Source organism: Ipomoea nil, unplaced genomic scaffold (assembly GCF_001879475.1).
Source record: "Ipomoea nil cultivar Tokyo-kokei standard unplaced genomic scaffold, Asagao_1.1 scaffold3087, whole genome shotgun sequence".
Taxonomy (NCBI): Eukaryota; Viridiplantae; Streptophyta; class Magnoliopsida; order Solanales; family Convolvulaceae; genus Ipomoea; species Ipomoea nil.
Window position 1 is genome coordinate 2,804,037 of NW_017619515.1, and position 72,089 is coordinate 2,876,125.

The window sequence follows — 72,089 nt, forward strand, 5'->3', positions numbered from 1 at the left end:
GACATGACTGCTTATATATAAGTGTATCTATCTTCTAACTAGTAGTTAAGACAAGATCAACAAGAACTTCATCGACATTGAATACAAATTTAGATCCAGATCTCACATCATATAATATAAAAGTATGGCAATACAATTGATATGATGATTTTCTTTTTCTTACTTATATTTGGTGAACATTAGTACTTTTATTCAACTTGGCAATGTTGGACTAAAGCAAGATGTTTGGTTATGTTATTGGCTGCATTATATATAAATGTGGACATTAAAGGGGGTGTTTGGTAAATGACTGTTAGAGTGTTAGCTGATTAAGTTAGTGAGTTTGACTAGTTGATAGCATTAACTGATTGTAGAAAGATGTTTGGTAAATTAGTTGTTAACTGATAGCTGATTACATACAAAATGACTTTCTCAAAAAGCTGACCGAAAAAGCAGCTTTTTGAATTTTAGTGTTATTGGAACAATAAGTTGTTATAAAAAGCTAATTAATCAAACACTCATATTAGTTGTTTAACCAAGCCAAACAGCTAACTAATAGTGCAAACAAGCCAAATTAGCTGATAGGCTAACTATTTTATGAAACAGGAACTATGTCATATTACCAAAAAAAAATATTTTCGTAATGTGTTTTTTGAAAGTGACTCACCAGTGGCAATTGAGAAAGTTCAGAAAAAGCTGAGGAGTTCGATTCTTGCCAATTAACGCACCTTAATAGTTCGATTCTTGCCAACACAAATCAATAATAGTTGCAAGTTTCTCTCGTCACAAAAAAAAAAAAATGTATCACTAACTAAATTCATATATACCAACAAATTCTAAATATGATATGCGTACACTTACACAATACCTGACGTAATATTAAGAATTATTTATCAAAAAATTGACTTAAATGTCAACTCGATTAACGAGTATTGATATAAAAACGAAATTAAAAAAAAAACAATAAAAATAAATTACCATTCTCATAATTTGTATAGCTACACAGCTTAGGGTTTGGTCGAATGGATTGATGGCATGTGTAGAAAAAAGTAAGTAGAAGTTGGCCACTCCACCGACCAAACTCAAAAGTGGCCAACTTTGGTCCCAAACGTTGATTTTGAGGATCCAAATCAAGATAAGGATTGATCCTAGAATCCTAAATAATTAAAGAAACTCAAATCTCTCTTATATGGAAAAATTAATTTAGCCAATAATTTGTCTTTTAATTAAATCCACTTAGTGCAAATGAAAATTAGTTTGAATATAATACAAACTCAAAAATGTCTCTTACACTTAGGATCTGCTCAGGTCGGACACCTCATGGTTTGACAAAAAAAAAATAATAATAACTTTATCCCAAAAAAGATCACTAAGTAAGTGAAACATGATTTGTTTACTAAGAGTTTATGAGTTTGATTATTGTTAATATCTTTTTAGTCGAACTTGTTACAAGATCTTCCTAATATGGTTGATAACATTAATTATATTTTCAATATGACATTCTGTATAATTTATGAGTACAATAACCTAAATGTATAAAAAGAGTTAAAAAGTTGTATTATTTTGATATTGAGTTTGTAGTATGTAAGAATCTGTTAGAGTTCTTAAGTCGAACGATTATCAATAGTTTGGGAAATACTAAGGAAGTATTGCAACAAAAGCCCTCTCTTTGAAGGGTTAGTTGGCTTTTATACTCTTGGTAAGGGAGCATATGCCGAAATTTTTGTTGACAAGGGTATGTGGCACATACATATAACTCACTCAAGTCGGTTATTGACTCGAGTTGATGGGATAGTTGAAAGGACACTTCAGTGTTATTTTTTTTTGGTAAGGGAACATATGCTGAAATTTTTGTTGACAAGGGTATGTGGCACATACATATAGCTCAGTCAAGTCGGTTATTAACACGAGTTGATGGGATAGTTGAAAGGACACTTCCGTGTTATTTTTTTGTCTAGGTGGAACCAACTTCCAGCCCGTTAGGTTAGGAAGTACTACACACTCATGTCAGACATTGCCAAAAATCACTATACATACTTTGTATATCCCAATTAGCGTTTTACCTCTCTTGTATGATTTACAAATTATTATATAAAAATGAAATTTACACAATGCATACTTTCAAGTAATGACTGAGATTTCCTTTGTTATCTAAAAAATAAATATACAAGTATACAACCGTGTAAAACACTTCTTTCAACATCTAGCTTCCAGTTTTGTTCGTAGCTTCACTCATATTATCAACTCCTAATTGATTAATTAATGTTGATTAAAAATTAGGAATTAAAATAATAATAATAATAATAATAAAGTAATGCCCATTTGTGGCAAATAATACAAAGTTGAAATGGAAAGGAAAAGTATATATGATTTATGAATGACTCTCATGACAGTCTTGAAAATGATATTCCACTTTCCATTTTGTACACAATTGGATGTTCGTGCTTTCTGACGTTAATATTACATTTATATGGTCGTCCTAAAATTATATATATTTCCCCTCGAAATAATATTTTTATTTTATTTTATGCTTTTCTTATTTGTTTATCTATATTTATTATGTCTAGTTTATATTTGTATATTAATTAGTTATGCACTGGCATATGTTACATAGAGCAAATCCCGACACCTCATCCTCCGCATGGGCAACAATGCTTCGAATCTGCGTGCTGACTGGAATATTGTTATTAATCTTATTTTATTATTCTTTCAAAAGGTTGAACCCCAATCCTAAGGGTCCCACACCCCGACCTGACAGAACATTTGGGAGGATGTAAATCATGGTCACTCAACTGAACATGAACCACAGATGCTAGATCTTTGCTCACTGCGCACAAGGAGCCCCCCTCACTTTGAGAGGTTGCTCCCACACTGCCGTTGGTGAGACTCGATCTCTAGTCATTCTTCCCAAGTCAATCCGCAGTCATTATATGAGCATGTGCACTAAGGGATACTAAAGTTGATTGTAGAAAAATGTTCGGTAAATTAGTTAATAGTTGATTACATGCAAATGACTTTCACAAAAAAACTGACCGAAAAAAATGCTTTGAGCAGTTTTTTTGAATTTTAGCGTTTTGGAACACTAAGGGTGTGTTTGGTTGATGAGTTTTGCTCACAGGAATGTGTATGAAAGTGATTGTTATTGTTTGGTTGATAAGTTTTTACAACAATACTATAGGTTTCGAATACCTCATTAATTAAAAAATCCATACCCAAATAAAATAAGGGTTTCATTTCCTTATTCCTTCTCAAACACTACTATTAGTAACCATTCCCATTCCACCCTAGTACCAAACATGCTAAATACTTTCACCAAAACTCATTACCATTACCAAATATTTGATATCCATTCTGATTCTGATTCTCATGTGCAAACCAAACACACCGTAAGTTGTTACAAAAAATTAATTATTCAAACACTCATATTGATTATTTAACCAAATCAAACAACTAATTGTGGTCAAACAAACAAAAATTGACTGATAAGCTAACTATATGTTACTAAACAGGACCTATGTTCATGTGTAATTGCTTGAAATGCTTTTTTTTTTTTTTTTGAAAGTCGAAGAGGCAAGTTGTTAAGATTTAAGCGTTTCCTACTATACCAAAAGCTATAACTCACAACAAGGGTGTAACTTTATTTCCTTAATTATATACCATCACCAGATTTTTTAGAATCAGGATGTTAGACTTACCATTCATTGTCGTCCAAAAATCTCCCTAGTCACCGATTAGATTTTACCATTCAGTGACATCCGCCCAATAAAATGATTAGTGTAAAACCGATGCTAATAGCGCCTATCTAGCATTGGTTGTTGAAACTTATACAAGAATTTTTTTTTTTTTTTTTTTTTTTGGGTGCCGCCCTTTTCTTACTTTTTTCTCTAATCCAATATATACGTTTAATTTAGTTAATGGAATTTGACTTAAATTATTTACTATTATTTATTTTTTTTTCTTTTGTGGTAATTATTTTAATGTGAATTTTATATATTTATAATCAATAATATGAATTTAATAAATATGAAAAGTTGATATTTATATATGTATGTGATCATGCACTTCCAATACTTCATATTAAAATAAAGTAGCTGGAGCTAGGATGCATTATACTAGCTATGAGCATGCATTTGAGTTGCACTTTACTATGAAGTAGCTAGGTTTAATGATTTATGTTGTTGAGTTCGCAAAGCTATAAGTCTTTTAATTATGCCAAGCATAACTTAGGTCAAAATTGAAGGCTATAATCCGTATAGAAGCTCAGTTGGTACTTAAGTGTGAGAATTTATGATTAATTACACTTTAATATAGTTACAATGTGAAGTTTCACCTAATGTGCATACACGGAATATCTATTAAATTTTTAACCACTTACTGAGTTAGTGATGGTTAGAAATATCCTCGATTATTTATTTATTTTTTAATTAGCAATGAATGATAAGTAAAAGAATAAAAAGATTTTGCAAATTAAAGCATAATGTTTAAGTACCAACAATGTTCTTTCAATATATATATATATATATATATATATATATATATATATCAACAATGTAAAACTAAAGGGTGCGGGTAGTTTGAACATGATTCTCATATTAAAAGTTAAGAGTTTCTTGGTTGAGTATGTCATATATATATATATATATATATATATATATATATAAAATATATACACGGACTTTTAAATTTTTATTTATAGAAAGAGCCCCACATTTTCCCTTGTTTTCCAGCACTCCTGAACGGTTGATCTACCTAGATTGATGGATTAGATCAGCTTTCACTTTTTAAATGGGAGCACGTTCTTACCTGGGTCAAGTTCTCGTGTAAACAGTGCTTCATGTGCGGTCACTTACCATTAGGTACGCATAAATATACCACAAAGTGTTCAAAAATGCACCATTAGGTGTGGTGCATTTGTGCATTTTCAAACACTATGTGGTTCATTTATGCTATTTACTTGATGATGAATCCACATCGACCGAAAGAAAAGTACTGTCCACATTTGAACCAGTATATATATACACACATACATACATTGAGAGAGAGAGATATTGTGCATGCATGCTTCGCAACCACTTATTTTTCTTTTTCTTCCTTTATTATTATTATTATTATTATTATTATTATTATTATTATTATTATTATTTTTTGCCATGTGTAATACGCAAACTGTGTGGCATGCTTGTATTATTATATTAGAAAAAGTATATTATATTGTTTTAATACTCACGAGTGTAGTCCATGCAAAGTACTGGAGTAAGTTATACTTAAAAAAAGTTAATTTTTAAAATATTCCTTCGACTATGATCTTTTCTTAAATTGATTCTATGACTTTTAATTTTTTTAAAGTGGTACTCATACTTTTGAATTTTAAGCCAAAATACTCTCTCGATAGCGTTGGCGTTAAGTTGGTGTTAAAATGAATGGTAAAATTGGAAATTTAGGTTTTGCACTCCAATTTAAAGAAATCTGTGATTTCTTTCAGTAGTATGCGCACATATTTCTTCAAATTAAATTTTTGATCTCCTAAATCTGCAATCAAAATGTGCGATAAGTAACTAGAAAGCCAAAAAAGTTCATCTTCAACTTCATCCACAAACTTCCAAAGGCAAAGATTTCTGGCCTTCTAGTTGATTATCCCACATTTTGATTGCAGATTTAGGAGAGCAAAAATCTAATTTGAAGAAATATGTGCGCAGATTGCTAAAAGAAATCACAGATTACTTTAAATTGGAGTGAAAAACATAAATTTCTACTTTTACCCTTCATTTTAACACCAACTTAACGTCAAAGCTAACGGAGGACTATTTTGGCTTAAAATTCAAAAGTCGAAGGACCACTTTGAAGAAATTAAAAGTCAATGGACCAATTTGAGAAAAAACTATAGTCAGAGGACCATTTTGGAAATTAACTCTACTTAAAATAAGGCAAAGTAAGTGTTTTAATAATAAATAATACGTAATCGCTTTTAACTACGAAATAGTACAATAAGAGTTAATTATCGAAATAGTCCATTGACTATAGCGAAATTACCGATTTGGTCATTGACTATTTTTTTGACTAATTAAGTCATTCAACTTAAAAATCTTAATAAATTTGGTCCTCCGTTTATTTTGCCGTTAGACATTCATTAACTCAGGATCAAATTGGTAATTTTGCTATAGTCAAGGGACCATTTCGATCACCACATGCACCATTTTCTCCGAAAAGTTAATTACTAAAATGGTCCCTTTATATTTTTTTGATAACCCAAGTTTTCCAACTTTGCCTAACTGTATCCTAAACTCTATGAACCAATTCTAAGCCCATGAAGAGACAAATCAAATCAATCAAACTTCTTGACTCAGCACCAAACTGTAAACTCCTTGCATACAGTAGAGCAACCCAATCTCGATCATCGAATTTCCACTTTATTATCGAAAGCAACTCTCAAGTTTTAAATACAATTTCTCAACCACTAGACTACTACGCGGGGCTAAATTTGACTTGTTGTTTCAACCCAACAATGCAATAACACTGGCACCAAATTGGCAATTATGAGATGGAATTGAAGGTGCAATAAATTGGCACTGCAACAAAATTAAGGCCACATACAGCTGGTAGGTTAGCAGCAGCAGCTATTAATAATCAAAATGGCCCAAATTTAAGAACACAACTTAACTAATCTGCAGGTATTGGAAGACAGCAACACAGGGAGTTAGGTTGTACTAGCATCTAGGTGCACAGTCTTGCCATGTCCCCACTAGGGGAGGCACTTTTTCCTGGCACCATGAACATATTTCTTTTGTTTTAACTCCACTTGGATTTCTTTGTGGATTATATTGAGTTGAATACAACAAACACCCTCCATACATTCATATATATACAGGATCTTAGTGTGTGTGTGTGTATATATATTATTGGGGAAGAATGATTATTGTATTGCCCATACCCATATATGCTGCCATGGGAACCTATCTTCCCATATATCCCTGCACCCTAAGTGGCCTAGTTTTGTATGTGGTGAGTAGGGGTGGCAATAGATCGGTGTTGGAACAATATATTAAATACATATACGAATTTACAAGGCGTTTGGTTGGAATGAATGAATTAGGGAAGAAAGGAATTGTAATTCGGTGCGAAAAGAATAAGGTGGAATGAAGTAGGAATTCAAATTACATTGTTTGGTAAACATGAATAGAATATATGGGAATTGAAGAGAAAAGTCTAAAATGCCCTTGGTAATAGTAATAATAATAATTATCATCATCAAGAGTGATGTTGTAATTTTATATTGTTTTCCTTTTCCATGTTGCACCGAATTAGAATTCATTGGGGAGCCCTATGAATTCCAATTCCTCAAATGGAGGGAATTGCAATTCCCTCCAACCAAACAGTGTAATTGATGAGGGGCTCAACGAATTATATTGTAATTGCAATGCAATTACATCCAACCAAAGAGGCAATTAAGTGTTTGATCAACGGAAATTCATTGGTAAATTATATGTCTATATAGTGTCCAATAGGATTTGGTGGCTGATTGAATTAGTGTAATCCTATGAAATGTATATGTGATGCAATAATAACAACAAGAAGTTATAAGGTTTGATCTTTTTAATTTGTGAGCATCCGACACTACTGGTCTTCCCACTTAAAAAGTATATATGCTTAATCACCATAATTTATCCATTCACTATCATGTCGAGTCGGTGTGTGGCGTCCCTAGCTAGAACGAAGGATTTAGCCTTTTGGGCAAGTTAAAATATTTGAAATTTAATTTGCATACAAGTAGAGATTGCAAAACCATTTCTATTACAATGCAATATCTGTTTATAACTACTTATTCAATCTACTAGAGCACAAAGAGTCAATACCGCCTCGTCTTAAAATGATACATGCTTAATCACCATAATTTATTCCTCCACTATCATGTCGAGTCGGGGTGTGGGGTCCCTAGGACGAGGGATTTAACCGCATAACCTCCCATATGGGAGAGCAACTTGGTGTCACTCGACCACAAGGTCATTGGCATTTAACTTGGTTCTTTTGTTAATTGATAAATATAAAATAATAAATTTGCATTTACTATAGGTTAGAGTATGTAAAACTACATGATAGAGTTGACGTCAAAATATAATGATATGTTATACTAAAAATATTGATCAGTTATAAAAAATTAGCACATTTCTAGACCATAAAACACCAAGTCTATCTTAATTAAGGATCTACTGAAGAGGAACCGGAGCAACATCGTACACGAGGAACCTCTCGACCACATGTTGGAGCTCAGGGAGAAACTCACCAGAAAATTTGAGACTCTAATTTTTTCTCTGTAATTATAGACTACTTAATTAACTTTCTCATTGTGGCACGTTGAGCCACGAGGAACCTCTCGACCACAATCTGATGAAAAATCCACGTCAATATGTATGTGCATAAATATTATCTTATTATAAATACGTAAAAAAGATTTTAAATTCAAATTTCACCCATCTTCCGACACACAAAATAAACCTTGGTATCGTACATATATAATCGCATGAAGTGTGTGTTAGGGCTGTCCCATCAAACTCAAATGCCATTTACTACTATACATACGTATTATCCAAGGCGTTTGCCCCTTGTATGGATGTGGGGGGTAGACAATCAAAGTGGTAATGATAAACCTTAAAGGACCAATGAATGAGGAATAATTTTAGCAGTGATTGGAATAATGTAAGGCCAATAAGGTAAGTCCAGAGAATCCAGGTGTTGTGGGGGCTAAAGGGTTACTCCCCTTTTTCCATTTGAAAAAGTTCACCTATAAATGCACTATGCACCCTCAAAAAAGTAAAATTCTCACCACATATCTTATTTATATCAAGAAAAAAAAAATTAGGTATAGTTAATTAAAGGGACTCATCCATCCTTAAAAATTTATAAGCCAGCTATCTCACCCAATAAAGGTACCTACATTCAACGAGGGAATTAGTCACCGTGTCCGACAGTAGAAACTTTGGACTACGCCCCCAAAAAAGGACAATAAATTACCACTTAAGTTGTTCATAGTTGACCGATTATACATATACGTTTTGGATACGTGAAGCTCGCCTTATAATTATTACCCTAGACAACAAGACCAACCCAAATGGTTATCTATAGCTGACACGTTTAATCGAAAAGGCCAAACAAACAGCTTCCATAGGGGTCAAACTTAAAATCTTATAATTATCAAACTAACTATATATTAAGCTAATTCGTCTAGGCCAAGGTTGCTCTTACATATAGGTCATGTTTGGTAAATGACTGTTAGCTGTTACATGATTGTGTTAATTAGAGGGTATAACTAATTGATAACATTAGTTGATTGTAGAAAGGTGTTTGGTAAATTAACTGTTAGCTGATAATTGTTTGGTATAATTTATTTTCTTAAAAAATTAATTAAAAAGGTAGTTTTGAGTAGTTTTTTGAATTTTAGCATTTTGGAGTACAAAAAGCTAATTAACCAAACACTTATATTGATTTTTAAACTAAGTCAAACAATTAATAATGATCAAATAAGTCAAAATTGACCTATAAATTAACTATTTTACCAAATAGTGTCATAGGGTTATCTTGATCGACATATTTCTAATTACTACTATTTACACTTCTTTTAATGAACTTTTATTCTTTTGCTTATCAACTAAAAAGGTTAAATCATGCCCACGCTCCTCCAAAAGCTAGACATTCTTTAGGCAGGGCACTTCAACTCACAAATCCCATAAGAGATATGATGCCAATTTGCTCTTTAGGTTTTTTTTTTTTTTTTTTTTTTTTTTTTTTTTTTTTTTCTCCATTATATATATAGCTAGGGACATTACTTTTTGTTATTATAGGATTCGTTATGTACCAAATAGTTATCTTTATAGTATTTGGTTTTATGGTAGTCATTTATATATAGTTATAACTTATATGAATGATTTAAATATTGAGCATCAGTGTATAGTTCAACTAGTCAATTAACTCAAAATAAGTTGAAAAATTTTGCTTTCCTAGTACTCTAGTAGTTGCAGAAGCATTTGAGAGCCTATAATAAACCTGTTGAAGCACATTCAACTGATTTACCTTATCTGATCCACTAGTCCAGTAATCTCCATGGCGAGAACAAAATTATATTATAAGTGTATAGCAATATAATTCAAGGATACTGCCTTATTTCGAGTAAGACAAGTATAATTATTGAACCATTTTATGTATACCAACACTCTTTCAATAATTTCCTTGTAATTATGAGATCATTTATAGACCATAGTTCTATTAGTCAACTCAATCACATCTCATCATAGTGTAAAATCGTGTACTCTAAGACATAACATCTAATGTTGTAAAACTTGAGGTAACATTCCTAATGACACTTTAACTACATTAGCATATGTCTAACATAGCATACACGCACACACACATATTAAAGGGAAAATGACAATTTTAGTCCATTAACTATGCCTAAATTGTAGATTCAATCGATAAATTATTGCGTTATACAACTTTTCCCCCTTTTTTGGGAAAGAGAGAGGGTGGGGGTGGGGGGAGGGGGTTACCTAGCTGTTCTAATGTCTACTAACATTAGTAGCCAACATGTCACAATCCATGCTCATCATTCCCTCAACATCCATCATATCGCTGGAGTTTGAAACTCGATCCACTCATTGTGTCTTCTCGGTGCTTCCTTGGCCAGCCAGTCGGCGACTCCATTATTCTCTCGAGGTGTGTAGTCAACAACAATTGTCCAGTCTTTCTCCAACCACTCCTTGCACCACTTCACTAAGGTTCCACAATGTCCCAAAGGATTGAGGCCTCCTTTGATCCAATGAATAACTTGTTGCAAGTCACTCGGGAGGAGAATTTTCTTTATACCATGCTCCCATGCCCAATTGAGGCTTAAATAAAGTGCCCACAGCTCAACTTCTGTCGCATTACTGGTCTTCGTCATGCAACTGAAACTACCGAGCCAATTCCCTTTATGATCTCGAAGAACACCACCACACCCGGACGGTTGGTTTGCCGAGAGGAAGGAGGCGTCCGTATTGGATTGAAAGTGGTTGTTTCAATCCAATACTTATAAATTTTGTTAAAATTAAAATTTTATTTTGATTTGCCAAAATAAATTGATCATTTTGTAAATAAAAAAAAATTAAGTATAACAAAATAAGCTTTTCACGTTTAATGATTTCAAGTGAATGTTGAGTTTGTTATAATGTTGATTACACGAAAATATGAGATCGATTTTTCTTATTACTTCGTATTAAATATAAATTTAGTTCTTAACTGTTTAATGCATGTATAAATAATTTTTGAATTTTTAATCATGTTTCGGTTTTGACCTTCTCGTAATGAATAATTAGAAAGCTAATCAAACATTTTTTTGTCTATAATTTAAAGATTAAAATTACAATGTGACATAATTAAAATCATAATGCAATAACATTTTTGAGAATTATGTTCCTGGTAAACAATTTAACAACTGATTTAGTTTATTAAAAATAATTTAGAATAAATTGAATTTAAATTTAATGAAAAAAAAACTTGAAATATTGATTATATTATTATTGGTGAAAAATAAATTATTGTAAATAATTAGTATAAAGACTCAATTCCTCTTACATAATAAAGATATGTGTGTAATATAGAAATTCATATTATATATTTCCTCAAAGTGTGAAAAATAAAATATATAAAGAGACTAAGGAATTCGTTTTACTGAAATTTTTTTAAATGGCGATTTTAGTCCATTAATTATGCCTAAATTGTAAACTAAGATATTCTCGTGTAATAAACATTACAATAAACCCAACATTCACTTGAAACCATTAATGTGAATTTTTTTTTTTTAAAAAAAAAATACTTGAATTTTTTTTTTACAAAATGACTAATTTGTCCTCTAATAGTTTGGTAAATCAAAATAAAGTTTTAATGTTAACAAAATTTTTAAGTAATGAATTGAAACAACCACTTTCAACATAATTAAAGAGGATAAGTTGTATAGAGCAATAATTTATATAGATTAAATTTACAATTTAGGTATAACTAATGGACTAAAGCTGTTACTTTTCCTATATTGAATTATTGATAATTCAAGTTTTCAACTTCACCCGACTATATATATATATATATATATAGGGGTGATCACATGTGGTCATGTTGTTAGGTGTGGTCATATGATCAATTACAGGCCATTAGATTACATAGATCCAATGAATCACATTAATCAAGATTCTTCTAGTATTTTTGCGCACATTCTCCTACCCAGCGAACTGCAAGGGTAAACTCGTCATAAGGCACCGGAATAGAGAAAATCACATTGTTGTGTGTTTTATTTGTGTAATTGGTGCATTATTAGCCTTACTCTGGTGTATTTGTAGATTCACATTGGTGCCAAATTCAGGTGCGGCAACGCCTTCCCGTGTGGTCAGTGCGGCCGCACCAATTGTTATACAAATATACACAATCCATGTTATGAAATGCACAACAAAAAACATACACAAATTAGGTACGCATCACAAAAAACGCGTCATTAGATATGAATAAATATACCCCACAGTGTTCGGGAATACACTATTGGTGTGTTTCACTGTGGTGTGTTTTATTACACTATTGGTGCATGTTGTCAACACTGTTGGTGTATTCTGAAATCGGACCGCTATAAATGGCCACTGTAATTACCATAACACCCCCACGCGCGAAAATCCTCAAATCCTCATAATTAGCCACTGCCGTTAGATTAAGCTGATTCAACGACACAGATACGATCACACCGCCACATCTAATGACATTACCACATATGAGCGCTCTTATATATATATATATATATATATATATATATATAATTATAATTATAGACGTGGGGCATTATTGATTAAAATATATAACCTAGCAAATGTAAAGGCTAAAAGGTGCGAATATATCTAAACAAAAGGGTCAGAAAATACAGTAGATTGGAGGACCATAATGTAAAGTAAAAAGTTTGTAGGCTAGAAAAGTGAAAACAGGAAAAGACAAAAGAAGAAGATCTTTAAACTTTTTTTTTTTTTTTTTTTTTTTTTACTAATTCCAGTAAATAAAAACACTACATATAAAATAATAATTAAAACTAGCCCCAAAACATTGGTTTAGTGGATGAGAACTTCACTTAATAATTACTTCCAACAGTATGACGAGAGTTCTGATGGTTTGGATTTGGATTGTACATTTGGATTCTTTGTGCACAAAAATGTATTGTTTGAGCGTCGAAAAACTTTAGTTATCAAAATGCACACTCGACATTACTTCTTGCGCCAAAATGATTCAATTTTTTTTTTAATTAAAATGCCCCTTGTGCCGGGCACTACTTCTAGTAGTAGGGCAGTAAGCCACTAAGGTGAGAATCAATTCTTATCAGGTAGTCGCGAACATTGGAGTTTGAATTAGATTTTTTGTATGTTCAATTTAATTTTTTGTGAGTCTGAAGGAAAGTTTATGAAATCTAAGATATATAATTTAATAAAACGAAAGTATGACCAGAGATCGAGTCACACTGGCGGTAACGCGGAACAACCTCTCAAAGTGAGGAGCTCTTTGTGCGCAATAAGTAAAATTTAAGCCTATGTGTTTAGCTGAGTTAGCATAATTTACATCATCTCATATACTTTATAGAGTCGAGACGTGGGGACCATTGAGGTTGGAGATTCAACTTTTATGAGAAGAATTTAATAAAACGGAAGCATATGGTTATAAAAAGACAGTCGGTATATAATAATGATTAAAACAAGGAAGACTAAGTTACCCGGCATTGACTGTTGTTTTAGTATCATGTGCGGGAAATACGGGAGATGTAGACGAGGTGGCTTGACAGCAGTGCACTTGCCAAATCCCATCACGTGATGCAAGCTAGCTTAGCATCAACCCGTCATTTCCCTTGATCCAATGGTTTTTACGGAGTCTCTTTATTTATTTATTTATATTTATTTTTAGAATATTAATTAATTTATTTATTATTATTACTATTATTATTATTTTACAGAGTTTTTATCAAGGAATCTCCAATGGTCGTGATAGGAATCTAGAGATGACAATTCAACCTGACTCCGATGGGGAGACATAATCCCCACACCAACGAAGACGGGGACGGTGAATTTTTTCAAAGAACGAGGATAAGGGCTTTACCCTCCACCTGGATCTCTAAAATACATATATATTATATTATATATATATATATATATATATATATATATATATATATATATATATGTATATAATTAAATGTAATATACTAATATTTATATGTATTAATATTTAATTTATGGTCGTATGGATATTTGATATTTTGGTTAACCAAATAAGATTTGAACAATTTGTTGTTTAATATTTTTAAAAATTTTGTACTAGTAGTATTTGAGATGATTGGATGTTAGGCTAATTGAATATTTAAATATGTAAAATCTTAAATTAATTGTATAATTTGAATAAAATATTATTATTATTATTTTTTTTTTTTTGGGGGGGGGGGTGGGGGGGGGGGTTGTGATACTGTGAAAATAATTAAGTGGCCACAATTATATTTCCCCCTTAATGATACAATGTGACGCCATGCAATGTTAATACTCTACGTCGAATTGACAACGATTTCCCGAAAACATATTCATAATTCGTTATGGAACTGTACTCGCCATTTAAGATCGTGTACTACGTATACCAATACATATACGGAGTTTTTAATTTATAATGATCATGGAAACATATTTGATAAGTCAATTTTGATTAGTTTGATTAAGTTTGGTTGATTTGATTGGTAAAATGATTTATTACATTAGTTTATTGTCCAAAATTTGAAAAATTAAGAACAGTAAAATTTTTTGTTAGCTGATTAGCTTTAATTATGAAATGATCATTTTATCATTGTTATCTCTAATATATATATTTCTCTTTTTTTATTTGTCTTGTCATTTTTTCTTTCTGTTTCCATGACAACAACAACAATAATAATATTTTTCTTTCTTTTTGATTTCACTCATCCTTATAATTAATAATAATAATAATAATAATAATAATAATAATAATAATAATAAATAAATAAATAATGGTAAAAGTATTTTAAGAGTTAATAAATTAGCACAATATATTTATGCTTTTATAGGTAATTTCACATTATTCAATCAGCTAAAAGTAAACAAATAATTACTAAACACTTTTTTTTACAACCAGCTAACCCAATCAGATATCCGCTATCAATTAACTTAATCATCTATCAGCCATTTGCCAAACAACCCCAATAACTTTTCAAAACTATGTTCCATTTTATAATTAAATGTATCGACTGCACAATTTAAATTCAAGCTTCAATTATGGTATCCTAAGAGATATGGAGATATACGGGAGTGTATATGACCATTCTTGATCGTCATAGTATTTTCTTGACCTCCTAAACTTGGAAGTTGATATTGTCTAGGAAAGTATCAAAACGTGAAGTGTCATCTCAGTCATCCTATCAACTAGAATCGCCTTAGCACATCCACTAGACTCGACTGGCATGATTGGCTTGTGGATAAGCGCCACCTATCCTTTGTAAGGTCGAAATAATAGTCAAACTCTGCACATATGACCCAAGTCGAATCCAAAGTAATTTCACAGTGGTAGATAAATTAAATGCTATAGTATAAATAATTTAATCATTTATCTATTGAAAATATTTTAATCATTTGTTAGCCCTATAATGAATAAAGAATCAATAATTAAGTTTTGAAAAAAAAAAATACTCCGTACTTGTTTATATATATATAAAAGCTATTTTCTTCTACTAAAATCATATACGAACCTAATATTCCCTTTTAGTTTTGAAAAAGAATCACGTAATAATTAATTAAATATAAAAGAAATAAATTTAATATAATAATAAAATGATAACAAATGATTTTTAATCCCTTATTTAAATTTTCATAATAAATATTCAACATCAATTTAATCAATGTGGGAGCTAGTCGAGCAGTAAGTTTTAAGCGTATGACCTTGAGGTTACAAGTTTGATTTACGGTTGGGGTGCTGGTTGAGCCAATCAATTAAAGTTTGTCTATACTTGTCATAGAGGTAAAAGTTTGAAAGAATTACCAGTGATCGAGTCTCACCAGCCGCAGTGTGGAAGCAAAGGTCTAGCTTCTGTAGTTCATATTCAGTTGAATTACCATGATTTACATCTTTTCAAATGTTCTGTTGGGTTGGGGTGTGGGGGCCCCTAAGATTGGGGTTTAGCCTTTGAAAGAAAGTTTGCCTATACTTGTTTATATTCTTGGGATTGCAAGTTTTCTGGTAAAATAAATGTGAGAAAATAAACCCAAAATAAAAAAGAAAAAAAAAAATCTCCTCTTCTTTTTACAGGATATTTAATGTCTTAAAATAAAGAAAAAATTACAAAATTAGAGCACACTCTGGTCTATACATACCTACTTGGAAATATCCAGAGAGAGCAGACAGGCTACCATCAAACACGTAGAGCCTAACCCTCTAAATCCCTCCACCACGACGAACATTCCGGTGAACTCTCCGAACGCTCTCCGGCGATTGCTTTGATTCAAATAACCGAAGATGATGAAGAGAGAATGAGGAGCGCAATCGGCAAAGTCCAGTCATCATCATGTCAGTCTCGTGCTCCGACTGCTTCTCCGACCTGCTCTGCGGTGAGGATTCCGATATCATCTTTTCCGGAGGTGATGAGGAGACGCCGGAATGTTCCTCGTCGGACCTTACCGAATCTCTTCCCCTCGAGGCCGACCTCGATGAATCTATCGCCGGCCTTATGGATGATGAACGGAATTTCGTCCCTGGAATCGACTACGCCGAGCGCTTCCTATCTCAGTCGCTAAGCGCCGCCGCCAGAGAAGATTGTATTCAGTGGATGCTCAAGGTATTGAATGCTCGAATCTGATTATACTCCTGCTTATCTTTAACACGGTTTGTTGAGCTCAGAAAGCTCTTTAAGAGCTAGAAGCTTCTAGAACTTTATGGTGGCGAGTGTAAACTAACCACCGCCGAACGCGCGTACACCACCTGCGCCGTTCATATCCTGTGCTCAAACGATATTCGATATCCGAAATCGGTTCAGAAACTCAGGCGGCGTATCCTAGAACACTCTATTGCGCCGGCGGTTCCTCTTCGCTTCGGGGAGTATCAGTTACAAAAACAGAAACAGTAACAAACGGCGCATTTCAGATTTTTCGGCGCACTATAATCTCCGAAGATCGCATAGTTAACGGCTTGACGGTTGACGTTTCACTAAACTGTGTTTGTTTGTATTTTTCTGTGCAGGTCCAGCGATATTACGGTTTCCAGCCACTGACGGTGTATCTCGCCGTCAATTACTTCGATCGTTTCCTCTACTCTCGTCGCCTGCCTGTAATCTCGTCCTCCCTAGCATATTTTCCGTATTTTCTAATTTTATTTTTTATTTGCAAAGGAAAATGACTTTCTCTTCTTTCGTGACGTCTAAATCTGAGAAAAGTCTACCATTAGCCCTTTGAAATTGAAAATGAGTTATGCATGCGTCGACACAATTACGCTAATCTTGCGTTAATCATGTTAACTGTGCTTAGGTAAAAAAAAAATTACCATTCAGTGATTCAGTCAACTCAATTGAATTTTGCGTAGTAGATTGTGGGCAAATAAATATATATTTTCTTTAACTTGCATGACACTAATTGTATTTTGTATATAGTAATATATATATACAGTATAATGTCGTAGTCTAGAAAGAGAAAAAGGAGATGTAGATTTTGCAGGAAAGGGAAAATATTAAGAAGTTATAATCGGAATTCTCTTGTTAATCATCCCATTGACTTTTTCATCACAATGAAAAGGACATTATTATAAAGTGTAACTAATTATCTTAGCTTGATACGTAAAAGTATAATGTTGGCGTGGTGTACACGTACGTGTCTTTATACCCAGCAGAGTAAAATCGATTCACTCGATTACTTGTTCTCTACTTGTCTTGTAATGATGATTGCTAGAATGAGTACAAGAGTTTTTTTCTTTATTATATAGTAAGTGCTTTTGTGATCAAAACTTTTCTTCATATTTCAAAATGTTGAATTCCCTAATTTAAGGCGGCTCAACACACAAGGTCAAATGTCGGTGTACATAAGGGATCTATCCACTTTGGACATAATCCCAACACTGCCGACGCCAAGGTTCAAACCTTGATTTTTTCTCCAAATATTGCCTACTAAATCATTGAGCTAAGCTCGTGTGGACATGATCAAGCTTTATTAATGTACATGTCTCAAATACTGCCTACTAAATCATTGAGCTAAACTCGTGTGGACATGATCAAGCTTTATTAATGTACATGTCATGTCTGAAAACAAATAATGTCCGTTGATTTTATTGCATTTCTTGTCTCATTGTTTAAATTATTGGAAGATTTTGTTCATAACATTTATTAAGGTTGTTGTGGTTTCAAATTTCATTATTTTGGTTTTATTTATAAATAAATGGATGGTGGAGACATGCATCTAATTACCCACAATTAAGAGGTTTGTCTTTACCTAATCCGGAATTTTACTTAGCTGGAAAACACCCTATTTGGTCCAGCTCAATTACTATTAATATATAGAATAATAGAAGTATATATAATCATGCGACATTAAAATGGAGCCGCGAACATAGTTTAATAATTCTTATTTTAGTATTATATACACAAGCCTGCAGCATTATTAGCATGTGCTGGCTTATGGATAATAATAGGATACATCATGGAGCTGTTAGAAGTATATTTGTGTGTGGTCCTCTTGTCCCTTCTCTTCTGTAAGCCTGCTGAATATTATTCTTCATTTGTATTATTGCTTGTTATAATATATTGATTTTTTTTTTTTTTAAATTTCTTCAGACGATTGGTTGGCCGCTGCAACTACTGTCCGTTGCTTGCTTGTCATTAGCTGCTAAGATGGAGGAACCTCTGGTTCCATCTCTTTTGGATCTTCAGGTAATTTCATCTTTTTTTTTTTGAAAGTCAGGTAATTTCATCTGATCTTCACTTTTTAAATATAAAATATAAATTACTGCTTAGAATTGGAGAAACTCATACTAATTCTGGGTTAATATATAGGTTGAAGGTGCAAAATATATATTTGAACCAAAGACAATCCGTAGAATGGAGCTTCTTGTGCTGACTGTACTGGATTGGAGGCTAAGATCCATTACACCCTTTAACTTCCTCGGCTTCTTTGCGTACAAACTTGATCCCACAGGAACTTACACAGGGTTCTTTATCTCAAGGGCAACCGAGATTATTTTATCAAATATCCGAGGTATATTATATATTCATGATCTCATATATGCTTCATCCATATTCATTTTTTGTTGGAAGTATTAATTAGCTAATGGATTAAAAATAAGGATACAAATGTTACATATAATTGATGTGCATGCATGCATGATGCATGTATGAATTTTCAGAGGCTAGCTTTCTGGAGTACTGGCCATCATGCATTGCTGCTGCGACAATACTTTGTGCGGCCAACGATCTGCCCAATTTCTCTCTTGTTAATGCTGAGCATGCCGAATCATGGTGCGGTGGACTCATAAAAGTAAGAACATATCTGTATGTACTTATTATGGAGTAGTACGTTTCATTTTGGTTCACCCTTAATACACATCATCATCATCATCATCATCATCATCATGTCCATTAGAGAAAATTAAAAATTAAAAACAAAAACTTCCAATTTTTTAATTTGCAGGAAAAAATCATCAGTTGCTACCAGTTAATGCGAAAAATTGGCATCGAACTTAGGGCAAGGAGATTCCCAAAAGTGTTACCACAGGTCCGAGTCATGACTCGGCCGAGCATCTCGTCCAGCGACACATCCTCCTCCTCCTCATCTTCCTCCCCTTCTTACAAAAGGAGAAAACTAAATAACAGTGTCAGCTTGTCGACGGAAGATGAGAGGGAGAGTTCTGGTTAATAGGGGGGAGTGGAGTGGGGGAGGGGAGGGGGGAGAAAGAATAAGGCAGAAAACAAACACAAGAGAGATAATGTGGTGGTCCATAAGTTGTCTAGAATCCTCAACACTTTTTTTCTTGGAGGGGTTTGGAGATTAAAAAAATAAAAAAATGAAATAAAGAAGAAAAGTTGACATGCATGAGTGATGTAGATTACTTAGTATATATAATATATAATAATAAATAAATATATATGTATAATAATTTAAGCACGTACGAGCTGAGATAGAGTTTGGAGATTTTTTGGATTCTTTTTGGGTGAAAGATCAGAATGCCATTCCAATAAATGGGGGCTTTGCAGATTCCCTAGGGAAGGGGGTTTGGTACATAGTATTTTATTTTGGTGTGATATAAAAAAAGGGGGAAGGGAGATTGTTTATAATATAATAATAGTAAAATATACTATATGCTAGCTAGTGGGTTCATACCGGAATGGTGATGAATTGAATTGAATGGAGAGATTGAATTCAAAGATGGCATTGATGATTCTGATGAGTGAAAGCAAGCCAGGATGAACTACTCCGTGGGGACCACCCACGTTTCCGCAACCATCAACGGAGTTTATCACCCTTGTAATTTCAGCCGTTGATCATCCAGATTTCAATTCTCAGCAACAAATCAACAAGATTATTAAGCTCATACCCAGTCTCCCTTCCACAACATAGATGAGTTTCTCCTTCTTCTTTATGAGTGAGGTGTGTGTATGTGTGCTTTTTTGGCGGGGAAAAATGCCCATCTTTTGTCCTAACCATATACTGGACCCTTTTGGTTTCTTTTTGGAGAGTGATTTTGAAGCGTGTTGTGGAAACACGTGTTTAGATTCTTTTAATTTTTTTTTTTTTGTTTGTCTGTTTCATCAAGGGAAGAGAAAGAAAAAAAAAAAAAAATCTGATCTCTTCCCCTGACTGGCCTATCTTAGGCTAGTCTTGACCCTTGAAATCAAAAGGTCTTTGGGGCCTTACTTTCTACATGCGTGTTGTATTTTGCATCATGAATCAATATCGGAAACTTGTTTCATTGTGCAATATATATATATCTTGAACAGAATAAACTTATAATTTTACTTTTTAAATTTTGAATTTGTGTGTATATTATTATTGGGAATAATTCAGGGTCTGTGGCATACACGTGAATGACAATGAAGAGTTTGTAGCTTTGCTATTTGTTTGTATTAGAGGCTTGGTTGAAAGAACTTTAAACAAAAGCGAGGAGGATTAGGATTAGGATGGGTGGAAGGGCGGGCGGGGCAGGCAATTGAAGTGGGGGGTTGGACCCTCCAGCAATAAAAGATGGTTTCAATCAGTGAATATGACTACTTAACCATTTGTACCACTACTGTTTGTTGAAATTGATCAGATCACTAGATGAGAGCCTTAAGTTCCTCGTGAGTGCTGACCCATAAACTGTTGTTTCATAGCCCCTACCACCCTCGTCTCGGCTTCCTTGATGTTATCTCGCCTTCGTATCCTTGCTACCGTTTCGCATTCCCATGAATCTCCATTCATATCTTTTGTGTTCCTTGAATGTATTTTTATTTGGGACAGCACACATGAGAGCCAGTTTTCCTAAATTGACAACTGATCTTTACATCCACTGCCCGCCCTGCCCTCCTTTCCTTTACAACCCTCCACTCCCTCTATGTTATTAATTATCATCAAATTAAATACACACTAATTGATCAAAAGGACAACTTTTGCAAGAGTGCATCGTATTAAAAAGTTTCGGGCTAAATCCTTCCTAAATAAGAGTCTAATTTTGTGAGCACAAAAAAATAAAAAAAAACACTAATCTGGATCTGTGTCGAATTGAAATTAGTCTCACAATGATAAGGGTACAGGCTACTATGAGCAAAAAAAGAAGTTAATTAATCTAATTGACAAGAAAACTCTGGATAGAGGAGCGGAGGAGGTATGCTATGTTTAAAATTTCTGGGTTAATCTTTCCAAGTAAGAGTCAAATTTTATAGATGCAATGATACTAATCATAGTATATCATACAATAGCAAAGATATTGGATGCTATATATAAAAAAAAGGTTAATTAATCAGGTTGACAAGAAATTAAATATTTTTTTCATATGATTTTCTTTTTTAAGTATGTTTAAAAAAACACAATCAATCAAGAAAATCTTTAACTTCAATTGTCTATAACCATTCAATAATACGTTATGTAATTAAGTTGACATTTAAGTTCTATACCTCAACAAACAAAAAATTTAAGGTTTAAAACTTTAAATCTCATTTATACATGGCGAGTGTTGTCGTTGTAGGGCTGGTCTTGATTAAAATAGGGTTTAAGATTAATTTATAATGGCATAAATTATAAATATCATCATCACTGTACTAACCATAATTGTAAGTAATGTCCCTGTTATTATGCTCGTGATTCGTGGATAATATTAAATTAAAGGAGCATATATAATAAAGCAACGTACAAGTTGATTAAAAGAAAAGTCAGCTTTCTACCCTGATTCTATGTTGTACACATTCTGATTATTGGCCAGAAAATAATATTTTTTTTCGAAATATCTCTTTGGACCAACGCCTTCAATTCTGGTGCGACTGTTGCAACTTGCAAGGACCATTTAACATGTACTCCGTAGTATATATATATATATATATATATATATATATATATATATATATATATATATATATATATATATATGGTCTGATTCTGGTGAGAACCACTGTGAACCTGTGAACTCCTATACACCGTTGAAATGTGAGATTGGACGGCTGAAATTTGAGTAGTGCAATAGTGGCGCATCTGGTGCATTTGTGAAGTAATGTGATGTAATGATCTATATTCACCAAGTCAAAATCATTATAAACCACAAGATCAAGTAAGATCAGCGATGCATAATGGTAAATAGGTTCACATGTTAACAGGATTCTCATTTGATAAGGATGAAATGAAAATTTTTACTGAGGTGAAAATTGCAAACTAAATTTGACTATTGATAAATGTTGATCAAAGGGATGTAAAATAAGAAAAAATGTGGTGATATTTTGATAATATTTCAAACTTAAAGTGTATCATGTAATAACTAACATTACACATAAGCAATTGTACTTGTAAATATTTATGCTTGCACTTAAAGTTGTTATGCACACTACTGGAAATTATGGAATTTCCGACCACCTGAAAGTGATCTTAAATCAAGTTGAAAGTCTTGTTCCGACCACTTTTGGTATCCGAAAAAATCTTTGTTGCTATTTCCGACCACTTTTTGCTTTCAACTTGAATTAAGATTACTTTCAGGTGGTTGAAAATTCAATAATTTCCAGTAATGGCAATACACGTCCGTAATTCTCACGAGAAGCATGATTCTCATTGAAATCTACATCTATACATATAAACACCTGAAAATTTTAAATTGTTAATTTGCATTGTGTACCATCCAAAAAGATTTAATTTTTTAGGTTGCACTCGGTACAATCATAAATTTTCTAGCACTTATATTGATCGATAATATCCGATATAATCATATATACTATATTTTGTTGTATTGAGTATTATCAAATGAAATACAAATAATATTCGATACCATTATATATATCATCATATTTAATTTGTTTGTATCTATTACTATTTACACTAATATCCCTCACTAGCCTAAAAAATCCCATACATTTGAAAGTATTTGGAAATGACAAAGATAGGGCTAATTGAAAATAAGACTTACTTTGAATTAAAGTCCTTTTGGTGTTTTTCTAGCACAGTGGTTCCCACATTCCAATTCCAAAGGCATTGAAAGTCCACTACATACATATGATGCATCATGCATGACAGTGATTAGTAGTAATGTGAGAACGTGTGTACTATCTCATTTGTCCATCTAAGGGTCAAAAATTAAGTAAAACTGAAAAAAGATGCGTTGAAATTTTTGTAATTATAATAGTACATTTTGATTTTTAAAACACTTGATAGTACATTTGCAGATAATTAATAGTGCATATACATGAGTGCGCTATTATAGATTCTGAATTCATGTCAGTTATTTGCGAATGCACTATCAAACATTTTCAAATGCAGTATCATAAATCATTTTTTTTTTAAAATTTTTCGATCTTGATCATTTTAGATGGATGGATGAAATTAGTCTGCAGATCCTAGCGGGGGCCATATGTGTGTGGGTGTGTGAATAACAAAATGTATATTTTAATTTGTATTAAATTTCAGCCTATAGTAATCAAAGTTTGTTGAAAGTGATCTGTTCTGCCCACTGCTTAATGTTGAATGTCCTATTCTAATTAGTCCAACAACACATCTGACAAAAAACAGGCCAATCTTTCCCCCCACTTGAAAAAGCTAAGGTTGTACACATTTTTCCTATAAAACAATACAGTTTTGTTAGGTGATCAACAACCATCAAACATTAATTATATTATATCATCTAAGCAGCCCCTTCACTATCCAAGAATTTAATTAAGACAAGACTAATGAAAACCTTCAAGAGGACAATCAATAGGACAAGTAATGAATGGTTGAATTGAAGCATTAATATTTGGGGGTTTAACAAACACCATCCTTGTCGATCAATGACATCTATGTGGCTCTCTCGAATGGGAAGTTACAAGTTCGAATCCCAATGAAGGCATTAACTCGTTTCGTGTATCCAATAAGTAGGGGCGGGAGTACGTAGGTATGATTAAGGTTATACTGCACTTTATTTTTCGAATATCCAAAAATTTTGAGTGATAGTTTTGAACCTTGATATCTGAATCAAATAATAATTTAGATATTTTAGTTGGAGTGAAATTATTTAAAGTTAGTTTGGGACATCCAAAACTTTTTATTAATTTTAATTTTTTAAATTGTATTATTTGTGTATATCACCAAACAAAAAATAACACAAAATACAAACGAATTAATTAAGAAAGTCTTAAAAATTAATATAATATTATTACTACATATTTTAATAGTTAATATTTATATAATTTTTTTGAACAAAGCTAATATATAATTTATTAATATTATATTCATATTAAAATTTCGGGCTAGCTCAAGTTGAATGTCAGATATGGATAAAATTTCAAAGCGCTCAATATTGGGACCAAATTTAAATTTAGATATATCATAATTTAAAATATCCGATAATTATTTTGATTCATCAGAAATTTAAAAAATTGATTTAGGTTATGGGTGTTAGTTAATATAAACCAAATAACACCCACCCTTATACGTAAGTATCAACATTTTGTAAGATACAACCAATCTAATTGAGTCTCAATTAAAATACATTATATTCAAGATAATTATCTTGAAAGTATTATTATATATACATGAGTTCAAACTTTTGAGAATGGATATTAGACAAATTTAATGAACTACAAATCTTTACAGGGCGTTTGGTTGGAGGGATTTTAAATTCCCTTCCCACCTAATTCCAAAGGCCATTAAATTCCGTAGTTTGGTTGGAGGGAATTGCAATTCCCCCATTTTCATGGAATTAAAATCTCATGTCCCCCTGGTATTTTAATTCCTGGAAACAAAGATAGTGATGAGTCAAAATTACCCATTCCTTTTTTAACCTAAAATTAATGTCTAACAACAATAATGGACATTTTTGACCTTATACTACTTATTCCCTTTCAATTCTCATGTATACCAAACATTGGAATTGAAATTCCCAGTAATTCTATTCCTGTCAACCAAACACTGAAATTTAAATTCTCACTTTATTCCCAGTAATTCAACTCCCATGGAATTACAATTCCTTTCCCACATAATTCCCCTCTCCAACCAAACGCCCTGTTAGAGTTCTTTGGAGTACTTTTGTCAACAGATGATGTATCCTTTTAGTGCTAGCTAGATGATTGCTTATAGAAAGTCATGCTCATTGTTGATTAACAACACCCCTCCAGCCATTGATTTTGGTGGATAATGGAAGCATGATGCTAATAGTGACAATTAATAATTGTCCCTTACTTGGAGGAGCGTATGAGTTAGGTTATAATTTTGTCTTTTTGTCCGCTGATTATTTTTTGATGAGTTTTAAATAACACGTGGACCATAGTATTTTTTTTATCGAGTGACATGAATATTCGAACTCATGATCTTTCTTGTATACTTCATTTCAATTAAAAGGCAAAACTGATAGTCGGATTGTACATTTATACTGATGTATTATATTTCAGCAATAATGATGTTATCATTCATATTGGCGGTGATGAGAAAGACCTCATAAATCACAATCATTCGTCACTTCATAACCTGGAGGGTGTGGTTAAGTAGAAGGGACTCATCCATCCTTAACCAAAGGTCAAGGGAACACAGACCAGCTGTCTCATCCAAAAAAGATGCCTACAATTCAGCAAGAGGATTAGTCACTGTGTCCGACGGTAGAAACCTTAGGTATACCCAAAAAAAAAAAAAAAAAAAAAATCATCCCTTCATAATTGTCATACCATTAAATGTTAACCACAAGTGACACGTGCAAATTTGATAGGTTTTACATGGCTTAATTATATATAGTAAAGCAAAGCTAATTAAGAAGCCCCACTTTATAGCAATTATGTGTTTGGAGACCAATCACCGATGTATATTAGGTTGTTAATTACTTAATTGACTTGCTTTCTTTCTATAATAAAAGTCAATTAGCCCTACCTTAGAGGCTGAACGGGTGACACATAATTCTCGTATTTAGAGATCACGAATTTGATTCTTACCAAGCCTTTGATCTAATCGAACCTATTACACAAAGTCTTCCGAGTACAATTATCTCTCCTTTGTAGTTTACGAACTATTACACAGGAATTAACTGTACACTCTCAATTCTCAAATACTGTTGGAGAGTTTCCCTCGTCACAAAATAAAATAAAATAAAAAAGTTAATTAGCCCCATTCACTTTATTGTAATTACAATTCAAATATGGTAAGTATGTTTTTGGAAACCAATAATATTAGTTGAATATAATACTCAGAGAGTGAGATGACACTCAAACACTCAGCCCCATCCCAATGGCCAGTGTATGCATGCTCTCATCTCTTTTTATCTAACCAATTCAAAGAGAATCCTAAGTACCTAAAGCTCACCTAAAGCCAAAATATGTTACTTTTGTTCTCCCTGTGAAAATAAAGTTTGGGATTGAAGAGTTTATGCAGTCTGCACCTCCCCTTTTTCCATGAGATTTTTTTCAGAAAGTTTTATATTATTTCACATCAATCATTAGAGTTTTTTTTACGCCTGGAGTGTCGGTGAAGAGGTAATAAATCAATACGGTTTATAAGTTTCTTAAAGCACTCTACGGACTACGGTTGTTAGAGAAACCGAGTCATTATTTACTTTCTTTCATTTGGCTAACTAGTTGATCGAATTATGTTGGAGGCACAATAATTTTTTCAAAACAATATTGCACCCCATCAATCTCGAAGGCTGTCCTAGCACTTGGAGTAGTCTTGGTGGAGAAGGTAAATTGTGGAATGTTTTTCAACAATTCACAAGTTCCTTAAAGAAGCATCCCGCAACCTATTACCTGGCCTCTTTTTGGTTTGATCAACCAGTTAAAACTGTGACAGGCGCTGAGCAAGATTTTTTTTTTTTTTTCCAAAAAGTATTGCACCCCAATCTCGAGGATTTCCCTACCCCTACTGATCTAAAATCTTGGTGAATGAAGTAAATAGCCGGTTATATCTCAATTGTTTACGAATTCCCCACAAAACACGTACTCTATGGTTACCATCAAAGCAGAGTTATTAACTCTCTTCAAATCGATGCATGAACCAGTTAAACTATGCTCAGGAAAAAAAAAAGAAAGATAAATAGAGAGGGGGGGGGGGGGGGTAGGGAATATCAGGTGCTTTTGTGCCATTATATTCCTGTTTTTCTATCTTTTTTTGGGCTGGGTGTTGTAACAACAAGCTCGTGGGGTTTCTGGAAAAGTGAGAGCATAAACTAACATAGGACCTCATGGGGAATAAAGCTGAGGATTCAGAGGTTGCAATGATTTTCATGAGCAGTTAGTTGTGTTTGTGTTTGTGTTTGGATATGAGATTTTATGCTGAATGAAAGACACCAAAATATATATAATTCTCCATATCTCATCTGTCCCCATTTCAGCACTTCACATTATATTTCTCCCAAAAAGAAGCTTGTAAAAGAATACTCATTGCTTCTGCATACATACATACAAAACTTTTTATGTATTTAATTGTATATGCATGCATGTATATATGTATCCATACATATATGTATGTATATACATTAAATTAATCACCACTACTTTTAGCACTCATTTTGTGGTTCGGCAATGTGTCTATGTCAATGACAGCCAAAGTACTTAGTTGTTTTATTAATTCTGATGATAAAACATTTATTATAAACATCATATTTATATGTAACATTAATCGTATATTTACAAAATCACTCATATATACCGTATTGCAGGGGCTCCACTCTACAACATATTGATGCGGAAGGAAGAGAATGTAGCATTAATCGTATATTTACAAAATCACCCATATTTGTTATCTCTCTAACATACACAACATATTGATGCGGAAGGAAGAGAATATAACATTGCTCATTTTAAAAGCCCTAGCATATATAGAGAATATATCAAGTGAGAATGAATGTTAATATAAAAATTGAAAAATAACATAGACAGGTCCAATCAAACAGTTAAACGATTTAAATTTATGAGGTGAAAATTTTATACTTTTTCACAACTAAAAGTGTACATTTTACTATATAATATAATATATAAAATTATAAAAGTGAAAGCAATACAACTGTCGTATTTTCACATGGTAAAAACCACTTTTTGCACTAGATCTCGCACATTATATATATTCATCAAACAAAATTCATATAAAGAAGTATGTATCTCCTACTTGAGATCATGCAATAGATTTATGCAACTTTAATTTGCAACGAGGAAAACTGAACCAAGCAAGCATGCATTGCATGTGACTCTTTCTTGTTTGGAGAATATGTATACAAAAGAGATGCCTTTTTACTCTCTTTAAATCGCAAGAGGAGACCAGTGCTCTTGGCTTTCCAACTCATATTTCTACCTCATATATCATCTTTAGATTCCACCATAACACTAGTAATGATACTAGAGCCGTCAAAACGAGCTTAGTCAGCTATGCTAATTTGTTCGGTCTTATATAAGTATTTTTTTTTTTTTTTTTTTGAATGCTACTAGCTCTATTAGATGTTCATATACTTTCTCAACCTACTGAAACACAAAGAGCTAATAACGCCTCTACTGAGGCTCGAACTTACAATCTTCCAAATGAAAGTCCAACCCGGATACCATTAGGCCACATAGTCCTGGTATATATATAAGTATTTTTTAGTTTTCAATTTTCACTACACTTAATTCTTAATTTCCTATTGAATAATGGTAGCAATGAAACTAGAATATTATATTAGTATATATATTGTAATATTATCGTAGTTTAATTTAGATAATATATAGAGACTTAGAGTGTATCCAATTTTGTTTTTAACAGGTCGGTCCGTGGGACTTGAAGGTGGAGCGTTATGCTGTGCAACTGTGTACACCATGCATGGTGCACACGGTTGCAAAAACGACTTTGTTTTGACTAGGGGTGGATACTTCGGTTTTGTTTATCCGAACTGAACCAAACCGAACCGAACTAGTAATAGAAAACCGAACGGTTCGGGATTTTGTAACCCGAATGGTTTAGTACCGAACCGAACCGAAATTGAATGGTTTGGCAAAAACCGAACCGAATGCTATATAATTTTTTAAATAAATAAATAAATAAATAATAATAATAATAATAATAATAATAATAATAATAATAATAATAATAAAAAGAAGTAAATCCAAGTTCATTGATGCCTGCTCCGTCGTTCAGTTCTCATTCTTACTGGTACTGAACCTTAAATTTTTTTAGGAATAAGGGTCAAATAGGCCATCGAACTGCACTCAATAATACAATTAGGCCACCGAACTTCAAAAAGCTACAATTGGGTCCCTGAACTAACAAATTCTATTCAATTAGTCTAATTTGTAGGTTTCCAAGTTGTTAGCAGGTTACCTCTTTTCAAAAAAAAAATTAATTATTATTTAAAATAATTATTTAATATTAATAATTAAAATTAAAAAAAAAAAAAAAAAAAAAAAAAAAAAAAAACAGAGATTGACACGCCGGAGACGAAGAAGGTTTCTTCGTCTCCGGCCATGGAGACGGAGAAATCTTCTTCGTCTCTGGCTGGAGACGAAGATATTCTTCGTCTCCAGCCAGAGACGAAGAATATCTTCGTCTCCATGGCCGGAGACGAAGAATATCTTCGTCTCCATGGCCGGAGACGAAGAATATCTTCGTCTCCATGGCCGGAGACGAAGAATATCTTCGTCTCCATGGCCGGAGACGAAGAGACTCTTCGTCTCCGGCCATGGAGACGAAGAGTTTCTTCGTCTCCGGCAATGGAGACGGAGTTAACTTCTTCGTCTCTGGCCGGAGACGAAGGAACCTTCTTCGTCTCCGGCCAGAGACGAAGAAATTAACTCCGTCTCCATGGCCGGAGACGAAGAAGGTTTCTTCGTCTCCGGCAGACGGTATCTTTTTTTTTTTTTTTTTTTTTTTTTTTTTTTAAATTTTAAATAAGTATTTTAAATAATAATTTTTTAAAAATATTATAAATTAGGGGTGACCTGCTAATAACCTCCAAAACCTACAAATTGGACTAATTGAATAGAATTAGTTAGTTCAGGGAGCTAATTGTTGCTTTTTAAAGTTCGATGGCCTAATTGCATTATTAGGTGCAGTTCGATGGCCTATTTGACCCTTATTCCATTTTTTATTTGATTTCTTTATAGCTTGTTTTTTACATTGCACTTTTGTTGTTTGTCGCAATTGTTCTTTACCTCACAATTATATCTAACTTGAGTTATATTTACAATATTATGTATTTTCCATAGTTTCATGTTTTTCTATAAATTTAATGTGCTTTACAGTCATTCTAATTTTGATTTCCAGTGCACTATAATTATTTTCTAGTACTAGAATATATTTCGAGGGCACTAGCAATCACAGATTGTGTCCAAAAATTAACTATATAGTAATTGACACTAGTTCTTTTAATATCAACTATACAGATAGATGATTATTCATCTTATCAATAAAAATATTCCAAGTGAACCAACTGAAGAGTCGGTTGTACAAAAACGTTAACTGATGTTTGGTAATTAGTACTTAGTATTGTGTTTGAACTTTGGATTGCTATTTTGTTATATAATGTTTAGAGTTTGAATTTGGATTATGTGAATATGTATTGTTTGGTAATATGTTCGAAAAATTAGGAAATGTTGAAATTTGGGGATCTTAAACCGAACCGAATTAAATCCAAACCATTTCAAACCGAACCGAACCCTAATGTTAAACCGAATGGTTTAACTTTTTTAAAACCGAAAAACCGAAACCGGAATCGAAACCGAAACCCAAAACGCCCACCCCTAGTTTTGACGTCCGACTTAAAAAAAAAAAAATCAGAATTGCATAACTACACATCCATAACTTCATAACTATACATCCAGAATTGCATAACTACACATCCATAACTTCATAACTATAAATCCAGAATTGCATAACTACACATCCATAACTTCATAAGTCATCACTATACATTTAGAGTTGCATAACTACATACACATCCATAACTTCATAACTATAAATCCAGAATTGCATAACTACACATCCATAACTTCATAACTATACATTCAAAATCGCATGCATAACTACACATCCATAACTTCATAACTATACATTCAGAATTGCATAACTACACATCCATAACTTCATAACTATACATTCAGAATGTGAAATTATAACTTCATAACTATACATTTAGAATTGCATGCATAATTACACATCCATAACTTCATAACTATAAATCAAGAATTGCATAACTAGACATCCATAATTTCATAACTATAAATCCAGAATGTGAAATTATAAAATTATGAACATATGTTTACGTAACTAACGGCAACCGAAAATGATTTTTTTCTTATTTAAGTAAAACGACACCGCTTTTGCATCCGTGTGCACCATGCATGGTGCACACGGATGCACAACATAATTTGCCCTTGAAGGTGGCAAGGCGGGCCAACTTACTCTAAGCCCACTAAGTAGCGGGTCTCAAAGGTCTGGCTTGCATTGATAGCTCTAAATGATATGATCTTGCATCAGATCCGTAAAAAAAAACTATCTAATGGTATTCACATTTAAGGATTTTTTTTTTCCATCTAACTATTGGACTAGTCTTTGTTAGATGGAGGCCTGAAGGGTCAAGTCCAGCATAGAAGTTTGATGGGCAAAGTCTAGCATCCTCCTACTAATGTGGATTCGAAAGTGTAATTTTTCATTTCCTCATTTTTAATCAAATTAACTGGATTATCCAACTGATGAAATGGACTGACTGATTCAACGATGATGTCAGTCAGTAAGGCAGATTATTGAGATGTTTATAGAAAGAGACAACGACACAAAGTAACACACAAGATGTTTACCCAGTTCGATGCAGTGTGTATCTACGTCTGGGGACGATCACATAAGCGTCAAATCCACTAAATCATAATCCAATGTACAAAGGTAGAGAAACAACAATCTCACCCGAGTGTCCCACACAAGGTACGTACCCAGTCTACACAGGTTTAGTGGATGGTTGAAGATGGAGAGCCATGCATACAGAAGTCCAGTGAAATCCCTTCACTTGGAGAGCCAACTTTGATGCAGTCCACTTCAATAACGCTCTTCTCGGTTGTTCCCACAACAGTGTGATCGTAGCGTCCTTTCGTTTAAGCAACAATAATTCTTCTCAAGTTCTTCATCATAATCACCATGAACATGTTGTATTGAGAAGAGGCATGATAATCAAAGATCTGATCTCATAAAACTGTATTGGAGTGTTTTTTCCTTCTTGAAAGCGTAACCCTAATTCTTGTCGAATAAGAGTACTTATAGTTCCATAGTACGAACACTCTCCATAGATATCTTTGATTGTAGATGGTAGGACAATATTTGAAGAATGTAATCATAAAGATTCGGTCCATACCTTTCCAAAACAGATACGCTGATCTTCTTTCCAAATCAATCTTCTTTAAACCGCGTACAGACTTTAAGGAAACATCTTCCTAATTCAGATCTTCAGTGTCAGTCCCTCTGTTGTTGTATTTGATTGATCAGTCCTCTGTAAGATAAAAAAACCGACACTAAGCTAATCCTATCTTAGTTTGCCATAATAATATTGCCAATTATAAGTTGGGGTTTTTGAGCAATTAAAACACTAACAGAAAGTGACGCTAACTGCTACGCAGATCAGATCACAAGTTCAAATCTCCCCGTCTTTTGAACTGAATTCAATTTCCCATACCTATTAAGTAATTACATATAAGATATCTTTACCCTTCACATAAAATATATTTAAACTGAATTCAATTTCCCATACCTATTAAGTAATTACATATAAGATATCTTTACCCTTCACATAAAATATATTTAATGATAGATCTCGATACATTTTGTTTTATAGTGATTGTATAAGAAAACATGCATCCTTGGATTCCAAACATGTTTGCATCAAAAGAAAGTGGGAGAAGATAGAAGACATATAAAGAGGGAGAAAGAGAGTGTATGTCTCAAAGGGGGGAGTGCACACTCATACTTAATTACTATAAATGAATTCTTCTTTCCATATGCTCTCTTTCTCCAAAGGGCACTTTGATAAAGAGTAAAGAGTGGAGACAAAAGAAGTCATCCCTTCAATCATAAAAAAATGCCACACTAAGCTGGATACCTACCTACTTCAATTCCCACCACTTCTTTCAATTCATCATCTTATATACATGTGTGTGTATGTATAATTTTTTTGTCATGATTATAATATCACATGACAAGAAAACACGTAAATATCAATTGATTTAATGACAAAATTGCAACAAAATTTAAAGAGAAATGAATTTTCGTAATAATTAAATAGATCTTTAGTTACAGACATATTAGCGATCAGTTAATGATGAAAATAACACTGGTTTCGGTAAAGTTAAAAAGATGAAGTTAGCGCCAAAATTTGGCAGACAATTTTAATGACTGAGTAATAATGTGGTTTTTATGAAATTTTAGTATCGAATTTCTTAATTATATTAATCATTCTATGTGTGTGTGTCGAACCAATTCTAACCTTTAATATGGGAAAAATCGAAGAGCTGTAAAATAAGAAAAAAAAATGTGGTGACATTTTGATAAATATTTCAAACTTAAGGTATATTTAAAGTGTAACCATTGATATGTATCGGTGCAATTCACCATTACATATTAGTGATTGCGATTGTAATTTTTTGCATAGTGCATTCTAAATTCTCAATTTTGATTTTTGAATGTACATTTACATATCAACGATTGCATTTATTGTTGCTATGCGATACACATTCGTATTTTTCACGAGAAGCATGATTCTCACCAAAATCTACCCCTATACATATATCCTTTTCATGATTAAAGTGTTATGTTATCAGCCGTTAATTGTATTAAAACTTAATGTACATTTATTATTTAGTTGTAATTGTAATATACCGTATACTTATCAATTTATTGAACAAAAAATGTATTGTCATAAGGAATACTTTTTTTTTTTTTAAATATTCTATCTCATATTCATGAGTAATGAAATTACTTATTATTTATGAATTAACTGATTTCACCATGAAATAATTATATAAAAATATGTCAATCTTATATATTTGCATTTTTTGGGGGTATACTTGTGTTTTCACTGTCGAACACAGTGACTAATTTTCGATCTTGCTGAATTGTAGGCACCTCTTTTTGGTCGAATAACTGACCTAAAGATTTAAAACTGCTCCATACCTAAAGCTAAGGATCCAACCTTTAACATACCTAAAGCTAAGGCCTATATATTTGCATTGTGACAACAGAAACTAGGATATATATATAATCTAGACTCTACTCATAATGCTCAAAGACAAAATTAAACAAGAGACAAATATAAAAGATTCATGAAATCATTTAATTGGATTCATCGATATAGAAGTTGACAGCTATAATGTGATTATATTGTTATGCCATCATATCTTTAGCTAATTTGAGGATGAAACTTTGGGTAAAACTATTGTTAATTTGTCATTTTGTCTTCATTGATTGTTATTGAGTTGGACTAAATAAATTAAATTAACATAGACCACCTTTAAGTCAAATATATAGCTTTCACACTTATTATCAAATATATAATAATCTTTAATTTTAGGGACTATAATAATGTTCGTCTAAAAATATCCTCACAAAACAATAATTTATACTTTTACCCTGAAAGAAGTGTTGCAAAAATCACGCCTAGGCGGCGCTCGACCGCGTCAAGGAACGTCGAAATCGACCTCCTCCACCACCGGCCGCCTAGGCGGTCTAAGTCGAACTCTGTTTTTTTTTTTTTTTTTTTTGGGGGGGGGGGGGGGGGGGGACCGCATAATCCCCTAAAAAATTAAAAAGAAATTAAAAAAAAAGGTTGAAAATCGATGTCTAGGCGCTAGCCGCCCCTGGGTGCCTAGCGTCTTTTTGCAACACTGCTTGAAAGGGGTGGGCGATTGGATGGAACATGATTTTTGTACCAGAAAATCATGAATTTGATTCTTGCTAATACCCTCTCAGTTGAGCCTGTTGCATAAGGTTTTCAATATACGATTTACCTCTCATGTGTAACAATCATTATTGTATGGACCATGGTCCATACAACTTGTGTGCACTATGAATATAGGATACATTTTTAATATACTAAAAGTACATTATTTTATATATACTATCAAATAATGTACCTTCACTATACAAATAATATACTTTTAGTATATTAAAAATGTACCCTATAATCATGCTCCACATAAGTTGTGTAGACCATGATCCATATAATAATTTGTCCATGTGTAATTTGTGAATTATTACGCATGAATGGAGTTCACGCCGTGTGCAAAAAGTGAGCCCAAAACTTAAAAAGGATACTCTCTATATTATTAAGGTTAAATTAATGACTTTTTACATCCTTTATTCACTCCATCTAAAAACTATATATGATGCCGAAGGCTAAAGTTGAAAATGATGAGTTAAAAAGGGTTGCCAAAAGCATTATTATTATCTTCTCCTGCAGTACTTACACTGTCATCATTAATTAAGGAAAACAGTACTTACGTTGTTGATTAGTACTAATAATCAAGAAAAAGGCATGTAATTAAAGACAAAGAAGAAGGATTTCATTGGAGAATGTCAAAGATCTGACTCAATTAAAAAAACAGCATTTTTAAGTGCGACATACATGATATCTAGGAATATATGCTTTTTCATGTTTACGTTTTGGGTATATAATTGACTTTTAAAGAATAGAGAGTGTACTATAAAGAGTATGTTTTCAAAAAAAAAAAAAAAAAAAAGAATAAAGAGTATACTATAAGAACAATTCATAGCGAGCGTTGAATTTAGCCTGATTTGATTCATCAAAGTTTTGATTTGAAAATTAGAAGAAACTGTTAAGAAATTTGTCATTAGAAATCGAGTTTTTGACAAACTTGTTGACCATTTTGAAGATTTAGAAAAATGTTTGTCACTATTTCTGAACACTATGAACGGTTATTGGAAAATATTGAACGAAAACCTAGAATTTAAGGTTAGATATTGAGTTTCCAACTAGCTTGAATTGCCTACCACTTTGAGGGTTTTGAAAAAAAAAAAAAAATGTCACTATTTTTGACCACCAAGAGACATTGAAAAATTTGGACGGAAACCTAGAATTTGAATTTCCAATTAACTTGCCAACCAATTTGAGGATTCGGAAAAAAATATTTGTCACTATTTTTGACCACCAAGAAAGGTCTTTGGAAAATTTTGGATGAAAACTCTAAATTATATTTGTAGTTAGAAATGGAGTTCGACTAACTTGCTAACCACTTTGAAAATTCAAAAAAAATATTTGTTAGTATTTCTAACCACCAAGAAAGATCAAAGAAAAATTTAGACGAGTAAATCATATGATAATAAATCAATGAATTAACTATAGAAAGCCTAAATCAATCAATGCAAAAAGTCAAGGTCTAAAAAGGGTTTCAAGAACCCTTTTAGTAGAGTTCGTTACACATGATATTTCTAGTACAGTTTGCATATCTTTTACAATTTACTGCTATTATAGAATAGTAAAATTTACTCAATGCACACCCTCAAATAGAGACCGTAAATTTCTTTCCTTACTCAAAAAAAAATGCTAATAAACAAGAACATGGGACTTATCCAATCACATAATGGCAGACACGACATACATGAAGAGTGATAAACTAATGATCTTGTGATTTTATTTTATATTCTTTTGGGTATTTTTATATTTCTTATTGTCTCAAAGGACACATCTTTTCTCACAACTTTTAAAGATGATCTAATAAGAGCATCTTTGCAGCTTGTTTCATTGGAATTTTTATGTTCCATCATACATAACTTTTTCCTCTTAATTGAAATGTCTGATTTATTAATTGATTGCCACATGAGAGCATAAAAAGGGAACTTTAATGCAATGTGCCACTAAACTTACTAATATGTAATATCTTGGGAGAATAAAGAATAATCTTAATTAACCAGCTTGTTTGGCGTGAGTGGCCGTGCACTCTTGTCTCTTAGGAAGGATTGAGAGTTCAAATTTCCTCTCGTATGGAAATACCAATCTGGTCAGCACTTTGCCCGTGGCAAATTATGCTGTGGAACTATGTCCACCTTGTAAGTTGGATACGATTCCAAAAATGTTCATAATTATGAATATATAGTTCAAAAATTATAAACATATAGTTCTATAATTATGAACATAGAATTGTGGACATACTTATGACATATAATTCTATAATTATAAATATCGAAATTCAATAATTGTGCATATGAAGTTAAAAAATTATGAATATATAGCTTTATAATTATAAACATATAGTTCAGTAATTATGAACATAGCGTTCTGTAATTGTAAATATAGATTTCAATAATTATGAATATATAGCTTTATAATTATGAACATAGAATCAAGGTGGACATGGTTCCATAGCATAACGATTTCTTTGCCGCTTAATTGTGCTGGTCCAGTACGGACGATGATTAGTTTGATTATGACACGGGCTTAAAAATGTCTTCTACAGTTAGAGCTTACTCAGGACACCTCGTGATCTAAGTTTTTCAGTATTTACCCATTCTATTTACATTGTAAAAAGTTACAAATCAATTTAAGTGTCATTCTAACTTTTGTAAAAATGTTTGCGTATATATCATCATTACTATATTTCAAAAATAGCAATGAACTAAAGATGATTAGACTATTAATTAATCTAAGTAGAAGTAGAAGTATTACCCTTTTTAAAATGAAATATTGGGCTCCAATCCAACCCAAATAGTCCCCATCTAGCATATATTAACAAGACGGCTCAAAACCATGGAGCCTATAATAATGGTATGAATGACAAAAATCGAAGTTAGGTACAATATAAAGATCTATTATAGGCAAATTGTAGTAAGATATTCCTTAAACACTAAATAATATAGCAAACCATATACAATCACATATTATTGGACTTCTATTCAATATTTTATCGTAACCTAATTGTGTACTTATTTTTAATACCCTAGGTTGACCAAATCCGTCAATTATTAGCAGTACGATATTATTTATTTGCAAATTATTATGTGGATCAGAGTTCACCTTGCAAGGTAGATTCGTGTCTAAATTTTCACAATTTATCTTTTAAAAATTTAAAAATTGTATACTTTGAACATACCATGTTAACAAATATGTAATTGATTACCTTGTTTTGTATTTATAAGTTCCTTTCAAATATTGCAGTAAGACAATAATAACATATTAGGATTTGATGATTCTATATTGTATTCAGAAATTTCCTTCTACCGTTGTTATGTGTTCTGACTTAGAAACACAATTTGAATACTAAAAATATACAATTTATACGTCGTTTAGGACTAGGGTCCACATTGGTTGATGGAATAACAACTCCGCAAATTATGCCATGGAATCGTGTTCACCGAGAATGATGAACACATAGGCAAAAAATAAATAAAAAAATTCGCGGATGTGGAGTTAACGGCGCGCGTTTGATCAAATTATGAATTTTCTGTTATGAGATTATGAATTTTATGAAAATTCATAATCTCATAACAGAAAATTCATAATCGCATAACAGAAAATTCATAATCGCATAACAGAAAATTCATAATCGCATAACAGAAAATTCATAATCGCATAACAGAAAATTCATAATCGCATAACAGAAAATTCATAATCTCACAACTGAAAATTCATAATTTCATAACAGAAAATTCATAATCTTATAACAGAAATTTATAATCTCATGGTTCCAAAATGAATGTGTAGGCATGGTTCCAAAGTGAATGTGCAGGCATGGATTCATAATTTATGAATGTCCGTGATTTCGGACGGGAATATGTAGGCATGATTCCAAAGTGAATGTGCAGGCGACGGGAATATGTAGGCATGGTTCCAAAGTGAATGTGCAGGCATGAATTCATAATTTATGAATGTCCGAAATTATGAATGTAATGAAAATTCATAATCTCATAACAGAAAATTCATAATTGCATAACAGAAAATTCATAATCTCATAACAGAAAATTCATAATCTTATAACAGAAAATTCATAATCTCATGGTTCCAAAGTGAATGTGTAGGCATGGTTCCAAAGTGAATGTGCAGGCATGGATTCATAATTTATGAATGTCCGTGATTTCGGACGGGAATGTGTAGGCATGGTTCCAAAGTGAATGTGCAGGCATGAATTCATAATTTATGAATGTCCGAAATCTTTGTTCACCTCAAATTAAAGTGAAACCGCAAAATGTGAAAATAAAGAAGAAAAGTCACGCAATTAATTAAGAAAAAAAAAAAGAAGATAACGGTGTACTAACACCGTTGGCGCAAATTATGCCATGGAATCGTGTTCACCGAGAATGGTGAACAAAAGGCAAAACGACGTCATTTTTAGGCCAAAAAAAAAAAAAAAATCGCGAATGTGGAGTTAACGGCGCGCGTTTGATCAAATTATGAATTTTCTGTTATGAGATTATGAATTTTATGAAAGTTCATAATCTCATAACAGAAAATTCATAATCGCATAACAGAAAATTCATAATCTCACAACTGAAAATTCATAATCTCATAACAGAAAATTCATAATCTTATAACAGAAAATTCATAATCTCATGGTTCCAAAGTGAATGTGTAGGCATGGTTCTAAAGTGAATGTGCAGGCATGGATTCATAATTTATGAATGTCCGTGATTTCGGACGGGAATATGTAGGCATAGTTCCAAAGTGAATGTGCAGGCATGAATTCATAATTTATGAATGTCCGAAATTATGAATGTAATGAAAATTCATAATCTCATAACAGAAAATTCATAATCGCATAACAGAAAATTCATAATCTCATAACTGAAAATTCATAATCTCATAACTGAAAATTCATAATCTCATAACAGAAAATTCATAATCTTATAACAGAAAATTCATAATCTCATGGTTCCAAAGTGAATGTGTAGGCATGGTTCCAAAGTGAATGTGCAGCCATGGATTCATAATTTATGAATATCCGTGATTTCGGACGGGAATGTGTAGGCATGGTTCCAAAGTGAATGTGCAGGTATGAATTCATAATTTATGAATGTCCGAAATCTTTGTTCACCTCAAATTAAAGTGAAACCGCAAAATGTGAAAATAAAGAAGAAAAGTCACGCAATTAATTAAAAAAAAAAAAAAAAAAAAAAAAAAAAAAAGATAACGGTGTACTAACACCGTTAGAACCGTGTTCACCATGAATGGTGAACACGGTTCCATGGCATAACGTCTGCACCGTTGGAACCGTGTTCACCATGAATGGTGAACACGGTTCCATGGCATAACGTCCCTAACAACTCAACATTGGACAGTCCAAATTCTAACTAAAATAATTATGGGCCTACTACGGATATGTCTCTTAGGCCCATAAATGAAATTTTGGAAATAAATTTTTATAGAAGCCCAAACTAATTGGGCCGCTTATTTTCTAGTTTTTATTCATGACTTCTTACCCGTCTGGCCGCGATAATGGCGATTCAGGCTGCTTCCATCTTCACCGCCGTGACGGTTGTGCTTCCCGCCAAAATCCCATGGCGGAGCCGTCCTATCCTGCGCACACCAAGCCTTATCGTACGCACCCCTCAGTCCATCACAGCTGCAAGGCGCTTCATCTCAACACCTCTCGGAGCTGCACCTCCTCGTAAATACGTTTATCCCGATCCAATCCCTGAATTCGCTGCTGCGGTTTGCCACTTCTCTCTCTCTCTCTCTCTCTCTCTCTCTCTCTCTCTCTCTCTCTCTCTGTTTTTGTATTCATATGGTTTATGTGTGTGCGGAACTGCAGTTACTGACTCGCATTTGTTCTGTATATTGTGAATGATGAAGGAGACGGAGAAGTTCAAAGCGGAGCTATCCAATAGACTGTTTAAGGAGAATGAGACTTTTAGTTCTCGAAACGAGCTTGATGCCGTTGTCAGTGTCTGTGCAGAGGTAAAGATCCGCTGATCTAAATTTTTAACTTTCCTGTGGATTGTATTCGTTTCTGAAATGTTGACGAATGCGTATTAGTATGCTAGTTGTACAACTGATGAAAGTTTTGACTCTTGATCTTATGCTTGCATGTTCATGAGTTGCTCGACAAAATGTCTAGTTAAAGGTTGAATACCTTGCGTGAGGATCGAGATGTATTTCATTGATTCAGCTATTCCTGAGTATCTAAATGCATTCTAACATGCCAGTGTCAAATTCTTTCAATTTTATCAGCCATGAAAGTATTTGGACAAAATTGATTAAAAATAAAAAATTCTTATTTATAAACAAAATCTCATGTTCCTGAAAGCTGCGTTGGCCTAATTGCACTTACTCGGGCAAAATATAATCAGCTATAGCAGTGATATTTCTTTACAAAGTGAACTGTAATGTAGCAGCCTCTTCTATGAAAAGAAATATGCATCTCGACATTTCCCTTGGAATTCTCTCATTCAGCCCCAATAGCATTACATAGGTCGGGTATGTAATGCATTTCAGGTTTTCATTTGTTAGAATTCCTTTTACTAAATATAAGAAAACATGCTTAATTAAGATTGGTTATCAAATTATGCTATGAATAAATGTGCATCTGTTAATGCTCGAAGAGGATATTACCAGCCTGTGATGAGTGAAATCTGTGTTCTAGATTATTATATAGGCACCAAACACTGATTTTCCTTTAATTACTAAGTAGTAATTAATCTCAGAGGAAGTAAACTGTCTTTTATCCTCTCCTGCAGGCAGATAACATTTCATTCTTTGAATCCTCTAAACCTTTTTTTTTTTTTTCTTTATGTAATTTGTTGTCATCACTCATCACATTGCAAGATTTCTTACAAAATTTCCCTTAAATGCTCTGTTAACTTTTAAAATTGTCAAAATTGTCTTTTATCCCCTCTTAACTCTTCCATGCTGTTCTCTGTTCTGTTAATTCTATAGCTGTTCTTATGGTTTATGGTTCTTGATTATTTTGAAGGAACAAGGCGATTCTCTATCTTATTTTGTGGTCTCTTTATCTCACTGTAATACATGACATATTCATTAAGTCATATTCTCGTCTTGGGTAGGAGAAATGGCAGTTAGCATCTTCCAAAGCATTATTGAGTTACAGTGTTTGGTTACTTGAAAATGAAGATCTGATGGATGACGTAGAACAAAAACATGAGGCCCTAAACAACCTTAAATTCAAGTTCTATCATTTTAAGTAAGATTTATAGTTTTAGGATGAATTCCATAATCATGATCCTTTTTTGTGGTAGGAAATCGAATCCGCTATTATGAGCATGTTTGTTTTCCTCGGTGATATGACTCGATTCTGACAATAAAATAGTACAATGATTGACTTTAGGTAGAGAGCTATCTGACGTTCCTAAAGAAACAAAGCAGCACCAAAGATACAGCTTCATCAAGCTGTACTTGGCCTTTTGTGTGTGTGGTGTTAATATCTCTGAAAATAATTCAATGCTGCTGATTGATTCACACTTTAAACATTAAACCATATTGATTGATTTCAGTAACTTGTTTTGTGAATCCAGATTTTTAGCGAATTCTTGCGCGATGAATATGGAGGCCCGGGGACATTATTAGTTGAGCCTTTCACTGATATGTTTGTTGCGCTCAAAGGAAGGAAACTCCCCGGAGCATCCTTGGCTGCACGGGCATCCCTATTATGGGCTCAAAAGTATGTTGATCAAGACTGGGAAATTTGGAACTCAAAACATCCAACATAGCAATGATCACTTCTTGATTGCATTTATGCATCAACTTACTATCAACACTGATCTTCATTTTGTAAGTACATTTCTGATTTTCTGCTCAAACTAGAATCAGGAAAACTGTGGAACCCAGTAACTGGTATGATTTCTTGTTTTTGAACTATACAGATGTATTATTACTCAAACATCACCCGGATGGATCTCGAGCTGCACGGTTGCATTCAGCATCAGAAATTCAGAACTAATTTCTTGTTCTTCATCAGCTCACAGATTCTGAAATGCTCTGCAACGATGGCCGCCATGATTTAGTCCTTGCAATTGGCTGCCCAGATCTCTGCCGATATCTTGTATCCTGAAAACGATAGAATCATAGAATTAGTGAAAATTTCTTGTCTTGAAACTATAATCTGTTGTGATTTAATCTTGTTGGCCTCACTTGATTGTTCTTCTCAGGCTCTGAGTTTCCATCTTCCAAAACCTGCTGTTTCTCTGAATCCCCCTGCAGATTCTCACAAACCTTCTTCTTCATCTTCATCTTCGCGTTCTTTTTGGCTCTCAGAACCTTCATCACCTCTGCATACAAGCAGAGAGAAGAAAAACAAAGAAAGAAAGGTTAGAGAAAGTGAAACAGCTTCTAATTACAAAGTGTAAAGCGCATATATACTACCAACCTTGATTGGTGACCAGCCGGTAAGCTCTGCCCAGAACTAAGGTATCAGTGGGGCGGAGAAGCTTGACGCGGGTAAACCGTACCGCCCTCTCGTCGGAATTCTCCTCGCCGGCGGCGATCGGCAGCGGTATAATGAGAGAAACGTAGTGGCCTGGGTTAAGCTTCATCACCTCACTCGCCGTCACCGGCCAATACATCCTTTCCAGTCTACCACTGGGATGCTGTATAACCAGCGCTGCAGCGTCCACCGCCTGGCAATTCCCCATTATTATTTCTCTTGTTTCTGTGCGCGTATGTATGTATGTATGTATATCTGAGCTGAAAAAGGAGGAGAAGAAGAAGAAGAAGAAAGAAGAAAGATGAGAGAAGAAGCAATGAAATGAAGAAACGGAAATAAGACGATGAGATAGGAGTGCAGTACCCACCGTCCCCGCTGGCTGGTAAAATAGCTAGGTCTCGTTCAGTCACGCTCTCGATATGATTAATGTGTCCCACCCCACCATTTTATTTATTTATTTATTTATTATTCTTTCTTATTATTTTGAGTAACACGTCATTACTCGAGTTTATGTCTCAGGTTTAATCGAGAAAATTTTAACAAGAAATGAATTTGTAACTTTCAACTACAAGAATTATGTTACCCGCATGAACAACTCAGTTGGTTGCACTGGTAAAATTTAGGAACAATGACCTGGGATGGAGGCTTTACCAACTGCAGTATGAGAGCAATCTCTTTGTGCGCAGTAAGTAAGTAAGGAGGGTTCCTTGTGCGCGGTTAGCAAATGTCTAACCTTTGTGTTCAGCTAAGTTATCATAATTTATATTTTCTCAGATGTTCTGTCGGGTCGGTGCGTAGAAGTTCTTGGAATTGAGAATTCAACATTTTGAGAATAAAGAATCAAAGAATCATGTTATATTCACTTGTTCGCCTCTTTTGAGGCAATTATAATTATTGTTATTATCTTATAAGCTAAAATAGGCACAGTACACACTACAATATATTATTTAATAATTCGTATTATGATTTAAATACACTTGTACTAAGGGCATATTATATTATTTGGGATGGCTTGTGCATATTAGCCAATAACAAAGTATGATTTGTTAAAAAGTATGATTTGTAAAGCTTGTTAATTATATATAAATTTAATTTGATATTTTATACACCTAATGTCACAATCACACAGGAGTGCTGACACTTGATGATGAAACGAACTTTTTTTCTCGCCATTTACTTTTTAAATAATTTTTTATTTTTAAATTTTACTCACTAATATTAAACTAAGGAATTTTGTATCATGCGGATAATAGAATAATATTAGATATAATTATATATACTATTCTTTTGTTGTATTAGATATTATTAGTACTTGTCAATAGTATCATATACAACACAATGCTATGGTATAATCAATGGTAGATTTTTTTATATTAAAAGATTACGAGTTTGGTGCGGATTTGAAGCACCTCCAACAACATTTAGAGAGGCCTATGCCGGAGATTGCATGGAAGAAACTAGGCAACATATGATCTTTATTAAGAGTCATTAGACTCTTGGGGTTTGTCACACATAATCTTCTCAATGCGATTACTTCTCTTATAAAATTTATGAGATATCACAGAAGAACATATTTTACTTAATAGTTAATATATACTCTATGAGTTTGTTTTCCGTTAACATTCATGTTATTTTAGTAATAAATGAACATCAAATTCATTTTAAACGAAAGTACAACTCAATTGAAATGAAGTTTTATCCAAAATGAATATCCACTCCAATTGAATAGGAATGTAGGTGAACAAAAAAATGAGTTAATACCCAAAATCATTCTCAACTATAGTGGTTTTTCTCAATTTCGTCCTAAATGACTTTGGTGACCTAATATCGTCCCAGACTTTTGTGTTTCGCTCAATTTAGTCCCAGATTTTTGTGTTTTTGCTCAATTTAGTCCCTCATTTGTTATTCTGTCCATTTGGTGTTAAATAAATAGACAATTCAGTAATTTTAATATTGGCATCTCTTTACTCATAGACATGTGAACTGCGAAATCCCTTCTTTTTTTACGAATTACTCCAGAATTACTCCTAAAACTGCGAATATAAAATTTGATTTGCAGGTCCGGGAGTAAATCTGGGTGTAATTCGTACAAGAAAAAGGAATTTTGCACTTCACAAGTTGAAAGTAAAGAGAGATCAATATTAACATTACTGAATTGTCCCTTAATTTAACACCAATTTGACGAAATAACAAATGGAGGACTAAATTGAGCGAAACACAAAAGTCTGGGACGATATTAGGTCACCAAAGTCGTTTAGGACGAAATTGAGAAAAACCACTATAGTCGAGGACGATTTTGGATATTAACTCACAAAAAAATATAAAATTACAAATATGCAATTAAACGTATAATAATAATAATAATAATAATAATAATAATAATAATAATTGTTTTCAAAAAAAAAATAATAATAATAATACAAAATTATCAAGTACGTAATAATTTCACCGCAACCGCGCAACAACAATTGCCGGCCAAAAATCTTCCTATTATGCCGGTGATATTGCCAGGTGGCAGAACGTCAAATCCTTTGGCCGAGCATGGTCGGCCGTGTCGACGGAGTCAAAATTTTGACTTTTAAGGCATGGATAATTTAATTTTAAAACAATTATATTTTCATCATATATTTATATATTATATATCAAATGACATGTCATAAAAAAGCCTCATAATCTTTAATGTTGATTAATTTTGTGTCTAATCCATTTAATCACGAGCCAATAAAATAGAATTAATCAAATAATATAAAATTTAAGGATTCAACATGATTTGCGTACAAAGTCACGAGTTTATTCTCGCGATCATCCTTTTGATCGAGTCTATCACACATGATCTTTCTAGTGCGATTTATATGTATAGTTTGCGAGTTATTATATAAGAGCAGAGTTTACCTATATAATACACGTCATCGGATATATAGTGACTATGAGTTTTCTTTATTATCCAAACAAAGAAAATTTTAAGGATATTTCTATAAAACAAATCAATACCAATATTAATATTAGGAATAAGGTTCAAATTGGCCACTGAACGTAACCTGAAAATGCAATTAGGCCACTGAACGAAAAAAAAGTGCAATTAGGCCACTGAACACTAAAAAAATGTGCAATTTCACCTGATAGCAGGTTACCCTCAATTTTAGCAGGTTATCTGCTTACGTGGCAGCTGTGTTGGCATTTTTAATAAATTTTAATTAATTTTTAATAAATTTTAATAATAACTTTTTATTTAAAAAATTTTTTTAAAAATAAAAACGACTTTATTTTATTTTTTATTTAATTTTTTCCAATTTTTTTTATAAAATTTATTATTAAAATTAATTATTAAAAATTATTTAAAAATTATTAAAAATGCCAACTAAGCTGCCACGTAAGCAGGTAACCTGCTATCCGGTAAAATTGTATACGTTTGGAGAGTTCAGTGGCCTAATTGCACATTTTTTGAGTGTTCAATGGCCTAATTGCACTTTTTTTTCGTTCAGTGGCCTAATTGCATTTTCAGGTTACGTTCAGTGGCCAATTTGAACCTTATTCCTTAATATTATTAGGCATTAGGCATTACTATGTATGTATACTTGATTGTATCGAATAGTATTGGTATCAGTACTAATACTACACTTAGTACAACAAAAAGTAGCATATATAATTATATAAAAATGCTATCAACATTAGTATCGGTCAATCACTATGATGCATTTTTTAAAAGAAATTAATGAAAATAATATTGTCCATTTAAAATTTTCAATAATAAATTTTTGTCAATACCTAGATACATTAATAATGCAGCCCAAAATTAAAGGGGGGAAAAAGAGAGAGAGCTCCATAATCAATAATTCATCATAACACCACTAATAATATTAATACTCGGAACCAAATCAAGAAGTGTAGTTGTAGATATTCCATCAATAATAATTTTGATGTATCCAAAATTCAATAATAATAATAATACATTCCAAATCCAATGAGTTAATTTTACTCAAAAGATACTGAGATCCTATTGACAAGACAAATCTCATATTAATGCGAGGTGTTTTGAATGATTAACTACAATGCTAAACATTCTTGATTTTCTAGCTAATCAGTTGGAATAGATACCCAGTTTGGTAAAATAGTTAACATATAGTCAAATTTTAGCCTATTTGACCACTATTAACTTTTTGATTTGGTTAAAAAAAATTAATATAAGTGTTTGGTTAATTAGCTTTTTGTAACTCCACTAAAATTTAAAAATCTGCTCAAAACAACTTTTTCAATTAGCTTTTTGAGAAATGAAATTATACCAATCAGCTATCAGCTAACAACTAATTTACCACATCTTTTTACAATCAGCTAATGTTATCAACTAGTTATACCCTCTAATTAACTCAATCAGCTAACAGCTAACAGTCATTTACTAAACATGGTCAATGTCAAGAAAAGTTTATCTTGTGAGTGATACAGGCCACGTGATTGGCACGTGTTGCGGGCGATTTTTCTTCGGAGAGAACTTTCTCTCAAGATCGGAGATTAAAGTCTTCTCCCCTCTAACAACTATCTCCTTCTTTCTCTCCCTTTCTCCCCTCTCTTTCTCCTATGCCCTAAGAATTAGTTACCTTATAAGTGATTAATGTGATTAACGGTTGTGTTTATTACAATCTTACTCTCTTTTTTTAAAAAAATAATTGTGCATTAACTCGCATTAATACCACCAATGGTAATAATGGACAATTTTATTTTAATCTAATATCATTTTTTTTAAAAGGAAAATGAATGACTTTATTAAAATAACTGTTCAATACAATGTGGAATCAAAGATAACCAACACAAAAGGGCCAGGTTGAGAACACGTAGCTCTAGCTAATGCATGAGCAAACTTATTCGCTGATCTCGGAACAAAATGAATAGACACCGATTCAAAGTGTCGTTGAAGTGTTCGTCACTCGCTTAAGACACAACCAGCATAAGAAAGATCACATGTCATACCATCAAACCACTTGCAAACCAACTGACAATCAGAGTAAATAGCCACTTTAGTATATCCTCTCTCTTTGGCCCAGAACAAAGCTTCTTTCACAGCCACGGCTTCAACCAAGAAAACATCCCTCAAGCATTGGATAGATCCATTCTTAGCCGCCACAAAGTCATCATTATTATTCTTTACAAAGACACCAAAATAAGCATTACCCAAATCAAGGAAAACCGAATGTACATTCTAAGAGAAGATCATATTGTCTTGTGATTTTAGTAGACAAAATATCACAATAAGGTAAATTAACTTAAATTACTTATAAATGACTGGTTCAAAATGACAAAGCCAATATCATTTATTCGTTATATACTTTAATGTGACGTCATATTGTACGAAATTATAGAATTTTTCAGAGGTGTATATTACTCGCATTTATTGATTGACATTCAATTTGTTGTTTCCTACAAATTTAATCAATCAAACGTGTGCTCTTTAGTTGAAATTTCGCTTTTCAAAGTAGGCACACACCATATATAATTCAATTCAATGCATTGGGACCTATATTATTTATTTAATTTTTTAGTTATTAGATTTATTTTCAAAATATTTTTTAAAATGTGTCCTTTATTATGTTGTAATATAAGACTTGTCAACCTGACCCATTTTTCCCAATCATTATTGATCAACATAGCTAGGTGGACCATACTATCAAATAATGTATATTCAATACATAAATAATATACTTTTAGTATATTAAAAATATACATTGTATTCACGGAAAGTACATTATTTTGTACAATGTACATTCAGTACACGAACAATGTACTTTTAATATATTAAAAATGTACTTTTTGTTATTATCCACACAGTAATTTGCCCATTTTTCCCACCTAAAAATGATAAAATTTGATAAGAATATTGATATATAGAAGAACAACTCACCCTAATCATATAAGTTTATAGTTATCAATTGTTATAGGGGATAAGAATTTAGAGGATTATTTTATGAGGTTGATAATATTGAGTATATTGTATATATAATTATATATGTTTTTTTTGTTTGTTATTTTTATGGTATATTGTCAACAATTCAACATCCGTGTTAATAGTACTCCATATAATCAAGTATATCATATATAGTTACACTCATACTATTCTTAATTAATTATATTGGTGACTATACAGGATTCTTGATTGGATAATTGGTAACGGGTCTTGAAACACTCACTCTAAGAGTAAGGCCATTAATATATTTTTTCATTTTTGGGAGGAGAGTAGGTGTTGTCTGCTATTTATTAGATTTTTGTTAGATTTTGAAAAATAAAAATAAAAATAAATCACGAGTGGCCGGGTGTGACTTGTGCACCTAGCGGGTGTGTCAATTGACGACCATCTTCAAATTTTAAGGGTTTTGTTTTGTTTTGTTTTTTTTTGTTTTTTTCTTTTTCTCGGTTGATTTTCTTTTTCTTCAAAAACTCAAAACAAAAAATAAAATAAAACCAATGAGTTTGCTATAATTCATTGAGTTAACTTGTGGAGTAAGCTTTGAGACTCAAAAAACTAAGTCACTCTCAAGACAATGTTACGGTGTCCACAAGATTTAGGGTTAGTTATTGAGCAAATACGCATAGGAAGCAATTATATCGGATGCATAAGTAATTAAAAAAAAAGTAGTATTCAGACATATTGCATCCGACCCACTTTATATTGAGCAAACTACTCAATATAGTCAAATGTCAATACAATATTTTGATTCGCATGGTTCTTTTTTTTTTTTTTTTTTTTTTTTTTTTTTTTTTTTAAAAAAATTGTCTCACTCACTTAATTTCTTTAATTATTTAATAATAACTAGCATTAATACCACTTTATATGAACGAGACACCACCAGTTCTGCCAGCTTTATTTTTATTCTTTAAGTTTATTTATCGTGTTGTAAAAGGAAAGATTCATCTTATATGTGATTATCATATAAAATTCCATCTAAATCAATTAATTAATTATTCTCACACATATATATATATGGTACATGACTCTCCCATGAGGCTCTCCTTAAGAAAGTATGAACTAATTGTTAGACTAAAATATCACATGCATCATATAATATGTGATTATAGGATCGACTAACCTCCAGCCATAGTCTCTGTTACGGTTGAGCGATTCGGACTGCTGCAGAGATAATGAGTATTTTGTCTCTCACTTTACTCAGCTCTCTCTAGATGGTGTATGAGGTATGTAATGTGAGCAGTGAGAGGACTAGTGACCTTATATAACCACTGGCCATCATTGTGGTTGATTGTCTTTAGGTCTCCTAAACCCTAACCAGACTCCTAATCATAATGGTAGTCTAGTTATTAGGTTATTAGTGTTGCACCACATATCAAATACTGAATATTATCATAACTTATCCTAATGTTATAATAATAGTAACGGATAAACGTTACATTCTCCCACTTGGTGCAAGCACTACCACTCAATAACAGAAATACACCAACCATAATGATATGTTCTCATTAGCACGAGTGGTATCCATTATGATCAAATGCAAACTGCCATTGGGCACTTAATTAGAAAACAAAACCCAACGAAATAAACCCTATGTTTATTCCAAGTCCCTGAAGTACATTTTCTCATCAATATAAAGTAAATGAAGGTGTACACACTTAATTGAGAAAATGTCTGAATGCTAAAGAATTTTATTAAAACTGAATGTATATATACAAATTACAAATTGGGCGAAAGTCCCATTTTCTGAATCAGATCCTTGAACTTAAATGGTGGCATGCCTTTAGTCAAGGGATCTGCTAACATCAACTCAGTATGAATGTGTTCAATGAATACAACTTTATTTTTGACACGCTCCCTAATTGCTAAGAACTTGATGTCGATGTGCTTAGTTCGACTTCCACTTTTGTCGTTCTTAGCTAGGAAGACTGCAGCTGAGTTGTCACAGTAGACTTTCAATGGCTTAGATATAGAATTCATAATTCTAAGCCCAGAGATAAAATTCTTTAGCCAAACACCCTGTGAAGTAGCCTCGAAACAGGAAACGAACTCGGCTTCCATGGTAGAAGTAGCTATTAAGGACTGTTTAACACTTCTCCATGAGATTATAAAGGGTTAAAAATTAAAGAAAAATTATGTTGGCATTTGTGTAATTTATGATTGTGCATTTAAAAGCGGTGCATTTGTTGATAACTGGCAGTGAATTAAGAATATCTTTTCTAAATACACTGCCAAGGAAAATATAATAATGGCGCACTTCAGTTACCTTTAACATGAAATTTACCTGCACTACACTTGATCTTAGTCAAAAGGCCGAGAAAGGTATAATTGTGTCCGGTCGGGGTGTGGGGAGCCTTTAAGGTTGGGGTTTAACCTTTGGAAGAATGAAATTTACCTGCAATAACAAGTCAAATTGGGTTAATTGCATTTTTTTTTCTAAATTTAAGTATTTAATTGAAGTGTTTTCTTTTTAATGTTTGAGAGGCTAATCACACTTTTGTTTTTGTTGGACGGAGGCTGGTAATAGAGGTTAAAGGACCAAGTCCAACACCCAATGTCTTGAAAATGTGTGGAGGTATAAGAAAATAAAGTTGTGCCTTCGTTACTAGCTATAATTTTTGACGTAAGTGGTAAACGTTTGATCTAACAAGTGATATCAGAGTCAGGTCACCAGTTTTTATATATGAAACATGATATCAATATTTTTCAAAATACAATAATCCAAAGAGAAATCATTGTATGTTTAAAATACTTAGGCAAAAATTTTTGTGAGACCGTCTCATGGATCCAATCCTTAAGACGGATCAGTGAAGATGAAAAAATATAATACTTATACTGAAAAGTGTAATACTAATAAGGAATAAAGTGTTTATTATATTTATATATATGGGAAAGTGTAATACTTTTTAAGAAAAACGTAATGCTTTTATATTTTGATTTAAAAGTATCACATTTTTCCTCATAAGTATTACATTTTCTCTTATAAGTAACAAACACTTTCCAACATTACTCATAAAGAAAAGCGTAATACTTTTGATTAAAAATGTACAATAATACTTTTACATTAAAGTATTACATTTTTCATAAAAAGTATTATACTTTCCCTTATAACTTATAAGTAACAAACATTTTATTGTTGATTAATATTACATTTTTCAGTATAAGTATGGCATTTTCATATTGATCCAATCTAATCTGAGCTGCCTCAAGAATAAAAATTTGTGAGATAGTATCACACAATTCTCGCACAAAACTTAAATAAATTTCCTAAATAAGTTTGGCGTAGAAGATAAATACCAAGATGCAATCATTTGATTAAGATATCTAAATCTTGATACCAAGAATATTCTTCTCTCTCTCTTTTTTTTTTTTTTTTTTTCAAATTTAAACTTTTGTATTATCTATCACATATAGGGTTAGGGTTAAACATGTATCATTATAATGCTATAGAATATTGAGTTTGGCCCACAGATTAAGGATTTATCACTACACAAAAGAAGTTATACTTAATAGTAATACGCAACGGGCCAATTTGGAAATTATATTGAGTCTTTTTGGGATTTTTTTTTTGTTTTTTTTGACAAGGGAAAACCGCAACCGTAGATATAAAAATTTTTTGTTTTTTTTTCTGACAAGGGAAACTCGCAACCCTAGATATTGGATTAAACATAGATATTTTTTTTTGGATGATGAGTGAAACTTTGAGCCACTACCCAATGATGACCACATATAAGAAGTAAATCGCACTAGAAAGACCTTTTGTAATGAGCTCGAATGAGAGAGTATTGACAAAAATCGAACACATGATGTTCCATCCACGTACTCGATCGATCGACTATCTATTGTGTGGCTTTACCTATATCTTTCATTTTATAAGAAAATGAAATTCAAAAGAAAAATAAGAACAAAAAGGGAAAATTTTGATTCCCACGCTGGCTAATTATTGGGTTTTGAGCAGAAGATATGGGCATAATTAATTGACACAAGGAATAAATCATGAAGATATTTGACTCTTAAGTAAATGTGAATCATCTCCATAAACTATTGTTGCTTGGAAATCCAATGTTGAGGGAAGATCAGATCTTCAACCATCATTAATTATTCACACATGTAAATAAAAATTTTAAAATAAAAATTGAAGTCTTAAAATATCTCTCTCAATCTCTCCGAGGAGTAATTGTCAGGCAATGTATGGCATGTGGGATGTCGGAGGATTTTGGTTTTGAATATTAAACCAAAGAATGGACCCTATACTAGCTACTAGTTACCTACCTCTTCAATTCAATCTTTCAAACTTCAAACATCTACTTATTAATCCATGGGTATATATTAATGGCTGAAAACCCTATTTTTCTACCCATTCGGGACAATTTTCTTGAGTTTCGTTTTCAAATTTTATGATGTTATATATATATGCAGTCGTGCAGTGATGTATATTTAACATGTCAAAATCATTATAAACTACAAGAACGAGCAAGATGAATGGTACATTAGTACACAGGGTCAATCATATTAATAGAGGTTCTTATTTGAACCTAATCTCACATCATGGCACCCTATGTATTATTGTGCACCGTTGATCTTGCTCAATCTTGTGATTTATAATGATTTTGACCTGATAAATATACATTACTGTATGACTGCTCAACATATATATATATATATATATATATATATATATATATATATATATATATATATATATAAATAAAGCATAAAATTTTTCTTTTTATGTGTGCACACTGGTCAGGGTACAATGATTGATCCATGTAAACACAAATATTCAGTTAGTGAATAACAAATAACAATATTTTTCTACTCATTTGGGACAGCTTTTTTGAGTTTCGTTTTCAAATCTTACAACAATATAGAGAGCTTAGGTTTAAGTGTAAAACTTTTCTTATTATGTGTGTGCGTACTGATCAAGGTGATTTATCAATTTATGTAAGCATAAATATTCAATTTATATGAATAGTAGTTCAACAACAAATTTTTTTTCTACTCATTTGGGACCTTTTTTTCTTCTTCTTCTTCTTTTTATTTTTTTATTTTTTTATTTTTTTTTAATTTTTTCAATCTTACAACATATATAGTGGTTTTAAGTGTAAGACTTTTCTTTTAATATGTGCATATATACTAATCAAGATGATTAACCAATGTATGTAAGCACAAATATTCAATTCAAGATCAGAATAACAAACAACAAATATAATTTGTAATTAAGATAACTAAACATGGAAAGATTAAATAATTATAATAGTAATATGCATGCATGATTGCATCACAGAATTGAAACTTTTTATCTAAGGTTATCTGTGATTCTCATCTTAACCTAAGTCATTGTCACTCATTGATGAAGTACAGAGTACAAGCTACTTGGCATATATATATATATATATATATATATATATATATATATATATATATATATGAGATATGTGCCAATCGATTGGGTGCAAGATGAATTGTGGTGGGAATTCATCAAAGTATTCTCTTTAGCATTGTTCATGTGTGGGGGCAGAAGTTCTAAGGTGTATTATGTGTTGTTATATCTCTTTTTTTTTTTTTTTTCTTGATCTCCGTCCCAAGAAATTCACAGCTACTCTCCAATGGTGTATACTAAAAGTAAACATTGTGCTTGTGTAATAGTCTGCAAGAACCTATGCAATCGACTTGATCGAAAATGTGTTGATAAGAATCGAATTCCTGACTTTTAATTTAAATACGTAAGTCATGCTTCGCCCACTCGAGCACCCCTTTCAGAACAATAACTTTAAATTGTGAACCTAACAAACAAGGTGCATTGAGCCCCTGTGGGGCTGCTATTTTGGTTAGTTGAAGATAATGAATTTAATGTTGCTTTCTGCACATTCTTCCTTTCTCTTCCTCAATAATACACCACAAAGGTACCCATAATTCAATGCATCTTCAATTTTAAGAATATATGTGGGTTTACATGCATGAGCAAGCACCCAAGAGGCCAAGAATAGGAAGAAATCATATCGCTCTATTTTGTTCTTTATTATTTAAATTTGTACCAACCGAACATTCTACCGTTGTCTGGTAGTGTGGAGATTATGCCTAAAGTGACCAGATCATATCCCCTATGTGCACTAACATTTGACCTGGTTTATTAAGTTACTGAGTTACCGTGATTTATATCATCTCACATGCTCTGTGGGGGCCATTGGGATTAGAAATTCAACTTTTTAAGAAAATAGTGAGGCGGCCCTTTAAGACACCATGTAACTTAAATTTCAACTTCAACCAATCAACAGCCAATATTTTGACGCCTAATTAAAAACCTTTAACCTGATTCGGTTCCTCATATTGATAGAGAGGGGAACAAATGTGCTGACTGACTTGCTAATCTGGGACGACAAGACATGGATTGGGGGACTCACATCAAGATCAACGCACCAGATGCTTTGAAAGACCTCCTCTGGACGGATGCTCGGAGTACTTCGAATATCATAATTAGATAATGTTCTCGATCGTGTGAGGGCTTCTGATGTACCAAAAAAAATATTATGACGCCTAATTAAATGTAATGGACCTCATAAGTAATCTATTTAAGTTTCATTAGTGATAGGAACTAAGACTATGTGGTCTAATGGTACCCGGGTTAGACTTTCATTTGGAAGGTTGTGAGTTCGAGCTTCAGTGAAGGCGTTATTGGTTCTCTTTGTGTTTCAGTAGCATTCAAAAAATTAGTGAGGAAAATATATACGAGATCATCTGACAAATTTAGTATATCAGTGGTTGAGGAGAGTTATATTCAAAGTTTCGAAACTCACAAATCACAATAGCATTATACAACTGATAAAGTTGGATGTACCGAGTATTGAATTCCTAAGAACGATATATTACTATATCAACTATTTTTTGGAAAAATAAAATATATGGATAAAAAAAATAAGTAAATATGATGATGAAACCCATACATAATTGTGTTGTCCGAACATGGAGCAGTTGTTAATCAATTTTCTCTTGGTATTCAATAGTGGTAATCTCTACAGCCAAATTAATGATGTCTTGATCTCTAATACACCTTTCTCGACATACATTATTTAATGTGTAATATATAATTCATTAAAACTAGGAATAAGGGTCAAATAGGCCATCGAACTGCACACGATAATGCAATTAGGCCACTGAACCTAAAAAAAACCAACAATTAGGTCCTTAAACTAATCAATTTCAAACAATTCTTCCAATTTATAGGTTTCCAACAAGTTAATAGGTCATCCTCCCAAATTAATTATTTTTTAAAAAATAAAATTTAAAAATTAATTATTTAAATAATTAAAAAAAAAAAAACAGAATTCAGCCGATCTGTTTTTTTTTTTTTTTTTAATTTTAATAATTAATTTTTAAATTTTATTTAAAAAAAAAATCAATTTAGAGGATGACCTGTTGACTTGTTGGAAACCTTCAAATTGGAAGAATTGTTAGGAATTGATAAGTTTAGGGACTCAATTGTTGGTTTTTTGAGTTCAGTGGCCTAATTGTATTATCATGTGCAGTTCGATGGCCTATTTGACCCTTATTCCTTAAAACTATTACACAATTTATTATGTGGAAGTTTAGAAGGTCGAGTCCAACATCCTACCATCAGAACATGCAATGGCGCTGATCGCTATGCAAATATAAAAATAAAATAAAGTTGTGTCTTCAATACTATGCACCTTAAGCTTTAAACATACGCCCCTTAAGATATAAACTTACGCACCTTAAGAGTTAAACTGATGTACTTTAACTACAAAGTGACGCACCTTAAACTTTAAACATACGCACTTTAAGCTATAAACTTAATTACACACCTTAAACTAATTATAAAATTACGCACCTTTTAAGTTTTAGACCTACGTACACACCTTAAGCTGTGACCTTACGCACCAAACGCTATAAACTTACGTACCTTTATAAGCTTTAAACTTATGCACCTTAAACTTTGAACTTATGAACCTTAAATTGTGACCTTACGCAAAATGATCATATTGCCACCACACTTTTTTTTTTTTTTTTTTTAATTGTTCTTCACTCTGGATTGCTGACTTTGACAAGATCAAAGGTTGTGAATAATCCACACGTTTCACCTGGGAGAAGTTTCGCACCTGATTCATTGTGTGTGTCACTAACTCATTCGAAAGATGCCGTTCAGCATGCATAATGATGCAAACATATAATCAATTGCTGTATTTTAATTTTAACAACAATAAAAACAGATAAAAATAACAAAACAATCAAAACAAAACATCATCGGATGATGCACGCATGCATGCATGAATGTTATTTGTTGTCAACTTTTCTTTTTTACTTTTAAATTTAATGATTGAGATCATATCCTTAATTTCACACCATGCAACGACGCACGTAAAGACCAAAAATGGACATGTTTACTCGGCAAGCCAATGGGAGGCTGACACGTCGGCTCAGTGGGCCCGCCCCTGCCTACGTGGCGGCAATATTTACGGACACCCTATCACCCACGGGTCATACTCAATTCATAGTGGGAATGATTGTATGGCCACATTGGTAACATTTTTGCCACTCTGTCAATCCATTTCAAATGCTTTCTTTCTAATCCGGTTTCCCTTTATTAAAACCGGTTTTTTGTTTCCTTCCTATATTTCATGTTTGTTTGTTTTTTTTTTGGACTTTTTTTTAAAGCTTTAAGCCTTTAATTTAGTTTTTAAAAAATATATAAGGGTGTTTGATAAATGACTGTTAATTGATTTGGGTTAGTGGGTATAACTAGTTGATAGTGTTGGCTGTTTGTAAAAAATGTTTGGTAAATTAGCTGTTCGATGTTAGCTGATTACATACAAATGAATTTCTCAAAAAAACTAATTGAAAAAACTACTTTGAATAACTTTTTGAGCTTTAGCATTTTAGAGCAAAAATTTGTTATAAGAAGCTAATTAATCAAACACTCATGTTGATTTTTTAACCAAGTCAAACAGCTAATAGTGATCAAATAAGTCAAATTGGCTGATAGGCTGACTATTTTACCAAACAGGACCATAAAATTACGTTTACATCGTAATATATGTATATCTGTTCATAACTTCTTTCTCAACCTACTAAAACACAAAAAGAGTCAATACTGTCTCCATTAAGATTCGAATCACTGAGTCTTCCCGATCATGCTCAACTTTCTTGGTTAACTTTGCTACCACCTTGGGTAAATAAGTGCTATCGGTTGGAAGGTAGCCTATATTAATTATCCCGTCATTACCAAGATCTCTGCCCGCCTCACTTCACTTTTGTATTTAATAGAACTTTTAATGTAATTAATTTTTAACCTTATAAATTTTATTCGCTAATATTAAATTAAATATTATTCGGTACAAAAAATTGAATTGTAAACCTAATTTTTCATTCTGGATGACAACGAAAACCGCAACCACTACCTGTTGCCTGCGGATATGCATTGATAAACTCTACTCTTATGTAATAGTTTGTAAACCACACAGGAGAGGCAAATTCGCTAGGAATGTGTGATTGTGTTTACACTGATGGGAAAATCTTGTTGAGATTGAAGGGCAGGGAATAGAACTCTTCACTTCTTGCATCAGTTCTGAATGACCTGAATTTATCCCACCAGCTCATGCCTCTGTCCTTTCTACTGCCACTGTCCTTTTTATGCATTGTGATGTCCAGAAATAGTGCCAGCAGCCCACCAACAAATGCCTCAGATGAGAATGGGACATTGATCATATCATTGAACTAGAACACACAAAAGAATGATTTATTAAGGATGTGTTTTCGATCATAAATATTGATTAGTGGTTAGGGTTTTTGATCACTTTTTTTACTATTGATAATGAGCAAATACCAATGTTAGTCCCACGAGTATTAGTAAAATGATAGTTTTGGTCGAACATGTTTAATTCCTACCAATTTTCGTCCACGACTATTGTTTTAGTACCAATTTTCATCCACAACTATTGTTTTAGTGCCAAAATTCATCACACTGGTGACCTTTTCGTTCAAGACATGTCAAAATATGAAATTATTAGTGATATTTTCATACTTTTCAAATTAAGATCTCAATTTTAGCATGAATAAATGGATTTAAGCCCTACGATCTATCGCAATTCGCCGTTCTTCTCCTCTAATTAGGGTAGGATGATGAGGAGAACTGCGAATTGGATCGATCTTAGGACTTAAATCCCTGTATTCATGCTCAAATTGGAATCTTAAGTTAAAAAGGACGAAAAATGCCCTCAAAAGTTTTAGATTTCTGCATGTCCTAAATGTAGGGGTGACCCGTGTGATGAATTTTGGTACTAAAATAATAGTCGTAAATGAAAATTGGTACTAAAACAATAGCCGTGGATAAAAATTAGTAAAAATTAAACATGTGTATTAAAATTGCCATTTTGTTAATACTCGTGAGACCAAAATTGATATTTGCTCTATCGATAATGGTGTTGAATTTATTTTTTAAAAGCTTAAACTTCTTTCAAATTTTTTTTAGAATACATATTTTGGGGGGAGGTGCGGGCTTACCCATTTTGCTTTGGTGTGGACAGGGCCATATCCATTCACTGCCAAATGTTCATTAAAGTATTGTGGTATGGATAAGCCTAAGTAAACTGAGAACCCAATAATGAATTTTGTTCTGAAACTGTTCAAGTTGCAGAATTGGAGGAAGCTGAGTCCTGCACAACCTGCAAAAAATTGTTGTAATAGCCCATAAATAATACTGGAAAGATAAATCATACTAGAAAAATCATATACAATGAGGAGAAAGTGTGACCCACGACCTTCAGGTACAAAAATTATGTTTCACCCCCTCTGAAAAAATAAAAAAAATAAAGAATTGAAGTAAACACAGTTTCCGGACTTACCAACATAAGCAAAGAATAAGCAGTACAAAGCTGCAATGATGGGTGGTGGAATTGAAGCAAAAACTGCTCCAAATTTCCCTGGACCAAAACAGATGAGGATAATGTATGGATCCATTTGGTTAAAAAATGGGACAGTGTACAAATTAAAAGATGCGTTCTGTTCCTACTAAAAGTTTTAAATTAATATTGCGATTAAAGAAAACCTTAGTAACTTACCAAGTATTGAAAAGAATATCATGAAACCCGCAGATATTTGCACCACTCTCCGGCTTCCCACTCGAGTCAAGGCCAGCAATCCAGCATTTTCTCTGAAGAAAAACAAAGAGTTAACATAATTGAATAATGTGTTCCGTCACAACTAAAAATTGAAGTTTATAACGAAGTTGTAGCCTAAGAGCGAAGATCTTACACAGAAACAGATGAACCATTTCCAGTTCCAAACAGTCCAGAGAGCAGAATACCCACACCCTGACACAAACAGAGAACCATAAAATTAACTAATGTTCATGTCTGAGACATCATGTGGAGTAAAAAAAAACAGCAATGTCGTTGTTCATTTACCTGCCATCCAACGCCTCGGCTAAGAACAGAAGGCGGGATTGGAGTCGCGCTAGCATATCTAGACACCGCGTAGAACGCACCAGTGGACTGTTGAGAGCAGCAGTGTGTAACATAATGTCAAGAAAAAAACATGGATTCTTTTTTTGGGTGACGAGGAAAACCACAGTCACAACCCAAGAGAGTGTGTTCTGGGTAAATCTTGCCTTGTAACCCTAGCCGGTAACCCAGTCTAAGTTGACTATAGTTGACCGGCTAAGCCAAGAAGGCTAATAGCTGCTCCATTGGGAGTTGAACTTATAACTTTGTAGTTACCAAGCTAACAGTCTGATCAATTTGACTAGGTTGTCCCCCAAAAAAAAAACATGAATTCTAAGATTCCAAGAATGTTAATTAGACCTCAACAAGAGCCACAAATGATGTTGCCATCATTGCAAATGATTCCCCAGCATCAAATGTTGGTGCCCCCCACTGAAATGGATATGGAATACTTATCCTGCACAATAGCCATTGCAAATCAGTGACACGAGACCTTCATCTCGGCTCTGATACCAAATTGAAAGATCTGTTTCGTTTCAACTAAAACCGCCAATAACACTACTCAACACGTACCATGGAGCAGCAGTGACGATCCCAGCACAATCTGTTCTGCAGCTCAGTTGAGTCTTGAGTGGTGCATTCCTGTATGCTCCTCCCACGGTGAGCAAGTGAGCATATACCCACACAATCACAACCGAGAATAGCACACCGAACCGGCCAAAAACATGCGGGTTTCCTTTCATCATGTGTGGTATATACTTCAAGAAATCGAAAAAAAAAAAAAAAATTGTTTATAACAGCACAGGCTTATGTGTGATTATTAAGTGAGACTTATAGATGTTTATTACCTGTGAAAAGATTACAAGAACAATGAGTAGTGGCAGTCCAATTTCCACACACTTTGCAACCTGAACATAAAGATGGAAAACAGAATCATCGATCATCTATTTGGCTAAATATCACTATAACCACATTATCACTGTTTGACACGAGAGAATGAGGAAATTACCAGAGGAAATCCTATTTCATAGAGGCCAAATCCTGAGAGAGCCACCAGGGGAGCGGCGGAGAGGGGACTAATGAACCTGAAATTGGAAATGGGAAATGTAAGCAACAACGTAACTTATGTCTGTTAAGGTTTGGTGTTAACAAGGATTTAGCAGACCTTATGACATTGCGCCACAGGCCACTGAAGCCAAGGATGATCTGAAGAGTTGAAGCCACTATGACTGCACCCTGAATTGCTCTCATTGTCTTCTCAAACTTCTGTTTAAGCAACATAAAAGGCAAGCAGATCAAGTCATCATCATTGCAATCGAAAGAAAACGAAATTTTTGGAGGCAATCACAACCAAATTGGTCATGTGGTTGACCTGGTAATCACAGGTTACAAGTTTGATTTCCAGCAACAAGAGCAGCCTATTGGCCTTTTTTATTTGAGCCAGTCAAGTAACCTAAATTGGTTTACCTTCTTGTGATCTTTTGTGGTTAGGGCCCGGGCCCTTCTTAGTTTGAGCTGTAAGCTATGGGCAACCTAGGATCACAAGGCGGGATCAACCTAGACTAGTTTACCTGTCTTTTGCCAGCAAGGGCCACAAGGCGATGTCAACCAAGACTGGTTTACTTCCTTATGATCTTTTGCCGGTTAGGGCAACAAGGCGTGACCAACCTATGCTGGTTTACCGGTCTTTTAATTTGCTAGTTAAGACCATAAGGTGGGATTAACCTAGGCTGGTTTACTGGCCTCCGTACTTCTTTACCAAGTAAGGCCAAAAGGCGAGATTTACTCAGTGCAGTGCACACTCTAAGATAGTGGGTGGAGTTCTCTCTAGCTATCACTTAAACAAAAGGTTGAGTGAATTGAAGAGAGATTGGCATTGAACATTGAAGAAGCAAGCAACGAACCTCCTGTGGATCTGCAATGTCGCTGTATCTACCAGCCAAGATGATTGAAAGGGAGGCAGGCACAAAAGTGTAAGAGCCTCCAATCACGGCTGGCAGGCGGGTGCCAAACAAGGATTGAGTTAATGTGTTCAAACCAGCAACAAAAAGCAGTGTCTGAATCACCTTTGCCTTCTCTTCCTGATATATGATTACTTACAATTTTGTAAGAATATAATAATTATTGGAAACCTTATTATTAGCTTAAAACTGAGATTTATGAGAGTAGAAACAGTGTCACCTTTCCTCCCCCCATCTGGGGAACCAGAGAGGATGGAATGAGTACAGTTGTGCCAAGCATCACAATGTAGTGCTGAAACCCAAGTAAAATTGCCTCAGCTGCAACCAAAATCACCTCTCGTTGAGATTAAGAAGAACAGAAGACAAGATTTACGTGGTTCTACAATATGCCTACGTCCACAGGAGTGAAACTATTATTTTAATTCATAGTAATGGTGATAATGGTGAAAACTATCCAAATGGTAGCAAAAAAAGTAGGGGACTTACGCCAGGGAGGGGGGCTGGTAATGCAGTAAGAAACATTGGGCAGCTGATCTCTAACCGGGTGTGGCTGATTATCATCCTGTTTTGGCGGCGGCGCTGCTCCTCCTCCGGCCATCTTCTCCGGCGAGCCTCTGATCTGATCTATACAAACACCAATGCAAACTCCCTCAAAACCCCAACTTTAACACAACCCAAGTTTTCTTTTCCAAGAAAAAGCAAAACCCAGAAAGCTGTTAGCTCAAAGAAACCCTCGTTGAAGAAAACCATGAATGGGTATATAGGCCGGAGAAGAAAAATTAAAGTTGATGGAACCAAAAGTGAGAAAGAAGCCAAAGAATCTGCTTTCATGCACTTTGACTCCCATTTTAAAATCCACTGTGGATTTGCAGAGTCCCAAATTAAACGCTTTTTCTCTCGACAGAGGTAAAGTTAACCAACCAAAAGCATCTCTTCACCTATGCCAATCGTTTGTTCATTGCTTCTCCATTACACATTCATTGTTATTTCTTCAATTCTTGACTATATATATATTCCCCCCTTAACCTTAATTAGCTTAATCTAGAAATGTTATTGTACGTGAGATTTGAACATTTCCTTAACTTTTAGAAGAGAATATGTTGGCTAGGAGATGATGAGCAGTGGGAAAGTTTAATATAATATATACGATCTCATGCATGCAATTCATATATGTAGCCCCTCATGCAATCTCCTTAGGGATATATTAGACCCGGTCTAAATTTTCAAATTCAAACGTATGGGGCGGATCGTAGCTAGGCCTGCCCAGCTCGGACTGTTATGCCATGGACCCGAGTTCACCTTATCTAATTAATACAATGTCATTTTGCAATTCGAGAGTAACCGTGTTGTTAGTGGCACCGGTTTTCCTTCACCAATCTGATTTTTTTTTTATTTGTCAAAAGAATTCAGAGACATCAAAAATCGTGAATATATTGTTACGTGAATATAGACTTCAAGAATTATGAATATAGAGTTCTATAATTATGAACCTAAAGTTCTATGGTTGTGAATATAGAGTTCAAAAATTATGATAATAGAGTTCTATAATTATGAACATAGAGTTCAGTAATTATGAACATAGACTTCTAAAGTTCAAGAATTATGAACATAGAGTTCTGTAATTGTGAATATAGAATTCAATAATTGTGAATATGGAGTTCAAAAATTATGAACATAGAGTTCAATAATTATGAATATAGGCTTCAATTTTTCGATCATTAATTTGGAGTAATTAACTCAGACTCAATCCATCAAGACTATGTGGTCTAATGGTACCCGGGTTGGACTTTCAGATTCGAGCCTCTCCCTTCCGATATAAAAAAAATTAGTTCATACCCATTTTAATTATCTCCATCGATTAGTAAAAGATTTGTAGAACAATTTGCATACTAAAAGTGAAGAGATTAAGATTAAATTAATGAAAGGATTCCAACAATTACAAAAGTTGGCAGCTAGATGCTTTGCTTACAAGAATAGTGTATTAAATTTATCAACTTTTTAAAATTGAAAGTGTATATATATATATATATATATATATATATATATATATATATATATATATATATAAATAATATAAGAATTGCTATTCATTATAAAATTAATTCTTTTTTCTTAAATAATCTATGGGACTTTAAAAGTGATGTTCAGAGTTCTAAAGTCAATGGAATCTGCGTGACTGTATGAGGATTTTATTCCTATATTAGGGACTATGAAATTAAAGCCAGTTTTGTAGGTTTAGTTTAGGAACAACAAGAATCTTTTCTTTTTAATAATTAAAAAATCATTTGAGAATCTCTTCTATGAGCTAATTTGACAAGACATTTTATTTGTGGAATCTATAAAATAGAATAATATTTTGCAAAATACTAAATTTATTTTGTTTAACGACATTAATGTTAATTATAAACACTAGATAAATATAAATAAATAGACAAGTATGTATATGCAATTCTGCAGATCAGAGCAAATATATATCCTTTATTAATTTTGATAAGTGAGCTTAGAGGAAGGTCATTGGTGGACTTGGAGTTTTCTTTGGAATTAAGTTTTCTTTGGATTGCCAACCACCAGGGACGGAGCCATAAAATTATTTGAGTGCAGTGTGAAAATTATGTCTAAAGTGGGCAGATTCCTTGTGTGCACCGGTATTTGGTCCTGTCTACTAACCCATTGAGTCACCGTGATTTACATCCTCCCATATGCTCTGTCGGGTCAGAGTGTGGGGGACGCTTAGGGTTGGGGATTCAGTCTTTTGGGGTAAGAAAATTATTCGAGTGGGGGCGAAGTTTAAATGACATTATAAATGTCAATTACAAAATATCAAAAAGTCATAATAAGGTTAAAATGTAAAATACATTATAAATTACAATAGAATGTTTTTAATATATTACACAATAATTAGAGTTGGAGCCAAAAATATCAATTAGATAAAATAATTTGAATAACATTATATTCATAAATACTTTTTAATTTTAATTTTTTTAGTTAGATCAACTTTAAGTTTTTCTAAATTAATTTGAATACAATGAAGTATACTATAAACTTGTATACTACATTAATTAAATGATTCATAACAAAGTAGACTAAAAGAACATTTAATTTGTTAATTAAATGGTTCATAAAAGTAGACTAAAAAATATAAACAAGGGAAAATAAGAAAATGTGTTACTAATGAGATTTTAACCTATGACCATACACATTTTTTAACATCAAATAGAGAGTTCAACCAACTAAGATACTCAAACTATTAACAATTTAAACATAAATATAGATTTTATCTAACATTTAATGATATATATATATATATATATATATATATATATATATATATATATATATATATATATATATAAGGGTGGGGTAGGGGGAGTGGGGCAGCTGCCCCCACTGTCCGCATACTAACTCCGTCTCTGCCAACCACCTTGTGTTCAGTTGGCATCTCTGTAACTCTTTTTGAGATAATAAGGTCATAAGATTGAACTCTGGTGGTGGGTATTAATTATTTGGACTATAATAGATGAAGAAAATATATTGAACAGATATTACGTTTGTAATAGAGTCGATAATACTAAAAAAAATAATTTTCTTTCGATTGAATTTTCAAATGAAACTAGGACCGACTTGATGACCTCTCCTTAAGTCATATATATATATATATATATATATATATATATATATATATATTTGATGGCTGCTCTTGGGCTGACCTTTAATAATGTGACAAGCTCAATTATGTTTAACTCTATATTCACCATTTTGAACTCTATATTCACAATATTAGAATTGAATATTCACAAGTTTAGATCTCAATACACAAAATTACAGAACTCAATATTCACAATTGCATAACTCTATATTCACAATTTTTGAACTCTATATTCACAATTACAAAACTCTATATTCACAATTACAGAACTCTATATTCACAGTTTCACAACTCTATATTCACAATTAAAGAACTCTACATTCACTATTACATAACTGAATATTTACTCGCTGAGTTGTTTTCAATAATTTTTTTTTAAAAAAAATCATTAATTATGAATATTCAGTTCTAAAATTATGAATATAGAGTTCAAAAATTGTGAATATGACCCAAATCCACCTTGCAAGATGGAACTCGATCCATGGCATAACTATCCTCCTAAGTCCTAACATATTGATGGTTGCTCTTGGGCTGACCTTTAATGTGACAAGCTCAATTATGTTGGACCATCAAGACTGAAAGTGTCTAACGTGGCATGTCATGTTCTTTAATTTTTTTCTTTAAAAGAAGGTAAATGTTTATTGTGCTAATTTAATTAGTTATTTCATTATTTGTATTTAATGTATTAAACAGTAAATTTTGATTGTACATTGTATTTCATTAGAACTAGCATTATTTTTTTTATACCAAAAAAAAAAAAACTAGCATTATTTTTTCAATAAAAGATATTGCATGAAGCAATCTTAAATAAGTAGATAATTTGGTTTTGTATCTTTGCATAGACAAAAAAGTTCATCACCTTTATTTAGAAATTTTAAATACCCATCCAAACTCAAACTCAAAAAAAAAAAAAAAAAAAAAAAAAACAAAAAACAAAAAACAAAAAACAAAAAACAAAAAAAAACACACACACACACACACAATTAAAACTTTTAGTATGTTACCACCGGGTAGCCTACTCAGAAAAATACTAACATGACATCCACGAGCATAATTGGTTACTAAGTTCGCATCTTTTTAAATTTGATAAAAAAGAAGAAAAAAAATAAAATTTGAAGTCAAGTCAGGACTATCTTATTTCTCTTTATCGATCTTCGTCTTTAAATTTGGAGATTAAAAATAAATATACTTTTAAATTTAGAGATAGGTGAGTGTTTCCGATCCAATTTAAAGACCATAAGATCAGGCAATACATCACACCTCTTTTTTCATCATCAAATCTAAAGAAAAATAAGTAGAAGACTATAAATTATTGTACATGTGAATTGTGACCATGCAAAATTAACGTTTCATGACAATTGTGGCAAGCTTTCAAACCCAGCGAAGAAAACAAGAAAGCATGAAAATTACATAATTGACATCATATCCCATTATAAACACCTGTTAATGAGACAAAATCCAGAAACTGCCAACTCAGAATTATGCGTGAACATGTTTGTTAGGTAGGACAACTTGTATTGCACATGATGTCTCTCTCAATCTTTTAACTTTTTCGCAGTTATAATGTGGGGGTTTTATCTTTTTATAAAGTGACACATTATAAGTATCAAACACTTTGATCTTTTTTAACATTTTAACAATTATAATGTGGGCGTTTCATCTTTTTTTATAAAGTGATTCATTATAAACATCAAACACTATGATCTTCTCACCTAACAGATCGCTTAATCAACTATAAATTAACTCTTTCACAATTCTGATAAAATTGTAGTGTGGGGCCCTAGAGGACGAACGAATGAAGGATAGCATCCAATATCTTTAATATCTTCATGTTGTTCACCCATTGATTCACAACGTTGGAAATTGACACCACCAAACACCCCCCACTAACTTTGAAAATCATGAAACTAATGAATATCTGCACCATTATTACATCATTTTTTTTCAATACCTAATTATACCTTCACAAACAATCATCCAACCAAACCACTTCCCAAATCCTTTTACCTCTTCAAAAATATCATGGTACATAGTCAACATAAGATTCAATAATGCACTTTGATTTACCAAAAAAAAAAAAAAAAAAAAAAAAAAAACTCAAAACCCTTGCTTAAAAGTATGCTATGGGTGAAACCCATTTTTTAACCATAGCCAATAAAGCATTACAAAGAGATAAACTAAGGGCAAAAAGTCAATCGACAGCTCCTATGGAAAGGAGAACTTAGAACATTGTGATTATTAAAAGTTACCCCAAATTCAGCAATGCTTAGGTGTAAGTCTGCATGACTGACCCTGAGCGACGAGCTCAGCCGAGCAGTATTAGCAAGAATTAAACTTGTAAAGTTCTGATACAAGAAGATCATGCTCCACCGCTCGATCACCCCTCTCGGGGGAAAACAAGCAGTATTCTTGAAATAAGCATGATTAACACTATGTTGGATTGTTTGTTCCATCTAAAGCCAAGATAACAGATATCATATATGGGCAAAAGCAAATTCAAGCAAACAACAATACTAAGACATGAAGTGATGATGCATTATTGTTCAATATGGCGAAAACCGATAAGACTGTACAATAAAGCATACTACATGACAGCAAGCTAAGAGTGCAACAAACCAGTAGAGAAAAAGGCAGTCCAAAATCAAGCAATAGATCCAAAACACTAATATCTACCCGGCCTGATCAAACTAGAGCGAAGGATTCAAGGATAACGCTTCCAAGAGTTATCCTCCCTGTTGTTTCTGAAAGCACAACACCCCACCGAGTATACGATAATAAGGAAGATGAGGAAGATGATGTTGATGATCGCGACTTTCTTCCAGTCCGTCTTGATGTTATCAAGCAGCCCCGCTTTGCACGATTGGCAGCTGTAGCATAACGTCTTCGGGTCATTGCTCCAAGTAACACAATCTTGATTGGTCAAGGACGAGGTCGGGGTCTTGGTCCAGTTCGTTGGGCTCACATACTCGAAGTTGCAGTCATTCGATGGCTTGCAGCATCCCGACTGCAAACAAAACCGCGATAATTTCATACACATATAGAGTATGTCACTAATTAATCACCATATTTACTGATATTAGAGTGTGTCTAGATTGAATTCAGGAATCATGACTAAACTCCGAGTTTAATAATCTAGAACACTGCAGACCAACCAAAGTAGGAATCCTTAAATCTCCCCCCCAAAATTACAAGGATTTCAGCTACTTTTCAGTGTTCTTAAAGACTTAAACCTTAAAAACAAGATGAGTCCATAACAGTGATGACACCAGTTTATCTGCTGCTCATAACAAATGTGTAATTTGAGCTTTCTTGTTAAAGATCCAGTCTTGTATGCTTGTCTAGCTAAACTAACATACCTAGATTTCAAAACCAGTGATTAGGGGCAACCCCAGCGAGGTTAGTCAAACTGTTTACTACTAGGTCTTCCAGTCAGCTCTGGACAACCTAAACTGGTTTACCTCATTATGGTCCTTTGTTAGCTAGGTCACTTTACCTCATTGTGGTCTTTGTTAGATAGGTCATAAGGTGGAGTTTACCCAATACACAATATACCCTCGGGTAGTGGTTAATGGTTTTCCTTGTCACCCCAAAACCAATGATATTGATAACCACAAGGTTATCAGTTTGACTCTCAGTGATTAGGGGCAACCCAACGAGGTTAGTCAAACTGTTTACTACTGGACCTTCCGATCAGCTATGGACAATCTAGGCCAGTTTACCACCTTGTGGTCCTTTGTTGACTGACTCATAAATTGGGGTTTACCCAATGCACACAATATACCCTAGAGTAGTGGTTACTGGTTTTCCTCGTCACCCAATAACCAATGACTGATAACCACAAGGTTATCCGTTCGACTCTCGGTGAGAGAGTCCACTATGGGCAAGCTCAAGCTAAGCCCTTTGCCGGTTAGATCACAAAGCGGGTTTACCCGGTGCACATTCTTGGGTGGGTACTCATCACCCCCAAAACTAGTGATTAGACATGGCAGCTAAGCTACATCTAACCAAGAGCATCAAATTAAGCTAAAGTAAGATGCATATATACCTGAAGGGCAGAAAGGTGTCCTTTGTAGAAATCATTAGCAGCAGTGTTGGAGCCATCATCAATGAGCTTCTGGCAGATCTTACTATCCTGAAGGCAGCTCCCAATTCTACCCCAGTTATTATTAACCCTTTTCTGCAGCCAATGAGAGTAATCCCCAAGCCTATACTCCTTATACCCTCTCCCAGACAGGGCCTCCCCTGCCCCCTTATTAGTCACCACAAAAGCAAAAATGGTGAAGCTGAAGAGAAGCACAATGAGCAAGAACATCACCAGAAGATAGACCCAGAGAAGCCAGGTGACTCTGCAGCACGAGCCTATGAGGCCGGCGAGTGAAACCACCATGACGAACACCCCCAGAGCTATCACCGGCTTCTCCAGGAACTGCTCGCACTCCGTGTTGGCCTGCCGGGACAGCCATATCCCGCCGGCGAGGATTGGGATTGAGATCAAGAACGTGGCGATGTTGAGAAGACCCAGGAGGTTGTTGCTCACTTTCACCATTTTTGGAAGCGAACCCAGTAAAGAAAACACGATTTCTCGAGTGGGAAATTGGAGAAACTAACAGAGAATTCAATCAAAATAAAAAATTTTCAGAAATGTTGAGAAAAAGATGAGGCTTTTAAGTGTGGGATTGTTGGAAAAGGCGTATATATGGAGGAGATTAGGGCGAAGTAGAGGTGGAGTTCGGGGAAGGGGCCAGGGAGACGCGTATAGTAACGTGCAGATATTGGAGTGTATGAATCCCAACTGGGAAAGCGGTTTCCGAGATGGGGTAGATGAGAACGACAACGGGAAACACACACGTTACACGTTTTCTCACATTTGGTTCAACCATCCAAATCATTTTTGTTTTTACATATACTAATTTCGTGAGGTTTATATATACTTTATACACATGAATTTGAATGTTTTTGGTAATTGGAATCGAATATGGTAATCATTTGCAAAAGCACATGACTAAAGAAAGTGGAATTAATGTGATCAACCTAACTAAGTTGATCAATGTCTAGTTTAAGTTAATTTTAC

General features: G+C 33.1%; 5 protein-coding genes across 11 annotated transcripts; 2 read left to right on the forward strand and 3 right to left on the reverse strand.

The window, feature by feature from the left end:
• The first annotated feature begins 16,342 nt into the window (after positions 1-16,342).
• On the forward strand, positions 16,343-20,992 carry LOC109166370 (cyclin-D1-1). Of its 2 annotated transcripts, XM_019315344.1 has the most exons (6): positions 16,347-16,846; positions 17,248-17,334; positions 18,827-18,922; positions 19,046-19,247; positions 19,396-19,526; positions 19,680-20,992. In XM_019315344.1, the coding sequence occupies exons 1-6, from the start codon at positions 16,577-16,579 to the stop codon at positions 19,902-19,904; spliced, it is 1,011 nt and encodes a 336-aa protein (XP_019170889.1). In that variant the 5' UTR covers positions 16,347-16,576; the 3' UTR covers positions 19,905-20,992. The 2 variants fall into 2 exon arrangements, with proteins under 2 accessions (XP_019170890.1, XP_019170889.1); XM_019315345.1 differs by lacking the exons at positions 17,248-17,334; positions 18,827-18,922 and having other exon boundaries at positions 16,343-16,846.
• A 20,046-nt stretch (positions 20,993-41,038) lies between these two features.
• On the forward strand, positions 41,039-43,568 carry LOC109166165 (protein PLASTID REDOX INSENSITIVE 2-like). Of its 3 annotated transcripts, none has more exons than XM_019315059.1 (4): positions 41,039-41,277; positions 41,419-41,523; positions 43,098-43,353; positions 43,446-43,568. In XM_019315059.1, the coding sequence occupies exons 1-3, from the start codon at positions 41,062-41,064 to the stop codon at positions 43,290-43,292; spliced, it is 516 nt and encodes a 171-aa protein (XP_019170604.1). In that variant the 5' UTR covers positions 41,039-41,061; the 3' UTR covers positions 43,293-43,353; positions 43,446-43,568. The 3 variants fall into 3 exon arrangements, with proteins under 3 accessions (XP_019170604.1, XP_019170605.1, XP_019170606.1); XM_019315060.1 differs by lacking the exon at positions 43,446-43,568 and adding an exon at positions 42,911-42,990 and having other exon boundaries at positions 43,098-43,165; XM_019315061.1 differs by lacking the exons at positions 43,098-43,353; positions 43,446-43,568 and adding an exon at positions 42,822-42,896.
• On the reverse strand, positions 43,290-44,432 carry LOC109166166. Of its 2 annotated transcripts, XM_019315064.1 has the most exons (4): positions 43,949-44,432; positions 43,714-43,850; positions 43,528-43,629; positions 43,290-43,491 (listed from the first exon to the last, which is right to left on the reverse strand). In XM_019315064.1, the coding sequence occupies exons 1-3, from the start codon at positions 44,211-44,213 to the stop codon at positions 43,537-43,539; spliced, it is 495 nt and encodes a 164-aa protein (XP_019170609.1). In that variant the 5' UTR covers positions 44,214-44,432; the 3' UTR covers positions 43,290-43,491; positions 43,528-43,536. The 2 variants fall into 2 exon arrangements, with proteins under 2 accessions (XP_019170609.1, XP_019170607.1); XM_019315062.1 differs by having other exon boundaries at positions 43,290-43,629.
• Positions 44,433-59,315: 14,883 nt separating this feature from the next.
• Positions 59,316-64,382, reverse strand: LOC109166154 (nucleobase-ascorbate transporter 6-like). Its single transcript, XM_019315042.1, has 14 exons — positions 63,859-64,382; positions 63,593-63,690; positions 63,316-63,492; positions 62,577-62,677; positions 62,421-62,496; positions 62,260-62,319; positions 61,985-62,169; positions 61,772-61,868; positions 61,376-61,462; positions 61,224-61,282; positions 61,031-61,122; positions 60,815-60,892; positions 60,474-60,634; positions 59,316-59,687 (listed from the first exon to the last, which is right to left on the reverse strand). Exons 1-14 carry the CDS (start codon positions 63,968-63,970, stop codon positions 59,469-59,471), a joined length of 1,602 nt encoding a protein of 533 aa, XP_019170587.1. The 5' UTR covers positions 63,971-64,382; the 3' UTR covers positions 59,316-59,468.
• Positions 64,383-69,513: 5,131 nt separating this feature from the next.
• On the reverse strand, positions 69,514-71,869 carry LOC109166161 (tetraspanin-8-like). 3 transcript variants are annotated; one of them, XM_019315055.1, is made up of 3 exons: positions 71,043-71,869; positions 70,810-71,007; positions 70,523-70,555 (listed from the first exon to the last, which is right to left on the reverse strand). In XM_019315055.1, exons 1-2 carry the CDS (start codon positions 71,562-71,564, stop codon positions 70,813-70,815), a joined length of 717 nt encoding a protein of 238 aa, XP_019170600.1. In that variant the 5' UTR covers positions 71,565-71,869; the 3' UTR covers positions 70,523-70,555; positions 70,810-70,812. The 3 variants fall into 3 exon arrangements, with proteins under 3 accessions (XP_019170598.1, XP_019170600.1, XP_019170599.1); XM_019315053.1 differs by lacking the exons at positions 70,523-70,555; positions 70,810-71,007 and adding an exon at positions 69,514-70,022 and having other exon boundaries at positions 71,064-71,831; XM_019315054.1 differs by lacking the exon at positions 70,523-70,555 and having other exon boundaries at positions 70,628-71,007.
• Positions 71,870-72,089: the final 220 nt, after the last annotated feature.

Coding starts and splice junctions, on each gene's coding strand:
- LOC109166370 (XM_019315344.1), top strand. CDS start 16,577: ATGTCAGTCTCGTGCTCCGACTGCTTCTCCGACCTGCTCTGCGGTGAG. Junction 17,335..18,826: donor TCTACTCTCGTCGCCTGCCT/GTAATCTCGTCC, acceptor AAATTTCTTCAG/ACGATTGGTTGGCCGCTGCA. Junction 19,527..19,679: donor GGTGCGGTGGACTCATAAAA/GTAAGAACATAT, acceptor TTTAATTTGCAG/GAAAAAATCATCAGTTGCTA.
- LOC109166165 (XM_019315059.1), top strand. CDS start 41,062: ATGGCGATTCAGGCTGCTTCCATCTTCACCGCCGTGACGGTTGTGCTT. Junction 41,278..41,418: donor TCCCTGAATTCGCTGCTGCG/GTTTGCCACTTC, acceptor TGAATGATGAAG/GAGACGGAGAAGTTCAAAGC. Junction 41,524..43,097: donor TTGTCAGTGTCTGTGCAGAG/GTAAAGATCCGC, acceptor TTGTGAATCCAG/ATTTTTAGCGAATTCTTGCG.
- LOC109166166 (XM_019315064.1), bottom strand. CDS start 44,213: ATGGGGAATTGCCAGGCGGTGGACGCTGCAGCGCTGGTTATACAGCAT. Junction 43,851..43,948: donor CCGGCTGGTCACCAATCAAG/GTTGGTAGTATA, acceptor GCTTGTATGCAG/AGGTGATGAAGGTTCTGAGA. Junction 43,630..43,713: donor AGCCTGAGAAGAACAATCAA/GTGAGGCCAACA, acceptor TATCGTTTTCAG/GATACAAGATATCGGCAGAG.
- LOC109166154 (XM_019315042.1), bottom strand. CDS start 63,970: ATGGCCGGAGGAGGAGCAGCGCCGCCGCCAAAACAGGATGATAATCAG. Junction 61,283..61,375: donor GCCGAGGCGTTGGATGGCAG/GTAAATGAACAA, acceptor TGTTTGTGTCAG/GGTGTGGGTATTCTGCTCTC. Junction 61,123..61,223: donor AATGGTTCATCTGTTTCTGT/GTAAGATCTTCG, acceptor GTTTTTCTTCAG/AGAAAATGCTGGATTGCTGG.
- LOC109166161 (XM_019315053.1), bottom strand. CDS start 71,564: ATGGTGAAAGTGAGCAACAACCTCCTGGGTCTTCTCAACATCGCCACG. Junction 70,023..71,063: donor GACACCTTTCTGCCCTTCAG/GTATATATGCAT, acceptor TTTTGTTTGCAG/TCGGGATGCTGCAAGCCATC.